The following is a 72,089-nucleotide window of genomic DNA, read 5'->3' on the forward strand; positions in this document are numbered from 1 at the left end:
TTCGCCTAACGCGTCGCTTCCGGAAGATTTCGCTGCCCGAGTTGCACATTGCCGTCAAATCGCCCGGCAAAGCACAGAAGCTACCCAAGCTGAGCGCAAGCGTTACTGCGACAACAAACGCCGTGACCTACGTTTTCACCCTGGAGACCAAGTCCTGCTTTGGACTCCAGTCCGCACCCCAGGCCTCTGTGAGAAGTTCCTTCCACGCTACATTGGCCCATACACCGTTGTGCAGCAAACATCTGCAGTGAACTATCTCGTTCGCCCAGTACACTCCGTCACTGACCGGCGCCGCCGGAATGCTGAAATTGTTCACGTCTCGCGGATGAAGCCCTTCACTCCCCGTTTAGATAATCTCTAATCTGCGGCCAGGCTGGCCGCTTCCATGACGGGGGGAAGTTAGTGTAAGCACTATTAACGTACTTCGTCGTTTTCATTTGTACATAGCCATCATCATCTTCACTGTTCTTCGACTTCTTCGCGCGTGAGCTGGGGGCGTTGCCTTTGGTGGAATAAACAGCGCTGGACAACTTGATCGGTCTCGGTATTATAATATATATATGTATATATGTAATATTCAAACAATAAAAGTAGACGAACGTTATGGCATATATTTTTACTGAAGTTTCGACCGGAGGACCGGCCTTCGTCGGAATGATTCATTACCACGACGGCCGGTCCACCGACCGAATCACCACTAAAATATAGGCCATAACGCTCGTCTGTTTTTTTCTTATTTGGATGTTTTACCTGTGGGTCTGGCGCGAAAGCCTTCGTCTAGTAGTGTGCATATACTTGTACATATATATATATATATATATATATATATATAGTAGGGATGATAACGAACGTGAGCGCAAGGTCAGCAGTATCGGCAGCACGCATTATCAAGTGCCGCGGCAGAGGCTCGTGCTAGGGGACTGTGCTCGGGACATGCTATAGCCGGCAGTTGTTACAACTCTCAATAAATCTCCTTTATAATTGGCGGAGGTGTGGGGTAACGTTGCAATCTACCATCCTGGAACTCCGTTCTTGGATGCTACCCTCTGTCAATGCAGACGCCGACCAGCAGACACTTTCATGACCACCCGTCCCTTGCGCTGGCACCGTTCGCCAGCGGGAGCCTCCGATCTTCAACGGAACCGATGACAACAACGTTGAAGAGTGGCTGTCGTCGTACGAACGTGTGAGCGTTCACAACAATTGGAATGACTCGGACAAGCTGGCTTACGTATCGTTCACCTCGCGGGCATGGCCAGTTACTGGTTCAGAAATCAGGAGAGGGCTATCCGAACATGGTCGGCGTTCAAGACGTCGATGACAGAACTACTTGACCAACTGGCCGTGAGGAAACTCCTAGCCAAGCAGCATTTGCGTACACGCGCGCCGGAACCGGATTAGACATTCACAAGCTGTACAGAAGACGTTCTCGATATGTGCAGGCGCGTGAACGCTGCCATTGCGGAAGCGCAAAAGATCAAGCACGTCATGAAGGGAATTGATTATGACGCGTTCCAGATGCTTCTGGCCAAAGAGCCGCGCACAGTTGGTCACGTCATCAGCTTGTGCCCGAGCTATGATCAATTACGTAAGCTGCGAGCTCTGACAAGGCGACATCCGACACAAAATGCGGCGTCACACTGCAGCCTGACCACCGGCCCCGAACAAGCCTCCCTAATAACCCAAATCAAGGATTTCGCGAAGTCGCACGACAGCTATCTATGGTGTCCGTCACTCAGGAGTCTGCCAGCACTTTGCCCTCTCATCTCCGCAACATGATCCATGAATAGAGCCAGGAAGCAACAACTAGAGAGACTGCACAGGAGTGCAGTTAGGAGCATCCTCGGGCTCCCCAAGCACTCTCGAATTGCTGCCACACTGGCTGAGGCTGGCGAATGGCCACTGTCGCTGCACATGCTCCAACGTGCCCTAGGGCACATTGACCGTCTTCACCGTGCTCCAGATGGTGGGGCTCTGCTCTGCCGACTGCGGAGCCAGCCACTATATCGCATGGGGGGCCTCTGTCAGCTCTACGAGGAGCTGATTGTACAGCGACCAGTGCCCATGGTCACACCTCCGCCACACGAGAAGCCTCCAGAGGTGCACCTATCCCTGAATGGAGCATCAAAGCGCCGGACGCCAGCAGCAGCACTACAATAGGCAGCTACTGGCAAACTCCTGGAAGAGCTGGACGGCAGGCTGCTCGTATACACGGATGGCTCCGTGCTCTCCAATGGCTCCGCAGCAGCGGCATGTGCCATACCATCTGAGGGCAGGAGCAGGCAGTGCCGACTTCCTTTCGCGCGAGCTCCACAGCAGCTGAGCTGGCGGGACTCCACCTGGCTGCAGACCTCCTGGCTGAGGACCCCCCGACAAAACCAGTGGCGGTGCTAAGTGACTCACGACCGGCTCTCCAGGCACTCTCCAATCACCATCGACACGGAGTCACTCAGACCCTCCTGAGAGCAAAAATCTCGGCCCTCTCTGCAGTGGGGGTAGCCATCTCCTTCCACTGGCTGCCTTCCCACGTAGGAATCGCTGGAAACGAGGAGGCGGATGTCCTTGCTAAGGCCGCCCACCACCCGACCGTTCCACTCACCAGAGCAGTCGCAGCATCGGACTTCTCCAGGCAGAGACTCAAACAGCCTCACATCCAGCCATCCGGATAGCAGGGTAGCTACCAACCGCGCCCCAAAACTCCTCCCTGAGAACGGCCTCTCGCGACGGGACCGTTCCACACTCCTTCGTCTGCGCACGGGCTCCGTGTGGACGGCAGCTAGGCTCCATGCCAAGGGACGCATCGCCTCGGCGGCCTGCAGAAGGTGCGGTGACGCCGAGACCCTCGAGCACCTACTCTGCACCTGTCCTGCACTAGCACAGGAGCGCGCTCCAGTCACTGCCACCTACCGACGATATGGACTTCCGCCTACCTCAGAGACACACCTGCTCTTCCCGGCCCGCTGCCACCTCCCAGCACTGGCAAGCCTGCTTGAATATGTGTACACAAACGGGCTCCTAGATCGCCAATAGACTCCGGCCTCGCACGGCCTCTGCCCGAGCGCCGGCCATCGCCCCTGGATGATGCTGACGTCTGCTGCCTGAAACCAACTCTCCCTTTCCCCCTCTATCCTCTCATCTTTCTTTCCCTGCCCCCATTCCCCATTACGCTGCGCCGTGCTCCCATATGGGCTGCAGAACTGAGCGTATTTTCCCTCTCCAAAATCACGAAGAAGAAGAAGAAGAAGAGGTCGCGGAAGCGCTGCCGGCTGTTCACCAGCCGGATGCCGTGGCTACACCGGTCACTTATGCGACGGTTTCTGCAATCGCCCCTCGCAGTGTGCACGTACACCCGTGAGCAAAAGTATACGGACCACGGGAGCGCGTGCCAAACTGCATCGACGCGCCGTCTACCTACGCGGTGCCTGCTGTCGAGAGGGCCGCTAGAGCAGCGGTGCGCATGCGCGTCCCATCATATCTGCTGGCCTGACATGTAGCTTTGCCTGACGTGGTTATGGTGCTCGTATACTAAATGTCCACTGGGCTTCGTTTTCTCTGCTCCGTCTTATCTGGGCGATTGTTTTACGCAGCGGCTGCGGCTGGGCTGGCCCGCGCGTACGCCGCGCTTCGCTTCCATTCTTTCTTTGGGGGGATTATCGCGCGCCTCACTGCCTTCTCTGACGCCTTTACATGACTCGCGCAAAATGGCTCTCTGTGGCGTTGTATTATCTCGAACTGTTGCAATGTTTGCTGCCGCAGGTAGAAGCAAGGTTTTGCAATCGGTGTCCGCCGTCGCGTTAAGAAGTAGAACGGAGTTGCAGGCGCTACTATGCTCCGCAAGCAACAGGATACTAAAAGGAGAAATTATCGGCACCGTACTGCCTTTATTTCTTCAAACCCTTCAACAAGCCTTAAACAAGAAATGCATGCGAGGGTGTCGCTACAGACAGCTGCGGCAACGTTGACACATGCGCGAGAATATAAAATCAGGTGCAGCTGTGCGGTGCACGCTGCTGTGAAGTTCCAATTACAGTTGCACCCTTGCGAATCGTGTCGGGGTGACCGATCGTGTCCTCTGCTCTTACTTCCGGCGATTCGTTGGAAACTTTGCGTCAATTATATCGCCTCTCACGCAGCTCCTTGGAGGCACTCGTGATCTCTCATCATGGTCTCCAGAGTGTGACGACGCCTTCACAGCCTTGCGCCGTCTTCTTCGCCATTTTGACCTTCAAGCGCCAAGTGAAATCCATACCGATGCAAGGGGTGTAGGCCTTGGCGCGGTGTTGGCACAGCGTCAACCTGGCCGCAAAGAATACGTCGTCGCATACGCGAGTCGCATGTTAACCAAGGCGGAGTCCCATTACAGCGTAACAGAAAAGGAGTGTTTGGCAATTGTGTGGGCGCTTGACAAGTTTAGCCTATATTCATACGGCCGATCTTTTGACGTAGTGACAGACCACCACGCACTATGTTGGCTGTTGACTCTAAAAGACCCATCGGGCCGCCTTGCCCACCGGGCATTGCGAATTGAAGAGTGTGACATCCGCGTGGTTTATCGTTCCGGGCGAAAGCACTTCGACGCTGACGTGCTTTCCCGATCACCGCTTTTTACGAAGGCCAGTCACGACTCCTCTTGCGAATGCACATTGTCCTCTCTGGACTTTGACGCTATTGCTGCTGCACAGCGTAATGATCCCTGGACTGCATCTCTGTTCGACCTTCTAATAATAATAATAATAATAATAACTTTATTTGCATCCGAAATACACGATGCCGAAGGCCTACAGAAAAATCTGTCGCAATTCAGCTTGACAAGGCCGCAGGCCCTCGCACTGGCAACTTCACGTAGCAGTCAGCAAATTATATAATATATATGAGTTATAATCAGCACTCACTGAAAAACATGCATACAAAAAGATAAAACTCATTCCATATTCAGACATCGTTATACAAATCATGCTATACAATTTGAAGTCATACTATTAATACAATTACAATACAATTTGAAGTTATACAATTATGAAGTACAAACATTCAGCTTTCAAGACACTGTTTATCTATACAAGAACGCCACCAGAGACCAGCGCGCACAAAATGCACCGCAGAAAGCGCAGGTAACTCCGCAGTAAAAGTGGAGCAAAATTATACACAAACTATACTATTCTTGTTTCACTTTTTGTTTTCTTCTTCTACGCACTAAAGTATTTTCGAAGGTCCGCAAAAGTAATTTTGTCGGGCTCTATATTGTGTGTCTGTAGTGTGTTCAACAACCTTGGCAGCCGGTTTTTTAACATTTGTAAGCCATATGTTGTCCTACAAGTATCTATTGCCCATGTTTCAAAATTTTGCGAGTTATATGTAGTAGAGTGATATTTCAACTTCGCCACCTGACGCAAGAAACAAGTATTATTTTTTTATCTCTTCTTTATATCACTTGTACAGGCAATAATCATAAATATTTGTTACTGGCATTATGTTGTAGCTGCGAAATAAGGGCTCAGATGGATAATACCTGGGTACATCTGCAATAACTCGCAGAAACGCTTTTTGCAAAACATGGCTTTTTTGCCGATCGGTTTGCGTCGTAGAGACCCAAACTAGGTGACAATAATTAAGTCTGGAACAAACTAAAGTATTGCAAATTAGCATCATTACACTGCGTGGTAGTATGCTTGCGTTCCCATATATGAGGCCAATTACTTGGGGAAGTTTTCCTGCTCACTGATCTATGTGTTCGTCCCAAGACAAGGTATTGTGGAAGACAACACCCAGTGTTTTAATAGAAGGTACTACTTCGATTGGAGTTGATTTCAGCAGAACCCTTTGATTTAATGTTATATTATTGTTTCTAGCGTCAAATAAAACTGCCGTTGTTTTCCTTACATTCATTTTTAAGGCATTTTCTTCTGTCCACTTTTCAAGTTTACCCAGGATTTCGTTGGTATTGCGAACCATTTGGTTGGTTTCTTTTGCTGACAAAAATATACTCGTATCATCTGCGTAGATGACGAATTTTACTTCTGGACTATACTTGCAATGTCATTTAGATAGAGATTGCAAAGAAATGGTCCCAAGATGCTGCCTTGCGGCACACCACAAGAAACTGCTAATGGATCCGAGTGAAAGCCTTCTATGTCTACAATTTGTTGCCTGTTTCTTAAATATGAATGGATTAGAGAAGCAGCAACACCTCGAATACCGTATCGTTCTATCTTCCTAATGAGCAGCTCATGATTAATAAGGTCAAAGGCCCTTGAAAAATCTATAAAGATGCCCAGTATTACATTTTCTTTTTCGATTTGTATACCCTTCTTGTGCAAGAAGTGCCGATTCAGTGCTCAAGCGGAAACCATACTGCCAGTCAGTTAAGGCGTTGTGTTTCTGTTCGAATTTTCTCCGTCTCTTGAGGATTACCTTTTCAAAGGCCTTTGAAAAGACGGGCAATATAGGAACAGGCCTATAATTGCCCATATCGTTTTTGTCAGCCTTGTTATAGAGTACCTTAACACGAGCAACTTGCATTTGGGGGGGAAATATCGCTTGTTCGAGGCATAAGTTAAATATGTACCGTATGCATGGAGGAAGCAAAGAGGCAGCATGTTTCAAAGCCTTCGCTTGCATCCCGTCAACATCCTACGCACTGCTGTTATTTAGGCTTATTATTACCTCTCTCACTTCAGCTTCAGTGATAAAGGAACACCGAACTGCTATTGTAGTAAACATTTTTTAAATGATTCGTTGCTGCCATTTGACCCACGGTGTTCACAATGTACTCATTGAAAACATTGGCTAACACCTTCCCTGACCACTCGGTGCCATTGTATTTTATTTCACGAACTCATTTATTTATTTATTAGTTACCTGCATCGCCCCGTAGGGCATTACAGCAGGGAGGTTACAAATTTGAATGAATACATCAACAAATTATTTCAACGCGTGGAAAAAAGCATCATTTTCTGTAATATATACAATGCTCGATGGCAAACTGTTCCAATCTCGAACAGTTCTAACAAAAAAAGAATAACGGAAGACATCACCCCTACAAGAAAATTCCCTGACCTTCAAACAGTGGTGAAGTCGGCTACATATATAGTGTGGTGCCTGGATATATTTTTCGCCGTTTATGCCTGTTTTAGAATAATAAATATCGTGGAGAAATTTTAATCTGATATGCCTTCTACGATCCTTCAGCTCTTGCCATTTAAGTTTAAGTTTGCTTTCTGTCATGCTAAGCTGCCGGCTATAGTTACCAAGAACAAATCTAACTGCCCTATTCCGGATTTTTTCTAATTTGTTTGTAAGCTCAGATGTGTGTGGGTCCCAACAAACACATCCATATTCAAGTATTGGACGTACATGACTGAAGTACAACTGCGTCTTTAAGTTACTCGGTAAATGACTAAAATTGCGCCGCAAGAATCCCGAAACTGATGCTGCCTTATTTCCAATATAGTTAACACGCTTGTTCCATCGTAAATCAGAAGTCAAAAACACACCTAGATATTTAAATTCCTTGCTTATTTTTAGAGTTGAGTCATGAATTCTATACCTATAGGGATGATTAGCTCGTTTTCTTGTAAAGGTGACGTGAACAGTCTTATTTATATTTAATTACATATCCCAACGCACACACCAGTCTGCTTAGTGTTTCGGTCAACTTGCAGGATTTGTGAATCGGAAATGGCATCTACGACTCTATAAACAACACAATCATCGGCAAACATCCTGAATAAAGACTTTATACCAGCTGAAATATCATTAATATACAACAAAAACAACAGTGGTCCCAACACTGAGCCTTGGGGAACTCCCGACGTAACTGATGCATATTGCGAGGATACACCGTTCAGAACCACAGCCTGTTTCCGCAATGACAAACATTCGGCAATCCACGCTGTTATTTTACCATCCAAGTTATAAGCTTTTAATTTGGAGAGTAGGAGACTGTGTGCGACTACATCAAACGCTTTACTGAAATCCAAGAAAACGCAGTCCACAACTTGTTGCTTATCAACTGCCGAGGCTAAAGCATGAATAAACTCTACCAACTGTGCACTGCAAGATAAACCACGCCTGAAACCATGTTGACAGGGACTTAGGAGATTATGCTTAGTTAAGTGGGCCATAACACAACTGTATATTACATGCTCCATAATTTTGCAGGTAATACTAGTTAAGGAAACGGGCCTGTAGTTCTGAACGGAGTTACGCACCCCACTCTTATGTATGGGCCCGACTCGCGCTAATTTCCAATCATCTGGCATATCAGTTTCATTGAGAGACTTCTGAAACATCCGGACGAAATAAGAGCATAACGCGTCCGCACAGTTCCGTATGATAGCAGCAGGAATGTCATCAGGGCCGCATGCCTTAGCCTGGTTCACATCTTTTAATAATTTACGGATACCATCGACACAAAAGGTGACTTCTGGCATGGGGTCTATTTCAGCAGGTAATTCAAAACAGACAGTACGTGAGCTAGACGGCAAAAAGACAGATGAAAAATAACAGCTAAAAATTTCAACTTTAGACTCATTATCATGAATAATAGTTTCCTCATCTTTCAAAGCAGGTATTGATCTGTTGTCTTTGCCATTACGCTTCACATACCTCCAAAATTCTTTGGTATCCCTGACAAGTCTTTCTCCTAGATTAAAGAAATAGAAGTCCTTAGCGATGTCGGACTTTTGCCTAAATTCAGTTTTTGTTGCTTTCAGCAAGGCCAAATGCTCTGGCGAATAAGACGCATTATATATTTGATAGTTTAGTCACTGTCGTCGAACAAGGGCACGTAACTCTGTGTTAAACCAGGGTTTGTCTCGAGCTCGCCTACTTGATATAACTCGTGATGGGACAAAAGCTTCACGTAGTTCGAACAATTTCAATTTGAAAGTATTCCACAGTTGTTCGATATCTAGATTATCTGCGAGTGCATCAAAAGTTGGAAAGAACGACTCGAAAGCAGCGCTAATCGCCTCGTAGTTGGCCCTGCTGTAGGCATAAATCTTTCGACTAGGTGTTTTTGCAACCTTCACATACAGAACTGATAAATCTGCTAGAACAACGTTGCGATCGCTCAAACCTGACAACACCCGTACATTGTATACAACATTAGGTACGTTACAGAGCAAAAGGTCGAGTACGTGACCTGTTCCGTCAGTGCGTGATGGCTCGTGCACATGCTGATAAAAAGTGTTCTGATGTAAAATATCAAAGAAAGTTGAGTATAGGCTCCCTCGAGCAGTATCCCATGGTTCCCCAGTTGACCAGTCAATATCCGGAAGGTTAAAGTCCCCCCCTAGAACAAGGCATTCATTGTTAATAGTTTCAAGAAAATTGGCTAAATGAACTAGTGGTTCTGCAGAAGCACCAGGAGGCCTATAATATGACCCAAGAACAATTGCTTTCCCATTCGGTAGCCTTAATTTACAAAAGATCGATTCAGTTTCATTATCCGGAAATTCCATTTGCACGCTTAGGATACTATTGTGGACAAGAATAAACACCCCTCCACCACGTGCACAGCGGTCACGACGAAAACACTCGTACGTGTCCGGAAATACTTCACTGCTTGTAGTAGTCGGGTCAAGCCAAGATTCTGTTCCCAAAACAATGGTCGGTTGGATACTACGAAGAAAAAAGTGAAAATCGTCAATTTTATTTTTGACACTGCGGCAGTTGACTAACAGAACGCTGACGGGGCACATCGCAACATTAACAGTACTTTGTCATTGCTACCGTGCAACGCCGGCTTTACCGTCCCATTGAAAGCGCCTGCTCCCCAAGTGAAGCGTATTGTTACGTTTCGCCTACGACGCGCGGTATAGCCAGCGCGGATGCAACGGACGCCGGGGCTTCGTTCAAAGCGGCGGACATTTTGGCCCGTTCGGAGCTGCCGCAAAGCCTCCCCGCCAAGCGCGTCCAGGCGTGTTTCAGTGCCACGTGTCTTCGTGTGTGCGTGTGTGTGTGTGTGCCCACGCTTGTCAAAGCGCGGCAGCCGGGGAGAGGAGCTCCCCAAGTGTGAAGCGAGGAGGCCTGACCGGCGCCGGGTTGGCGGATGCGTCACTACACTCGTCTCAACGTGTCTCTCAGCGTGTCCGTGGCGCCGTCACGTGCGCCAGTGACGAGACGTTCCCTCTTGCCCTCAATTTCGAGAGTATAAGAGCAGCTGCCCCCGGACGCCGAGAGAGAGGCTCCGATTTCTTCTGCTGAGTTACGTGCTCTCCCGTCTCTTACTTCGGTCGACCTGACCGGCCGCTCTTTTGCGATGCTAGAATAAACAAGTTGTTCTGTTACCAGTCGACTCATGCTTTGCCGGGACCTTCGGATGCTTCCAGTTGTGCCCCAGGCCGCCAGGCCAACGCTACCCTTGGGGCTTGCGACCCATTTGCAACAACGGGCGCCAGCGCTGAGATTACAACAACTGGCTGCCAGCGGTGAGATCGCGACAACGGAGGCCAGCAGCGAATTTATGCGGTTGACTGTATGCTGAGCAGCACAACGACCATCCGGGAGCAGTGCAACGAGCCCTGTGTGATGACTGGTTGCCTGCAGCGGAACGACTGCGCTGAATTCTTGGCTGCGAGGTTTGGTGAGTGCGGGACTTTCTTCTTCTGAGTTTTGCCAGGCTTTTGTTAGTGTCAGAAACAGAGCTGGTAATTGTGGTTGTCGTTGCTGCCGGGTTAGTTTGCGGCAAGACAATAATAGTAGGCAGTAGAGAAAGCAGCATTCAGAGCAGCCATGGATTTGAAGTCGTTGCGCAAACCGAAATTGCTGGAGCTTGCAAGAGAGTTGGGTCTGGATGTCTCAGACAAACTCAGAAAACCAGAACTGCTGAGGGCTATTCTTGAGTTAGAAGCTGAGGATGACGAGCTGTCGGAATGCCTTGAGACCATTGAGGAGAGGAAGACTCATAAAGAGCAAAAAGAGAAACAGGAGCGCGAACTTAAAGAGCAGAAAGATGAGCGCGAACGAAAAGAACAAAAAGAAAAAGAAGAGCGCGACCGTCAACACGTTTTGGAAATGAAGCGTCTCGAGGTAGAGATGGAACGCGCTCGTAATGGAAGTCAGGCACATGGTGCAGGAGAACGAGTATCGTTCAAAATGACTGACCTGATGCGGCCGTTTAAGCTTACGAGAGGACATTGGTTTGTTCCTGGTTAACTTTGAGCGAACGTGCGAGAAGCAGGGGTTCTCTCGGGAAACGTGGCCACAGCGCTTGCTCACTTTGTTACCCGGCGAGGCGGCCGACGTAGTCGCTCGCTTGGAGAGAGAGGAGGCAGAGGATTTCGACCAAGTGAAATCGAGTCTGCTAAAAAAGTACCGGCTGTCCGCGGAGGCGTTCCGTCGGAAGTTTCGGGAAAATGAGAAAGGCAAAAGTGAGTCATATACAGAGTTTGCCTACAGGCTTATGTCAAACATGCAGGAGTGGCTCAAAGAAGAGAAAGCGTTTGGTGACCACGAGAAAGTTCTGCAGTGTTTCGGGCTAGAACAGTTTTATAGTCGGTTACCTGAGAACGTGCGGTACTGGGTCTTGGATAGGCCAGACGTTAGTACGGTGGCTCGAGCCGCTGAGCTAGCCGAGGAGTTTGTGACGCGTCGGGCTCGCGGAGCTAAGGACGGTCAAAAGGGTGAATTTGGCTCCAAGTTTGAGAGGCCGAAGTTCACACCCATGAGAGCAAAGGGGGACACACGTAGTGCGGATGCGAGAGAAAGCAGTCCGACCGAACCTAAGGAGACGGCGGCAGCCGAAGCCGAACGCAGAAAGCGGTTCGAGACGAGGCAAGCGCGCGTTTGTTATACGTGCCAGAAGCCGGGTCACTTTTCGGCGCAGTGTCCAGAAACAAAAACAAAAGTCGTGTTTTTGTCATTATGCAGCACTGACGAGAACATGAAGCTTCTCGAGCCTTACATGCGAGACCTCCTCGTGAACGGGAAAGAGTGCCGAGTGCTTCGCGATTCCGCAGCTACAATGGATGTAGTTCACCCCTCTTACGTAGAACCCGATATGTTCACGGGCGAGTGTGCATGGATCAAGCAAGCCGTGGAAGCTCATAGCGTGTGTCTGCCCGTAGCAAAAGTGCTTATTGAAGGACCTTTCGGAGCGCTTGAGACGGAGGCCGCAGTGTCATCTATGCTGCCCCCCCAGTACCCGTACCTATTTTCGAACAGGTCCGATCACCTCCTGCGCGAGAAGGGGCTTTTGTTTGGTGAGGCTAGCGTTCAGGCCTTAACCAGATCGAAGGTTCGGGAGCTCGCTGCAAAGGCGGTAGTTGCGGGGCCGACGTTGTCGAACAATGAGAAAGGGTCAGAGGCGCCGCAAGCTGATATTCAGAGCACGCCCGAACTGAATAAAATTGAGCCTGTAGCGTTAAAGGCACCAGATACTGGAGAGGAAATGCCCGACACGGGAAAGTTAGAAGAGCTATCTGCAGATTTGCTCATCGCGCCTACGTCAGACGGACTTAATAGGTTGCTAAAAGTCAGCCGGGCGGCTTTGATAGCCGAGCAAAAGAAGGATGGCAGCCTAGAAAACATACGCTGCATTGTCAAGGAAGGTATCGCCAAGAAAAATGCTCGCTTTGTGGAAAGAGGTGGGGTCCTGTACCGGAAGTATCTAGACCGCAGGGGAGTGGAGTTCGATCAGCTGATCGTGCCTCAGTGCTACCGTCAGGATCTGTTGCGCTTGTCGCATGGGGGTTCGTGGTCCGGACACCTAGGAGTTAAGAAAACTAAGGACCGTCTCTTGCAAGAGTACTATTGGCCAGGGTGTTTTCGGGACGCAGACCACTTTGTGAAGACATGTGACACCTGTCAGCGGGTGGGCAAACCAGGGGACAAATCGAGGGCGCCGTTGAAGTTGGTACCTATCATTACGGAGCCTTTTAGACGGCTCGTTATTGATACAGTGGGACCTCTGCCGGTAACAGCCACGGGGTACAGACACATTTTGACTGTGATCTGCCCAGCGACAAAGTTCCCTGAAGCAGTGCCGCTTAAAGAACTCAGCTCAGTTGAGATAGTCAATGCATTACTGTCGATATTTGCGCGAGTTGGTTTTCCTGCGGAAATCCAATCAGATCAGGGCACAGTGTTTACTAGCGCTTTGACGACAGCCTTTCTCGAAAGGTGCGGGGTAAAGCTGTTACACAGCTCGGTGCACCACCCCCAGTCGAATTCCGTTGAGAAGCTCCACTCCGTCATGAAGCGCGTGTTGAGAGCATTGTGTTTTGAACATCAAACTGACTGGGAGCTGTGTCTGCCTGGGGTGATGTTTGCATTACGGACCGCGCCGCATGCGGCTACGGGGTTTTCGCCAGCTGAGCTGGTGTACGGTCGCTCGCTGCGATCTCCGCTTCGCATGCTTCGAGAATCGTGGGAAGGCAGGGGCGACGACCCAGTCGTGGTGGAGTACGTGCTTAAGCTCCTCGAACGCTTAAGAAGGGCACAGGAGTTGTCAGGTGAAGCAATGGCAAAGGCCCAGCAGAGGGCCAAGGTTTATTATGATCGGACAGCCAGGGCCCGTCGTTTTGAGGTGGGCGATGAGGTCATGATATTGCGCACGTCGCTAAAGAACAAACTCGACGTGCAGTGGGAGGGCCCAGCACGGATTGTTCAAAAACTGTCGGAAGTTAACTACGTGGTCAGTCTGCCAGGAAAACGGAAAGCACAGCAAGTTTACCACTGTAATCTGCTCAAACCCTATAAGCAACGGGAAGCAGTAGTGTGTATGTTGGTAAACGCTCCCGAAGAGCTTCCGGTCGAGCTTCCGGGACTAGGCTCAGTGACGAACAGGAAAGACACCGATCAAGTCATTAGTGACTTAATCAGTAAAGCGTCGCTGTCGCCTGAGCAGAAAACCGAACTACACCAGCTCTTACAAGAGTTTCAAGGTCTGTTCTCTGAGAGGCCTGGTAGGACTTGTGTCCTTACTCATGACATAGAACTTACCTCCCCAGAGCCAGTACGATCCAAGGCGTACCGGGTGTCACCCCGCCAGAGCGATATTATGGAGGCTGAGGTAAAGAAAATGTTACAGCTCGGTGTTATTGAGGCGGGTGAGAGTGATTATACCTCCCCTTTGATTTTAGTTGAGGTACCGGGCAAGGAACCTCGTCCTTGCGTCGACTACCGCAGGCTTAATTCCATCACTAAGGATCAAATTTATCCGATCCCTAACATCGAGGAGCGCCTTGAGAAAGTTAGTAGCGCTCAGTTTATTTCCACCCTAGATCTTGTCAGGGGTTATTGGCAGGTTCCACTTACAGAAGAGGCTAGTAGGTATGCGGCGTTCATTTCACCAATGGGAACATTCCGTCTTAAAGTGTTGAGTTTTGGTTTGAAGAACGCGCCATACTGCTTTTCAAGCCTCATGGATAAAGTGTTGCGGGGACAGCAAGAATTCGCTTTACCGTATCTAGACGACGTAGCGATATTCTCCGCATCCTGGCCTGAGCATATGGCCCACTTGCGGGCAGTGCTAACCCGCCTGCGCGAAGCGGGCTTGACAGTCAAGGCTCCCAAGTGCCAGTTAGCACAGGCCGAGGTTGTGTACCTCGGTCACGTGATTGGTCGGGGTCGTCGCCGCCCCTCTGAAATAAAGGTGGCCGCTGTGCGAGACTTCCCGCAACCGCGCACGAAGACCGATATTCGGTCGTTCTTAGGTGTCGCCGGCTACTATCAGAGGTACATCCCCAGGTACTCTGATATCGCGGCTCCCCTAACGGATGCTCTAAGAAAGACAGAGCCGCAAACAGTCGTCTGGGACGAGACAAAGGAAAGAGCTTTTAGCGCCCTAAAGAGCGCCCTAACAAGCCAGCCTGTGCTACGATCGCCCGACTACACAAAAGGGTTCGTTGTTCAGTGCGATGCTAGTGAGCGAGGCATGGGCGTTGTACTGTGCCAACGGGAAAATGGAGAAGTAGAACACCCCGTCCTGTATGCTAGTCGTAAGCTGACCAGTCGTGAGCAGGCGTACAGCGCCACCGAGAAAGAGTGTGCGTGTATCGTGTGGGCCGTTCAGAAATTGTCATGCTACCTAGCCGGCTCGAGGTTTATCATTGAGACGGATCACTGCCCTCTCCAATGGCTGCAGACCATCTCTCCCAAAAATGGCCGCCTCCTGCACTGGAGCCTCGCTTTGCAACAATACTCCTTTGAGGTGCGTTACAAAAAGGGGAGTCTCAACGGTAACGCCGATGGCTTAAGTCGAAGCCCCTAACGTGGGAATCAGCCTCAAAATTGTTTGTTACTGATGTTTTTCTTCCTGAGGCAGGTTTTTTAACATATTGCTTTTGTGTAGTGTTTCAAAGTGATGATGTGCTTTCTAGTGCAATTTTCCGATTTGTGGACGCGTTCTGAGTGCTGCTAAACTACTGTAAGGAACTAGGCAGTAGTATAAAAGGGGAAAGAGCCTGGCAGGACTTGGTGAGGGTTGTTTCGTGCTTGCTGACTGAGCGGTTGAGTTTCGGCGTAGTTCTAACGCTTGCCGGGAACGAGAACAAATATGTCAACTCTCCCGAAGTCACTTTGCAGTGTCCTGTGTGAACCTGAACGTGAGAACGAGGCTTTCTCGGTGCGCTGCGCTCAAGAAACGCCGAGGGACGACCGACTTCGGTTATGAGCATCATCGAGCGACATCCCTCCGGACAGCGGATGCAGTCCCCTGACCATCGGGATCTCCTTCCCCCGGCGGGGCATTCTGTTACGTTTCGCCTACGACGCGCGGTATAGCCGGCGCGGATGCAACGGACGCTGGCGCTTCGTTCAAAGCGGCGGACATTTTGGCCCGTTCGGAGCTGCCGCAAAGCCTCCCCGCCAAGCGCGTCCAGGCGTGTTTCAGTGCCACGTGTCTTCGTGTGTGCGTGTGTGCGTGTGTGCCCACGCTTGTCAAAGTGCGGCAGCCGGGGAGAGGAGCTCCCCAAGTGTGAAGCGAGGAGGCCTGACCGGCGCCGGGTTGGCGGATGCGTCACTACACTCGTCTCAACGTGTCTCTCAGCGTGTCCGTGGCGCCGTCACGTGCGCCAGTGACGAGACGTTCCCTCTTGCCCTCAACTCCGAGAGTATAAGAGCAGCTGCCCCCGGACGCCGAGAGAGAGGCTCCGATTTCTTCTGCTGAGTTACGTGCTCTCCCGTCTCTTACTTCGGTCGACCTGACCGGCCGCTCTTTTGCGATGCTAGAATAAACAAGTTGTTCTGTTACCAGTCGACTCATGCTTTGCCGGGACCTTCGGATGCTTCCAGTTGTGCCCCATGCCGCCAGGCCAACGCTACCCTTGGGGCTTGCGACCCATTTGCAACAACGGGCGTCTGCGCTGAGATTCCAACAGTATCAAGCTTCAGAACTGGTTTCAAGCCTTCTTCGCTGTTTTGTTTGGCATACGCCCATAATTTCTTTCGCTTATCACGGACAGTGCGGGAAAAGTCTTCAGATATAGCAACGCTCGATCCCTTGAGCTTGAATGCTTTTGCAAGCACGGCTTGGCGGTCTTTAAAAGAATTGAAACAAACAATGACGGGCCGATTTTTTCCTGCGCTGAATTTACCCAGCCTATGTGCACGTTCAATAGCTAACGAAGGCAATTCAAGCTTCGCAGTGCACAGACTTATTATGAGTTCCTCAGACTGGACTGCCGTCTCATTGGCATTAGAATCTACCAAGCCATAAAAAAGCAATTTATTGCGCCTCCCACGATTTTCCAAGTCGTCCAATTTTTTAACCATGCCTGCCAAAGTATCATGATCTTGTCGCTGCTGATCTTCAACGTTAGCCAAGGTTTTTTCAATTGTGTGGATCTTTGCTAGCTTAGTTTCCAACGAAAGAAGGCGAGCTTTACCGTCAGTGACGTCTGCGGTGAGCTGCGATAACTTAGAAAGTATTGCACTTTGACCCTTTAACAGTTCTTGGATTTGTTCAGCAGTTGATGGACCTGGGTTACACTCAATATCTCCGCCACAAAGCGCAAAGTAATTAGATAAAGTGCCGGGCTACGAAAAAGTGAAAAATACCGCTTGACATGCACACGATTCGACAACACAGAACCGCGTCGCCGACAGGAAAAAGTAAGATGAAGCCTTTGGGGTGGAACCGGCAAAATGAAGCGCGACGCTTTCAAAGGGTAAAAAGAGCCAACCTGCGTGATCAGTAGAAAACTTGTAAGGGTCACCGCCATCTCGCCGGTTCCACGCCCTATCGTCACAATGCTGCTCCGATGGTTTTGTAGCTGACACTTGACAGCGTCAACGCCCTCTTGGCAATGTTGCCAGCTCGGAATCGGAAAATGTTCAAATTCGTCACCAGCTGGACACTGTTGTAGCTCGAAGGTCTCGAACAAATCTGTTGAAGACGAAGAACCGCTGTCGACCAATTCCAGGCATACGTCGTCGAACGGTAATCCGTGAGAAAGGACCGCCGGGGAAAAGTTCGCCGAAAACATCTGCGTGAGCAGTAGAAAACTTGTAAGGGTCACCGCCACCTCGCCGGTTCCACGCCGGGGATTGGTTTTTAACATTATATTGTAACACTGAGTTCAGCTTCTTCTAGAGAGCATTTGAGCAGCCAGAAAGGAAAGTAAAAAAATGTTAAAATGTTGTTTTCTTGTTCTTTTTAACTCTTTGTCTAAACTGTTACGAAAATTTTAAACTTCTTCAGTGCATCTGGATCTCTGTTCTTAATAAATTTGCTAAACATTGTATTTTCTCCCGCATTTTCGCTGCCAGGTCGGAGGTTATCCAGGGCTTAGGAATTTTTCTCTTTTGTTTTAAGCGTACAAAAGGAACGCTCTCTGTATATATAGGTTTAAGGATTTTAAGGAATTCTTCGTAAGCTGCGCAAGCATCTGTAATATTATACAAAGTGTCCCATGGTACCAAAGAAAGCTTTTCTACTAATGAGGAAGGATTTTGCGGCGTAATAGGCTGTATTAAATTTGCAGGCGAATTTTGTTTTATGTTCACCTTTTTACTACAGCATAAAAAAATAGGCAAATGATCACTCAACTCAGCCGCGATAACTCCGGCTCTGATTCTCTCCGGCATTACATTTGTAACAAAAATATCAATCAATGTAGACGTATTCAGTGTCACTCTTGTTGGAAGATTAATAACGTTTGTAAGGCCATTTGATTTTAATAGAGCATCCAGCTTAACCTTTCACGGATCACTGCTCAACTTATTATTCACATCACCACCAAAAATGAGATCGAAATGTTAATCATTTACAAATCCAAAAAAAACCTTCTACGTATCCTAAAAATGGTGTCATCATTCCGTTCGGAGGTGGACAGACAACAGCGATTACAATCTTTTGCAATTTCAATGAAATAAACTCACAGCCACTTGTGCTTACGCAGAATGTCTGAAGTAACTCACAAGAGAAAGTATTTTTTACCAAGATGCATACACCACCACCGCGACCACTGGCCCGGTTAGCATAGAAAGTTTGATAAGAAGGAATTCAGAAAACAGTTGAGTCATCTGTGCTCCATGTTTCTGTAAGCATTATCACGTCAAACACGTGATCAAGCTACTGGAAAAAAAGAGTAAGTTCGCGTACTTTATGCTTTACTGATCGTATGTTTAAATGAAAACACTTCAGTGATTTTATATATACTGGTCCCAGGTTCCTTTCGAAGCCATGCGGCAGTACGTAACATTCCAAGTCGACGTTATCCATGATTATCATTTAGTCATCTCAGAAACTGCCATGCTCCTTATCTTAGTTTACTCAAATCGCAAGAACTTGAAATGGCCACCGCACTTTCGCCGTCAGTTTGGCGCACGAGGACTCGTCCGTTGTGATGGCAGACGTACTCGAAACCATTTATCTTTGCCCAGTTTGTCACCTCAAAAAAAAGTGCACGAATTCGTTTGGTTATGTTTTCTTCCAAAAACAGTTTATCATCTACACTGCTCAGCTTCTTCCGGTTTTGCCACCATTCATCTCGCTTCATTTGTGTGGCAAATGGACAAATCACACCTGGCGTTTTTCCTTTTTTAGCAGGTAGTCGATGGATCGCCACAATATCATGTTGCGAAAGTTGTGGGAGCTTGGCCTTTCCTGCTAGCGCATTTATTTCTTCCAATAAATTCTCATTGTAAGTTTGCGGAATTCCGTGGAATTCCAGGTTTAGTTTACGGCTTTGCCATTCCAAGTAGTCAACCTCGGCCTTAAGCTGTGTGACCTACTCCCGTTCTTCAAGCTTTAGTATCCTTTCTTTGATATCCGTGACATCGCGTTCATTTTTTTTCGTGCGTGCTAGAAGCTTATCGTACTGCTCGCTCATGAAGTGAACAGCATCTTCCAAGCTCTCAACAGATTCTTTTAGGGGTAGCAATTGGTCCAGTTTGTCATTAATAGTCTTCAACCACACGCGGACATCATCTGGCGCACCCGCCGTGGTTGCTCAGTGGCTATGGTGTTAGGCTGCTGAGCACGAGGTCGCGGGATCGAATCCCTGCCACGGCGGCCGCATTTCGATGGGGGCGAAATGCGAAAAACACCCGTGTACTTAGGTTTAGGTGCACGTTAAAGAACCCCACGTGGTCGAAATTTCTGGAGTCCTCCACTACGGCCTGCCTCATAATCAGAAAGTGGTTTTGGCACGTAAAACCCCATAATTGAATTGATTGATCATCTGGCGCGTCAGGTTGTTTGACCATCTTTACTGCCAGCTGTGAACGCGACGTAGAGCGTCGGCATGTTGTGCATGCCCATGCTCTGCGATACGCTTCACCGTTCGATTTTACTGTGGTGTCCGAAACGCCAGCACACTTTCCGGTATGGTACGTGCAATCACATTCACTTCATGTCATTGATCTCTCTGAATCATCGCACTCTTCTTCACATACTTTGCACTGCCATCCCGGAGACATGTTTCACTGTGGCCGCAGCAGCAGCAGTAATATTGCCACGACAAACTTGGTGACATTCAAGTTGCGCGCCCTTTGCATTGGGCACTGTGCACGCCGTACAGTGGTGTTGTTCAGCAACAACAGGAAGCGATCTTCGTGGCACGGGCAGCCAGTTGGACCCGGCTCGCATGCGGCACGCGCACGAGGTGTCACGCGAGAAGAAGAGGAAGACGGTTCGAGCCCAGTTTGAGAACGCGACTGCCGCGGATTCCTGCACGACTGCAGTGACTTTTACTTGTGGGCACAAGTTCGCCTTTAATAAATATCCTTGTTTTACTAACATCGTTACATTTCTGGAGGAGGTGCTGGGTATGAGTCGAAGCCCGACGAACGAAAGTCAGCGTAGCCCCGACAACCCGCGAGTCCATCCCGTGGAACTGACACCTGTACACCAGCGGACCAGCCGCCGTCTTCGAGGTGACTCGCCCGAATTCGGCCCTCTTCTCTTCTTGCCAAGAGAAACTCCCACAACGGACGCCGCCACAATGACTACCCAGGTAACACCGGCACAGCTAGTCGTAAGCCAACCTCGCAAGCCGCCAACATTCCATGGTGACTCGTTCGAAGACGCGGAAGATTGGTTGGAACTGTTCGAGAGAGTGGCGAGCTTTAATGAATGGAATGAGAGACAGAAGCTCCGTAACGTATATTTCGCGTTGGAAGACTTCGCAAAAACGTGGTATGAAAACCACGAACCCTCTTTGACCTCTTGGGAGGAATTTCGACGACAACTGCTAGCAACGTACGCCAGCACGGATTGTAAAGAAAAGGCTGAAATCGCACTTCAAGCCAGGAACCAGCTCACAAACGAGAACGTGGCGAGGTACATCGAGGACATGTCCCGCCTGTTCAAGCGTGCTGATCCCACCATGAGTGAAGATACGAAGCTGCGCCATCTCATGCGTGGGGTAAAGCAGGAACTCTTCGCAGTTCTCGTCCGCAACCCACCGCGCACGGTTGCCGAGTTCAGATGTGAAGCAACGACCATCGAAAAGACGCTGGAACAGCGGGCTCGGCAATACAACCGTGAGGCAAGCTGCACACCTGTCCATGTCTTCCCTGGAGGCCTGCCAAACGACCTGGAAGCCCTGCGGGAGCTTGTCCGGTCAGTGATCAGGGAAGAGCTCAACAAGTTGCAGATACCTCAGGCTCCAGCTGCACTATCTATCGTCGACGTTGTCCGGGACGAACTCAGGAACGTCATACGGGATCCATAGCGTGAGCCACAGCCGACGCGGCGCACCCCAACGTACGCCGACATACTCAGCCAACCCGCGGTACACAGTAGTGGAGCAGTTGCGACGACCGTTCCCTACCCGTCGACAGTACGCAGTGCACCTCGTCTACTGGAACCACCGGCTGCCTATCAGCCTTCAGCACGTAGTGCACCTCGTTTTGTGGAACAAAGGCTCCGGAAAAGTGACGTCTGGCGTGACCACGAGCGCAGGCCTCTGTGTTTCCGCTGCGGAGAAGCGGGTCACCTGTATAGGTTCTGCCCGTACCGTCAAGTTGGGTTAAGGGGTTTTCCCTTAAGCGCACCATGCCCCCGAAACGGTGAACGGCCAGCGGAGATCGAAGAATACCTGTCGACGCGACAAAGCCCCGTTACCCCTCGCCAACGTCAACCACGATCACCGTCGCCCATGCGCTACCGATCGCCTAGCCGACGCGCGTCTCCAAGATTGCCTAGGCCTCGTTCACCAAGCCCACACCAGGAAAACTGAAGCAAGCGACCTGTGGAGGTGAGGCCGCTGATAACCAGAGTTACGAAGATCCTCCAAAGCGATTCCAGTGCGGTGACGAGATAATTCCAGTCTACAGGTGCAGGAACGAAACGATTACGTCAGATTTACGGTTGATAATAGACGGATGCGAGCTGAATGCCTTAGTCGACACCGGCGCTAATTATTCGGTAGTAAGCTTCAAGATGGCGAAGCACCTTAAAAAAGTTGTGACGAAGTGGACTGGTCCGCAGATACGCACGGCAGGCGGCCATCTTATTACGCCCCTTGGCCGATGTACCGCAAGACTTACGATAAAAGGCTTTACTTACGTTTCTGACTTTATTGTACTGCCAGAATGTTCACGGGAACTTATATTGGGAATGGATTTTCTACAAGCTAACGGCGCCATAATTAACCTACGTAGGTCCAGTGTATCTTTCTCGACAAAACAAGCTATACCTGTGGAAGAATCGGAGGAGCGACATCTCGCTGCACTGCGCGTCGTTGACGTTGACGTAACTGTGCCGCCACGCTGCAGTATAATGGTTCTTGTGGAGAATGAAAGATTTTCCGACCGCGAAGGCATAGCGGATGGAAACATAGAGCTCCTTTTCATTAAAGGTATTTGCGTGGCTCGGGGCCTTGTTCACTTAAGCGATGGCCGTGCAAATGTCGCACTTACAAATTTCGGTAATGAATTCCAACACATCGCACAAGGAACAGCTATTGCCTATTTCCACGAGTTCTGTGAAGCGACCGAATTATGCAGCCTAACTACGTCAACTGCCCTGCCAGGAACCTGCAGTGTCGACAGATCAATTACCGTCAACCCGATACTCCCTGAAGCCCAAAAGAAACAGATATATGCCCTGATAAAGGATTTTTCTGACTGCTTCTCCACGTCCTCGAAGGTACGGCGCACGTCTCTTGCGAAGCACACAATCATAACAGAGGAAGCCACAAGACCGGTATGCCAGCACCCGTATCGAGTGTCACCAAAAGAAAGGGAGATCATCAAGAAGCAAGTAGAGGAGATGCTTTCAGATGACGTTATTCAGCCTTCCAGCAGTCCATGGGCGTCTCCGGTAGTGCTGGTTAAGACAAAAGACAACACACTTCGATTCTGCGTCGACTACCGTAAACTGAACAGCGTAACCAAGCGAGATGTGTACCCCCTTCCGCGTATCGACGATACCTTAGATCGGCTCCGATGTGCAAAGTTTTTCTCCTCCCTGGATCTCAAGAGTGGATATTGGCAAATAGAGGTGGGTGAACGGGACCGTGAAAAGACAGCATTCGTGACCCCTGATGGCCTCTACGAATTTAAAGCACTTCCATTCGGCCTCTGTTCCGCACCCGCAACGTTCCAGCGAATGATGGACTCTGTGCTTGCAGGATTGAAATGGCAGTCATGCTTAGTGTATTTGGATGATGTGGTCGTATTTTCCACCACATTTGACCAACATCTAGAGCGCCTGCGACTAGTATTAGAAGCTATTCGCGCAGCAGACTTGACAATTAAGCCGGAAAAATGTCAATTCGGCTTCGATGAACTTCGGTTTCTCGGACACGTCATCAGTGCTGAAGGCGTCCGACTAGATCCCGAAAAGACAGCAGCTGTTGCGAGGTTCCCGACACCCACAGACAAAAAGTCAGTGCGACGTTTCTTGGGTTTATGCGCATACTACAGAAGATTTGTGGAAAAGTTTTCAAACATTGCTGAGCCCCTTACAATACTGACAAGAGATGATCAACCTTTCATGTGGAAAAGCAAACAACAAGACGCCTTTGACGAGTTAAGGAAACGCCTGCAAGCTTCTCCAATCCTTGCCCATTTTGATGAGACAGCCGACCCTGAAGTTCATACCGATGCGAGTAACGTCGGCCTCGGTGCCATACTAGTGCAGTGGAATAACGGCCAGGAGAAAGTAATTGCGTATGCCAGCCGTAAGCTCTCGAAAGCAGAGGCAAACTACTCCGCAACCGAGAAAGAGTGCCTTGCAGTCATTTGGGCAATATGTAAATTTCGGCCCTACCTCTATGGTAGACCATTCAGAGCAGTCAGCGATCACCATTCGCTTTGCTGGCTGGCGAATCTCAAGGATCCATCCGGACGACTAGCAAGATGGAGCCTTAGGCTTCAAGAGTATGACATTACTGTCGTATACCGATCCGGGAGGAAACACAGCGATGCCGACTGCTTGTCACGCGCACCCGTCGAGACAACTGTGTCAGAAGAAGAGGATTTCCCGTTCCTTGGCATTGTTGACGCGTTACGAATTGCTCAACAACAACGAGATGACCCGGAATTGCTTCCACTTATACAGCGCCTGGAGGGACTGGACGTTCAAGTGCCGCGTATTTTCTCTAGGGGGCTATCCTCGTTCTGTCTGCGAGGAAGTGTCCTCTACAAGAGAAACTTCGAGAACAGCGAGACAAAGATTTTACTTGTCGTACCCACATCTATGCGAGAAGAAGTTTTGCATGCATGTCACGATGAGCCGACGTCTGGACACATGGGCGGGAGCCGTACAGTCGCTAGGATTCGTCTGAAATACTACTGGCCCAAGTTATTATCCTCAGTGCAGCACTACGTCAAGACTTGTCGCGAGTGTCAAAGGCGCAAGACTCCATCCGTAAAACCGGCCGGCCTCCTCCAGCCAATAGAGCCACCAAAAGCCCCATTCCAACAAGTCGGTATGGACCTCCTTGGACCTTTCCCAACATCATCTTTAGGCAAAAAGTGGATAGTTGTGGCCACGGACTATCTGACCCGTTACGCAGAAACTGATTCCCTGTACAATGCAACGGCTGTCGAAGTTGCGAAATTCTTTGTCCACAATATCGTGCTCAGGCATGGCGCTCCCGCAGTTGTTATTACCGATCGTGGAACGGCCTTTACTGCGGACCTAATGAAATGCTTGTTGCAAATGACACATACTGATCATAGGAAAACTACGGCGTGCCACCCTCAGACAAACGGTTTAACTGAATGCCTTAACAGAACACTGACCGACATGCTTTCGATGTATGTCGACGTTGAACATAGGCTGTGGGACGAAATATTGCCATACATCACCTTCGCATATAATACGGCCGTTCAGGAAACAACACGAGCCACCCCGTTTGAACTTGTATTCGGCCGAGCAGTAACCACAACTTTGGATGCTATGTTGCCGTTAGATGAAGAAAACCATAACTCATCTGACCTAGATGATGTCTTGCAACGAGCCGAGGAGACACGACAGATGGCAAGGTACCGAATACGCCGCCAACAACGCATCGACTCCAGCCGGTACAACGAGCGCCGTAGTGAAGCTCATTACCAGCCCGGTGACAAGGTGTGGGTATGGACCCCAGTGCGACGCCGTGGACTATCTGAAAAGCTTCTGTGCCGATACTTCAGCCCTTACGAAATACTTCGTCGGATAAGCGACGTCACTTACGAAGTGAAAACCGCTGGACACGAGAGCCCAAGACGGCGCAACTCCACGGAAGTTGTGCATGTTGTCCGCATGAAACCCTACCAGGAGAGGTCATGAACAACAACAAAAAACAAGTGATAGCCCACAGGAACCCCTGCTTCCTCTCACGCATCGGGCCGATGCGGCAAGGAGGGGGATAATGCCATGACAAACTTGGTGACATTCAAGTTGCGCGCCCTTTGCATTGGGCACTGTGCACGCCGTACAGTGGTTATGTTCAGCAACAACAGGAAGCGATCTTCGTGGCACGGGCAGCCAGTTGGACCCGGCTCGCATGCGGCACGCGCACGAGGTGTCACGCGAGAAGAAGAGGAAGACCGTTCGAGCCCAGTTTGAGAACGCGACTGCCGCGGATTCCTGCACGACCGCAGTGACTTTTACTTGTGGGCACAAGTTCGCCTTTAATAAATATCCTTGTTTTACTAACATCGTTACAATATCAAAAGTAAAGGTAAAAGCTACGCAAAAATAATAATGCAGTTACTAGCCTGCAAAAGTACAGAGGTTCGGGCTTAGAGCGCTGAGATACACACTGCTACTACTGCTGCCAATGTGATGGGCGTGCTTTCGGGGATCAGTCTTATAGCCTCCTGATAGATGACCGCGACAGCAGCGGCTCATACGGCGAAGATTCACTACAGATAGGCGCTCCGTGGTCTTTCTTGTTGGATACTTCAAGATCCCAGCGTAGAACTGTCGACGTCACACCTGAGTGCAGTCTGCGAAACTACGGAGGCTCTCGGATGCATCGAAAGTTCCAGCCTCACGAACGCTTCAGCGCCAAGTTCTTCATATTGCGATTCGAGACAAGCTACTATATTGACGCTATTACCCGGAGGGACGAACCTGGTTACTCGTCATTCCGAGAATCTTGCGATCAGAGCTCTGCTCCTCGTTCCACGTCGACCCTCAGTGTGGCCACGCGGAAGTCTTCAAGACCTAGGAAAGAGCTTACACAGCTATTACTGGCGGGGAATGTACAATTTCGTTCGAGACTTCGTCCGCTCTTGTCATGAGTGCCAACGCCGCAAAGCGCCACCGCACAACTCCGCCCGTGAATTCCAGCCTTTACAATGCCCATCCCGACATTTTGATCGCGTGGGCATAGTTCTCTACGGGCCATTTCCGTTGCCTCCTACCGGCAACAGGGGAATAATCGTTGCGGTAGGCCACTTAACATGTTATGCGGAGACTGCTGCTCTACCAAGTGGTTCAGCGCAGGAGGTCACCAATTTGATACTACGCTGTTTTCTTCGTCATGGGCGTCCACGTGAACTTTTAAGCGACAGAGCCTTCTTATCTAAAGTCATCGAACTGCTTGCTGAATGGTCTGTTGTTCATCGTAAACGCACGGCGTATCACCCGCAAACTAACGGTACCACGGAACACTTTAATCGAACTCCTGGTGACAGGCTCACCATGTATTTCTCACCTTATCACTCTAATTGGGACCTAGTTCTTCCGTTTGTCACCTACGCCTACAACACCGCAACTCAGGCCAGTACCATATTCTCACCCTTTTACCTTCTTTACTGCAGTCATCCTTCGCACACAATTGACACCCTTCTGCCCTACCAACCGGACCCTTCTGAATGCCTGCCGATCTCGGAAGCCGCCAGACACGCCGAAGAATGTCGCCAGCTGGCCCGCTAATTAGCCTCGGACGATCAAAACCGTCAAAAAGCAGTTCACGATGCCCAGAACTCGACTCCCACCTTCTCCCGGGTGCCCTCGTCTAGTTTTTAGTCCCACACAGCGCACCTGGGCTCGCTTCAAAACTTCTGAAGAACGACGGGCCATACCACATTCTCGAGAGAACATCAACCGTTAATTACCTGGTTTAGCCGCTAACGCCACCGTCCGACATGCGACGTCTTAACCGCGAAGTCGTTCACGTTCAGCGTCTCACGACCTATCACCATTCTACCGTCCTTCCAGAAAACTATATCACCAGGATGGCTCCTTTAATTCCGCGGTGTCATTGTAACGAACGTGAGCGCAGAGTCAGCAGCTTCGACAGCATCAAGGGCGCTGCAGAGGATCGGGCTAGGAACTGTGCTCGGTGCATCCTAGTACCGGCTGTCGCTACAAACCTCAATAAATATTCTTTACGATATATGTAGGGGCGAATAAAAAGAGACTAAATCGGCTCAAGAAGGAAAAGATGCAGTTCTTTATTTAGGACAAACATGACAGCGTATTTACTAGAGTCAAGCACCAAAATAGGTCGAACCATTTCTCTTGAGGAAAATAATAAATTTTGAACGTCGCTTAACTTGATTATTCTAAGATCGACTGCTAAATCAACAGTCTGGCGATGACTGTGGAATCTGACATCGCTGGTCGATGCCAAAGGCTGCATCCTCGTCGAAACATCCAGAGAAGCGTTCCTCGTCAGATGCTGCGCATGCGTCCTCGGCACGCTATAGAGCATCGCCCTCGGTGTCGTAGAGTGTGTTAGGAATGCAGCGTTTGTTAACGACAGTATAGATAGTCTTCATACTGGTTTTACGGCGGGCGCGAAGGAGGAGCTCAGCTATCTCAGTATTTTGCCAGCTTTGCCGATGGCTCATTCTGGGTCAGATTTTAAAAGTAGGCCTATATTCAAATGAGTATGGTGCCCAGTTTCCTTTACAATAAATCTCCAATGGCGTTAAAACAATTTTAAAATCATTCCCCTCTGTACGAAGCAACACAGGAGTTCCTCAATTTGCTCTTACTCTCAAATTGCTCTTTGGCAGCCTCTGCGAAGATCTCTTCACCTCGTGTGCCAATATCGACCTCCTCTCTTTATTGGGTTTTATTTCTTAGATCTTAAAAAAAGTTGCAGTTTCGCGAGAAAGGCGAAGCATCGGTTGTTATAGCAAATTAGGAGACAGCTATACGAAATAAGCATAGTAGCTTTATCAGCCGTTTAAACTAGTGAACATTGGCTTACTAACTAAATTAACCGGCACAATGCCACGGGCGCATAGGTGAGTATAACCACATCCCACTCGTTGTAAAACGCTGGCGTGCCGAAAAGCTGCAGCTGCAGCGAGCGAATTTACCTTCTTGCAGCCTCATACTTCACTCCAACTGGCGAGATGACAGCGCACATAGAGGTATTGTAACATAGGTTGAAGAAAGAGGAGGAGGAAATAACTTTATTGAGCCCTGAGAAACCCCTCTACACCCATTTTTAGTTTAGTGGTCGGCAGGGGCCGCGGGCCGCACCCATCTTGGGACGGGAAGCCCGTGAGCCTCCGCCCTTTCGTGAGCCCTCTCGATGGCCCGGAGCTGGGTCTGGTGGTCGTCGCTTCGCAGGGCGTCCACACAGTCTTCATTTTTACTGAACACGGTGCCGCTTGACGCGGAGCATTGCCAGAGCATGTGCGCTAGCGAGCAGTATTATTCGCCACAATCCGGGCATCACGGCTCTACCTCCGGTGAATAAAGGCTCAGGCCCAAACAATGAAACGTTCCTTTCCTTCGAGCGCTTCCAAACCGTACGTGAGGCCTCCTTACAGCGAAGGACCGATGGAGAAATCAAGCGTACTCTGAAATCCCTTCGCCCGTCCTCACGTAAGGAGAGGTTGTCGCATGCCTGTGTTCGAGATGATCTCTTAAATGGTTTACGCGAACACCATTATTCAATAAAAAAATCTTGTATCGTTACACAATTTTTAAGTTAAGGAGCTAATATAGAGATGCGTGGGTGTGTTTTGTAGTTTTTTTCACTAAACGTAAAAAAAGTACCATATTACAGTGCAAAACTTGATGTGCTCCAGCAACGCTGGCACGCCGACGTCGTGCAACGCCCACCAACGCCTACCAACGCTTTCACACCGCATGCATGACTGAAACGAACATGCCTGGCAAGATGTACCGTGCTCGGACTTCTCCGCAGGTGGACGACAGCGCGCATGCGCAACGAAACGTCACGTGGCTATGCATTGAGGTGAAGCGCTCGTTCAGGGCCAGGAGCGGCGTAAGGACGCATGAAGGTATCTTTGGAGCTACCTTACCCTGAGGAAGCACCAAGGAAGCCTTCATCGAGGGCCCCTCAGTAAGGAAGCTTTCGGAGTGACATAAGGCGGCCTCACCGCAATGAAGGCTTGCTTACTGAGGTAAGGTAGATTTTGTTGTTTGGTCCCTCAGTCTGCCTCTCGAGGGGAACGACCCTGTCTGAAGCATTCTGAATGTTGATGACTGTGGTCTAGTGAGTTTAGCGTGGGGGAGTCGGACGGTCCTCCTCGACAGCTGACAGTGCGTTGTTATTTCGTCGAAGGTGAGAAGCGTGTCTCAGTGCTCCCCTCCCTCCCCGCTACTTCGCTCGCCACGACCCCGTGGTGCGTGAGTCCTCGCGCTGTCGTGCGTCAGCTCGTTGGTGTTAGGAAAGTTGGGGTGCACGTCGGCCCCCATGCGGGACGGAAACCATTTGACGATGTGATGACCAGCGGCTCCCTCTTTCCCGAGGACCGCCACCGCTTCCCGCGATATCGAGCCTGAGGCACATCCTCTGGCCGCTGATCGCGAATCAGTGAACACGTAAGGACGTTCGGGATTCCTCATTGTCATGGCTGTTGCCACCTGTTCGGCCACTTCAGACGTTACACCTTTCACCGATGCCGCGTTACTGATTGTCCCATCCCAGCGTATCGAGTACCGGTTTCTGCGCCCGCACTGGGCCACGTCTACAAATGCCGCCAGTCCTGGGCAGTTGACGGTGGATTTCAGCAGTGCTCGGGCCCTCGCCTTTCGGCAGTCCTCGTCGAATCGCGGGTGGACAATTCTCTGAAGCAGTTCTACCTTGAACGTGTTCCTGACTGCCACGCTCAGCGTGACCTTGCGTGCGTTGCACTGTGCCTCTGAACTCATGCCTGCTCCTTCTAGGATGTGTCTGCCGGCCCTGGTGGTCGACAGCCACACGACCTGTGCCTTGGTCTGTGATTCCATGATTTTGGCTAGCGAATTGTGGGCACCTAACAGATCGAGCCGCTCCGTGCTTGTAGTGATCGGAAGACCTTGCACCCTCTTGATGCTCTTGCGCATCAGTGTCTCTATCTTGGCCGCGTTTCTGCTTGTCCATTTGAGCGCCGAGGCTACGTAATTTACGTGACTCATGAAGAAGGCGTTGTAAAGTCTGATGAGATTGCTCTCGCTGAGCCCTCCCCTGCGGTTGGTCACTCTGAGGATCAGCCGGAGCATGTTTTCCGTTTTGGACGTGAGTTTCATGACCGTTTGCGTTTTACCGCCTTTAGCCTGAATTAGCAGCCCCAGTATTCTTATAGGGTCCAATGTGGGGATCGGCCTGCCGTCGATCATTTGTAATTTGATCGGTATTTGATCAAACGGCGTCAAATTCCTCATGCCTTGTTTCGAAGGCCTGTACAGCAACAGTTCCGATTTGCTGGGTGACAAGCGGAGTTCTGTTTCCTTCAGGTACTCTTCCATTGTGACCAGCGCCTCTTGAAGAGCCCGCTTGGCCTCTGCGTCGAACCCTCCCGAGCACCACACCGTAATGTCACCTGCTTACAGGGCGTGATTGACGTTGGTCACGCTCGTCAGCCGGTCCGATAGCCCTTTGATTGCTAGATTGAATATTAGTGTGGAGAGCACCGCCCCTTGTGGGGTTCCCATCGCGCCCAGCGTGTACCAATCAGACGCGGCCTGTCCTATTTTGATCGTGGCCTTCCTGTCTCTGAGCAAGGAGCCTATGTTAGAGTGCAATTTCCGGCCGAGCCCCATCACCGAGATCGTTTCCATTAGAAATATGTGTTTGACCGTGTCGAACGCTTTCGTTAGGTCCAGGGCCAGTATGCCCCTGGTGTCTCTGCCCATGCCGTCGATTATATGCTCCATGAGTAGTAACATTACGTCCTGTATAGAGAGGCCCGGTCTGAAGCCCCTCATGTTATGTGGGAACAGGCCTTCTCTCTCTATGTACCGCTACACTCGGTTATGCTTGACATGTTCTGCCGTCTTGTCCATGCACGAGGTTAGCGATATCGGCCGCATGTTAGTCGTCGCAAGTAGTTTACCGGGTTTTGGTATTAGTATGATGGAGGCCTCTTTCCAGACCTCTGGTACTCGTCCCGCTTCCCACGCTCTGTTAGTTTCTTCGGTGAGCTTCTCGACCGACTTTCCGTCTAGGTTTCTCAACAGTTTGTTCGAGACCCCGTCCGGGCCCGTCGCCAGGCGTCCGTTGAGGCCTTGTAAGGCATCCGAAATTTTCGATTCCGTGAAGGGCGCGGCGAGTTCTTCGACCGGCGTATTGTGGATAGTCGCCGTCGCCTGACGGGCTCAGTGGCAGATACGTCTCCGCCAGCTCCTTTAGGGGCTTGCTCTCCATTCTGCCCTGCTCCTTTTGCTTCTGTAAAATCCTATCAACTGACAATCTCTGATTGCCTTTGGATTGTCTGTCGTCTAACAGTTTCCTTAGGAGGTTCCATTTGCCTCCGGCTCTTATTTGTCCATCTACCGGCGTGCACACCTCATTCGACTGTTGCTTGAAAACTCCATCGAGTGCACTTCGATTTCTCGGTTTAGTGCCGCTACTTTCTTTCGCAGTCTGCTATTTAGTTTTTGTGTTTTCCACCTGGCAGTCATGGAATTATTTACCTCTAATAGTTGTGCGAATCTCGCGTCCATCCTTTCCACGTTCAGCGGTGCTAACGTCCTCCTTGAGCCTTCTAAAGAGGTTGTCTAGGTCCGCGTATTCACATGTGTCTTCCTTCCTTATTTTGGTGAAGGCGTCCCAGTTCGTGACCTTAAATTCTCTCAGTGGTGCCGCCCTGATGGGGATCGCCACCGCCAGTATGTAGTGGTCGCTGCCGAGGTTCTCGTGCAGGTTGCGCCACTCGGCCCCTCACAGGTTTTTGACGAAGGTCAGGTCGGGCGTCGTGTCCCGCGCCAACAACGTGCGTAGTCGAGTCGGATAGCGGGGGTTTGCACCAGCTCTAGCGAGCACTTAGTGACTACCTCCAATAGCCGCTCTCCCTTAGGAATTCGACTCGCCTAACCCCAGGCTTCGTGGAGCGCGTTAAAATCTCCCGCCATTATTAGCGGGGCCCCCCTGGCCATTGAGGTCGCCTTCGTTATTATCAATGCGAACGACTGTCTGTTGTCAGAGGGCACGTTGTACACGCTTACTACAAATACGCTGTTTTTCAGCCAACCGTTCGGTATGATTTCGATCGCGGTTACCTCCGCTTTCGCGTTGCCTAATTTCAAATCTCATTCCTGGAAATAGCATTTGTTCGCAACGGTGATCGCCACTCCGTGCTTATCTAGTTCCAATTTCGACGAGGTTACTCGGTAGCCGGGCAGAGTCGCCTCGCTACCCAAAGTTTCTTGTAAGATTATGACGTGCGGTCTGTCCGCCTGTGAGGCAACGAATTGTAACGGCGGAGCCGAGCCTTTTGAAGCTAGCGCAATTCCGCTGCCACACGAGCTCTCTAGTTGAGTTGTTCGCGATGACTGATACCTTGGATTTGTTTAGCACCTGCAGGTGCCATGTCATACACGTCAGTTGTGGCGCGAGCGCTTCCATGCTTTCCGCTAGTTGCTGGATCATTAGCTGCAAAGTACTAATTGACTGCTGAATTCCCAATAGGATGCTGCTGTACTCGGATTCCGCCAGGTTTCACTCCTCCGTCAGGGGAGGGGCCCTGCGTTTGAACGAGCGAACCAACTGCTCCCCTTGCGGGCACGGTGTACTTTGCGGCACCTGCTGTCGCTGTTCGACTAGCTGGGGAGTGGAACCTTGCTTCCGAAACGATTCGAAATCCGCCCGCATTTGCTGAATCTCCTCCTTGAGGTGAGCGTCTTCTTCCGCTAGATGAACTATTCTAGTGTATTCCTTGTTAGGCTTTGGCAATGCTACCTGCGTTACCTTTGATTGTGGTTTCGGCTGCGGCTTCGGCTTGGCCCGGTCCGCACAGGTCGGTTCCTCTTGCATGCGCACCTAGGAGCGGGTGCGCCCCTGGAGCGGGAGCGGCTTCTCGAACGGCTGCGCTGTCGTCGTGTCGGCGTTGTCGAACGTCCCCGTCTGGTGGCGCTTGCCACGCTGGAATCGCGTGATCATCTCTCCAGCTCTTGCGGTTAACTTTGCAGCCGCGATTTCTTCGCGTTTATGCGTCTGCGCCTCCTGCGCCGCACGACGTACAGGATTTGATATCGTTGCTTGCACTTGCCGTCCGCCGTCGGTTGTTGTCCCTCGCAGAAGGCACACTTGGGCGAGCACTGGTGGTCTTCAGCCGGGTTGTTGACTCCGCAGCCGCGGAACCTCTTCTTGCCAGGGTTTGGACAGACGTCGATTCTGTGGCTGAAGTCACCACACCCTTTCCACACGTCGCTGTGCCGCCTGTATAGCGTGCAGCGCATTAGGCTTATGGCACAGGTGACACAGTTCGGCATTCTCATGCCGTCGAAGAGCACTACTACCATCGAGGTGCTTTTCATCCGCTTGGTTTCCTAGGCCTTGGGATTTCTTTGTTTCACGATCATGACCTGAAGCTGGGCCTCGTTGATTTCGAGGTCCACTCCCGTGATAACCCCCTTGCTGATGTTGTCCGGCGCCGCAATGTATGCGGCCAGTTTCAATGTGCCTTCTCTTTGGTGAAGCTTGTGAACTCCGGCGTATGCGTTCGCGTTCTTATCGGTCGGCTTGGACACGACGAAAATGTTCAGGGTTGCGTTCGGGCAAACGATGCCTACCTCGGTCTCGTTCGTCGTGAGTGAGGCGGCCAGTGCTAGCGCTTGCGCCAAGCAAATTTGACTCCTCTTTTCACGTCGAGGCCGTCTCTCAGTCTCACTGTGATGCGAATGTGGTCCATAGGTAGCCGGGGGAGCCTCGATGCGGTGACTAGGCACTTGACCGCGCTCTGCGGGCCGGCCGTGCGGTGGCCGCCTATCATCTCTGCTCCTTCCTCGTTGAATTGGTCCGGAGCGGTCGATCCTGGTTTCATCTTCTTGTTTCTGCCCATTGCCATCGTCCAGACTGGGCGATTCGCTTCTTTTCGGGAGATGCCAGGGAAACCACCCCACGTCGACAATCTGCGCCCCATCTCCCTCACGTCGTGTGTAGGGAACGGGGTCGAGCGTATAGTGTTCAGGAGACTACAGAGACATTTCGACGTCACTGATCAGATGCCACCGACCATGTACGGATTCCGGAGGCACCTGAGCACGCAAGACGTCTTGGTGCAACTACACGAGCTGGTTATCAAGCAAGCGAAGAGCCCTACGCCAAGAGCTATCCTGGCGCTCAATCTCAAGGGGGCCTTTGAGAACGTCACACACGAAAGTATTCTCCGTAACCTGCGGCAAACGGAATGCGGAAAGCGAGTATTCAAATATGTGCAAGATTTCTTAAGCAACAGAACGGCAACGATCAAAATCGGAGAGGAGAAGTCGAAACCGATAGCCCAGGGAGACAGAGGCACCCCGCAAGGATCAGTTCTTTCGCCGCTTCTCTTCAACCTGGCGCTCTTCCCACTCCCGGCTTTCCTTCAAGACATAGAGGGCATAGATCACGCTCTCTATGCAGACGATATCACTGTGTGGACTTCGAGGGCAGAGTCGGAGAGTTGGATGGAAGAGACCCTTCAGAGAGAGGCAAAGACCGTGCACGAGTTCGCTAAATCATGCAGCCTCAGTTGCTCGCCACAGAAGTCAGAGTTACTTGTCATCAATCCACGAAGAAAGAAAGGAGACCAAGAGAATGTACGCATCACCATCGACGGGACGACCATAACACCAACCACGCAAGCACGTATCCTGGGTATCAGCTTCCTGAACAATGGCAAGGTGGGGGCGTCGATCGACAAAATCAAGGTTTCCATGGAACACATTTCGAACATGATCAGAAGAGTCACAAACAGACAAAAGGGATTGAAGGAGGACGATGTACTGACGCTCGTCCAGGCCTTCGTGACGTCGCGCATCGTCTACGCGGCGCCGTACCCCAGGTTACTGAACAAAGGCAGGGACCAGTTGAACGTCATTATACGCAAGGCAACCAAGATGGCGCTGGGCATTCCGAAGCATTCTTCGACCGAGAAGCTTCTCGGCATGGCCAAGCACAACGTCGTCGAAGAGTTAATAGAAGCTCATCTGTCTAATCAAAGAGTTTGACTCAGTCAGACGTCGGCGGGACGTCGCGTTTTTGCGAAGTTGGGCTGGCAAGAGGCAGAGCGGAAGAAAACGGGACCGTTACCCAGGTTGTGGGCGCATAAAATCCACAGTAAGCCACTGCCTAGAAACATGAGGTCGGGTCGTAACGACGGCCGCACAGCGGCTCGTATAGCGGCCTTGACGGAGACTTTGGGCCAAATAGTAGAAGAGGAAGAGGGAGTCACTCTCTTCACAGACGCTTCGTTACCCAAGTTTTCATCGAAAGCCACGCTGGCAGTTACGAGGCGGGATGTGCTCGTAACCTGCGCCTCCATCAAGACGTCTTTTCTGGAGGTGGCAGAAGAGGCCGCGATAGCGCTAGCACTCGCACAGCCCAATGTGGGAAGAATTGTCACCGACTCGCAAAAGGCGTATAACAACTACAGAAAGGGGTGGATGACTCTTGCGGCACTAGATATTCTCAAAAGTAAACGCGACGTACCTGAAAGGAAAGTTGAGTTAATATGGAAACCGGCTCACTCTCGGCTGGAGGGCAACGAACTTGCCCACCAGTTCGCCCGAGAGATAGAACACCGGTTAGAGGAAGGTGAGCCACAGTCCATAATTCGTTATAGAGACATTACGAACCATTATAAGACGGAGAGGCGCCGTTACCCCGATCCTCACAAATCGCTTAGCAGAGAACAGCAAGCGAGCTGCAGGCATATACAGGTAGGATCCTTCCCGCACCCTTACCTTCAAAACAATATGAACCCGGAAAGGTACGTGGAGGATTGTAACTTCTGCAAACTCAGTTAGGCACGCTCCAACACGTCAGTGGAGTATGCGATTTCATCAAGGCAATCCCCCACCTCTTACCTACCCCACTGCCCTACCCCATCCCTCATCCACGCTTACCAAGCGATGGGAGATCTTGCTAACTAGCCCCGCCCTGGAAGACCAGCTCGTCCTGATCTCCAGGGGCCAGGTGGCTAAGAAAGTATATGAGTCCCGTGAACAGGGAACCACTTCCATCGACGGCGTCTAGGAAGGTGTCGAGCTCGGCTCAATAATATTGTTTCTCTCTCTCTCTCCTCTCCCTCCACTACTGTCTTCTCCATAGCGGGCATGCTGCCGCCCACATGTACAAACGACGCCTGGGCCTCCTCGCTCCTCGCCGCCGACGATAGGCGTAGCCGGGCAGGGCTAGCTGAGCCGCGGCGTGGTCAAACCTAAACAGTCTCGAAAATTGAAAAAGAGTTCACTGACCAGCAAACATCGGACATCGGCGTGTTCCTTAATAGAAACTGCGTCGAATAGTGCACATTTCGTTGCTACGAATCACAACAATCAGTCTGAAAACGTGTACAGAAGCGGGAGTCGAAAATTCCACATCCGCACTGGTCGCCTCCTCCTTCTCCCCTGAAGACAGAGGCTGGCAAAATAGTCGCTGCCTCTTTAACGGCGGACCAGAAGAGCGTGCAGTCTAAGCACTCCAGCGTCTTTCATGGCGTCCACCACTGCGCGCGCCTTCTGTGATGCAAGCCCCACATGATTCGTTCAATTGTCCACCATGCGAAAAGCGGCCGTCTCGGTCGCGTCAAAATTTGTTGAGCGGAGTTTATAGCAAGAAATGGAGCTCATGAGGTCCAATCTGGACGTTCATGTACGCGCATAACATGGCTTCATGCGCACTACATGAGTCACTTCAGCGCGAAGATGATGACGGAGCGAACAGGGGCCATAACTGTTGGGTCGGGGTCCATTGGTGGAAAGTGGCCACATGGCTGCGCGCAATCAATTCGAACAGTTCATCGAACATGGGGAAGAAGACTTCGAGTCCTACATCGAGAGCTTTGAACATTACATTCGAGCCACCCAGGTGAGCGCAGAGTTTAAGGTATTCGTTTTTGTAACAGCCATGGGGAAGAAAGCATATCAAACACTGAGGAACCTCCTGGCTCCTGAAAAACCAGAAAAGGAGTATCGAGACCTCGTTAAAGATTTTAAGGCTTACTACACTCCAAAAAGGACGGATCTTGCGGAATGGTTTAACCGTAAAATACAGGAAGAAGATGAATCCATGGCAGCATTTGCGATCAAAATAAAACAGCTCGCCATCGTACGAATTAGGCGACTCCCTAGATGACGCTTTGCGACACCGTTTTGTCGCTGGATTAATTGATCAGGTTGCTCAAGCCGAACTCTTGGAGAGGAGAAAATTGTCGTTCGTAGACGCATGCGAAGTCACGGAGAGCATAGAGCTCGCCTGCACTGACATAAAGGACAGCAGAACTCGTCTAGGAAAGCTGAAGAAATGAATACGGCGAAACGGCATGTTCACTGCGAGAGGTTTGAATCAAGAACGCGTGGTAAAACGGACAGAAAAGAGACATGGGCAAGGCAGGAACCTAGGTAACAGGATGTTTCCAATGGGGTCGACACCACACCGCCAATACTGGTCCATTCCGGAAGTACCAGTGCCGTGTTGGCCACCGAACGGGGCATCTAGCTAGGCGTTGTTAAACGCCGTTACGTGGGATACCTACTATGGAAGGCGGCACACAATACACGAAAGAAACAGACTGTGAAAGCTACGTACTGCTGCTTAATACCTTTTCCTGTGACGGCATCACTCGTAGCTACACGGTGACTGTTGACGGTGACGGTGACACGGAAGTGTTGACTGTTTCTATCGCACCAGAAAGTGCTTATAAGGAATATTGGTCTGACTGTCCTATGGCTTCATACTTCATACACCTTACGGTTCAAAACTTATGGTGGCGTTTCCTTGAAAGTGCTTGGTAAATGTGACGGGCTCGTAGAGCATCATGATGAGGAAGTGAATCTGCCACATGTGATGCTACGAATGACGGAAAAATGCGGAATCTTGTAGCTGGGCCGGGATTGGTTGGAGGTGTTAAAACTAGAATGGATGAATGCGTGCTGTATCAGTCTCGATAAAGCAGCAACACTGATAGGGAAATTAGCCGAGGTGTTTGAACCGGCGCTGGAATTAATAAGTGGCAGACCGTTAAAATAGATCCTGAAGGAAAGCAAAGTGCCAGGCTTCTGCAAGGCGAGACCGGTGGCTTTCGCGTTGCGAGACGCCCTTTCTATAACAGTTACAGTCGTTGGTGAATAGCGGAATGCTAATTCCAGTTCAACAGAGCTACTAAGCAACTTTCCTGCTACTAATCTCGAAACCCAATGCCCAAGTCCGCATTAGCGGCGTTTAAAAGTGGCTGTGAATCCTGCTATGCGGACCCACCATTACCCGTTACCCGTCATAGAAGACATCTTCGTAACCTTGTGTGGATGCCAATACTTTGCTGTACTGGCTCTTCATACAGCTTATCAGTAACAACAGCTAGACCAAGCCCCCCCCCCCCTGTCACACGTCACAGTGAACACACATATGGGACACTTCAAATACATGCGCTTGCAATACGTAATTACTAGTGCCCAAGCGATTTTTCAAGCCGCCATGGATGAAGTGCTGCAGGAGTTGGACTGGGTATCATACTGTCAAGATGCTCTCATAACGGAGCAATCAATGGCAGAGTGCTACGAGAAAGTGGAATGCGCGCCAATGAAGTTCAAGCAGCGACGAGTCACACTGCACAAAGAAAGAACAAACTTTTTTTTCAGAAATTCATATTTTACTTCACTCATCTTTTTGGCGAAAGAGGAGTCACGGCTTCTTACGAAAAGCTGTGTGCAATTAACGAAGCACCTACACCTAAAAACAGACCAGGATTGATACGCGGAAAGACAACGTGCTCTCGAAAGTTTTATTTTTAACGCAAAATGGGTGGCCATCTAAAATATGTCTGAGCAATAATGCCGTATTTTCGTCGAGAAAGAGAACTTTCCGGAGAACACGACTGAGTAACGTGGGAAAACCGTGTTGTTGTGCCATTGTCCCTCCGGCGGAACGTTCTGTAGATGTTGCATGAAAGTCATCCAGCAGTGGAACCCGTGAAAATGTTACCGCACAGCCACGTGTGGCCCTGCTTAACCCAAGACATCGAACCAACGGTGAAGGCCTGCCTCACGTGTCACTTGACCCAAAATTATGCAGCCAAAGTTCCGCTGTTACCGTTGGGATGGCCTGCACGCAGATGGCAAAGAGTTCATCTTGACTTTGCATATTATGATAAAGAGTGGTTTTTTGTGCTATTGAACGCCCATTCAAAGTTGCTGGAAGTTCTCGCGAGGAACACAACAAGCAGTGAGAAGACGGTGCAAAAGATAGGAAATGCGTTTTCTGGCTACGGATAACCTGAAAAAATAGTAATGGACAGTGGTGCCCAGTTCTCCTTAGCCTGCTTTGATATTTTTTTTCAAGCTTTATGGAATCCGCCAAACTAAATCCCTCCCTATCATTCTGCCTCTAATGGCACTTCTGATCATTGTGTGCAAACCTTAAAATGAAGCTTGTTCACCAAAGTCCTACATAAGGAAAGAAGCGGTGAACCGCGGTTAGTTCCAGCACCATATTGATCAGTTCCTTTTACTTTATTGTTATTTATTTATTTCACAATACTGTCAATCCCGATAGGGATTATTACAGGAGTGGGCATATGGTCATCAAAAAAGTACAGTATGAGCAAACACTGAACAAACAAGGAGTTGGCATAGAAAATCATGGACGCTTACATTTATTGAATAACACACTGGTCTTCCCACAATTGCTCTTGCAGAAAAAAATAAAAATAACTAAAACACTAAGTTGTGATTGCGATTGCTTCTTCTAGATGATTTGTAAATGTTTCTAATGTGGGCTGGGCAGTAATAGCAAGGTTTAAGCAGTTCCACTCTCGCACAGCTTGCGGAAAGAATGAAAAGAAAGAAGTATTGTTCTTACAAAGAAATTCCTCTAGCGTGAAAGGGTGCTTATGCCGAGTCCGTCTAGTGTGTTTGCACTTTAGAAAGGTGGCGGGATCCAACTTCAGCTCACTGCGTAATACCAAGTATAGCAACTTCAATCGTTGAACCTTAGCTCGAATTTCGAGGGTAGCAAGGCCTGCGCGAGAAAGAAGTTCGGTTGGTGAAACTGGTCATTTAACACGATTATAGATAAATCGGGCAGCTTTGTATGCTTTCCAGCGTATGAATGTGGTTTTTGGAATGTGGGAATGTTGGCATATTCGAGTGCCGGTCTCATAAGCCTGACGTAAGCAAGCTGCTTTGTCTGGCTGGTGGAATACGATAAGGTGCGTTTGAGGTAGAACAGTTTGTTCAAGGCTTTTTTGACTACGTACTGCATGTGCGCATTCAGCTGAGGTCGGATGAGATGATTACGCCTAAGTATTTATACTGGGTGACGCTATGTAGAGTAGTGCCGTTGAAACCGTACGGGAACTGCAGGCTTGATTTTTTGTTTGTGACCAACATGCAGACAGTTTTTGTCGGAATTTATCACCCTTTGCCAGTCTGCACACCACTGCACTACCTTATTTACGGAATTGTTCAGTTTTGCTTGATCTTCGCGGTTACGCGCAGTGACGTCGAATGGTGACGTCGACTTGGTTTGTTATATCATTTATGTATAACAAGAACAGAAGTGGGGCCACAACAGAGCCCTGGGGAACGCGGGACAAAACAGGGACAGCATCAGAAAGGTGATCATTGTATTCTAGGTATTGGGAGCGGTTTGACAGAAAGTCATTGATCCAGCCAACAATAGGGCCGTTACCAAGTAGGCGGTTAAGTTTGTGAAGCAATTTAACATGGGAAACACGATCAAACGCTTTAGAGAAATCCATAACGAGTATGTCGGCCTGTAGTAGCTCATTAATGTTTTAAGTCGTGAAGGGTTTCCACGAGTTGGGTGACTGCTGATAAACCATTTCGAAAACCGTGCTGGTTTAATGGATTAAATTGTTTGCTTCCGTGAATTCTCTTAACTGTTTCAAGATTACGTGCTCTAGTATTTTGCAGCCCGTGCATGTTAAAGAAATTTGCCGGTGGTTAAACAGGCAAGATGTGTCAGCTGATTTAGGTATGGGAATGATTTTGGCAACCTCCAAATCTGCAGGAAGGCGGCTCTCACGGAGTGACTTTAAGAAAATTAAATGAAGAAACTTGCTTACTGGTTCTGCGTGCCTTTTCAAGAAACTGTTCCGAATTCGATCTGGACCATTGCTTTTCTTTTCATATAAATTCAACAAGACAGATAATATGCCACCTTGTGATATTTTTGGGGTGCCCAAAACGCTTTCTTGGCAGTTGCTAGGGCCGAAGTGGTTCAGGGAACCATTATTGACGGTGAAAATGGATTGAAAGTACTTGTTAAACGCGTTAGCTTTTTGCTTACTTTTCTGACCATTCATGGAGGGCACGTTAGAGCGTTTCACGCTTAGGTAGCGCCCGAATTTTTGAGGCGAGTTCCTGATAAACCTGTGTGATGAATTTTTGAGGAAACTGTTTTTGGCACAACGTATTTCATTTTTCGATGACGTCGTTTGCAGTGTTATTTCCGAGTCAGTTTTTTTTTTACACATATGCGACTTTCTTCTTTTCCTAAGTCTCTTTATTTTGCCCTTCAAGTGGATTATGTCTCGACATACCCATGGACTGCGTTTTCTTTGAACTACTGGAACAAAGGCGTTTATGCAGTGCGTCAGAATGGCTTTAACCTCGGTCCACACTCCATTGATGGACGACTGCTGGTCGGAAATGAGGTCAAAAAATTTTGATATTTGTAGGCAACGTAGGTCATGATAGCTGCATCGTCTGCTTCTTAGAACGAGAGCACTCGCTTTATAGGACCGAGCGTTCGTACAGGATTTGGGAATTGTAAAGAGCAAAATATTATCTCATGATGAGGTAATCCTTCAAGGGGTTCAACGTGAACAGTATTCGCAAGGAAATGGTCGCTAATAAACACAACGTCTAAGAGTGAACTTGAGGTAGCGACTACCCTGGTTGGGAAATCGACAATTTGTGTCAGGTTATATGCTAACTGGATATCTCATATGGTGTCAAGCGTAACATTTCCTGGGGTCATTGAATTCCACCCTATGTCAGGCAAGTTAAAATCTCCCGCCATTATTATTTTGCTGCCATAGGAAATGTGTTGTTGCATATATTCTGAGAGAGATTCCAAGAATAGTAGCTCAACATCAGGTGGCCGATAAACTGCACCTATATGGAAGACATGATCTTTTAGACGGACGGTCCACCAAACAGCCTCGATGCCTGTAGCCTCAGGCATGACACTGTAAGATATCCCTTGCCTAAACAGCAGTGCAAGGCCCCCACCTCTTGTCTTTCTATCTTTGCGTACAATTGCATATTCCGGTGGCACGATTTCTTGGTTTAAAATGTTCGAGTGAAGCCATGTCTCTGTAACGACGGCGATATCAGGCTGGTAAGCAAGTAGAACAGCTTCTAGCTCGTGGAATTTGTTCACCAGGCTGCGCGCGTTTATATTTATGATTGTAGCTCATTGCGGTTTTAGCGCTGCGCGTCTGCATGCTGATGTGTTCTTCGTTTTTTTTTTTTTACAGTCTACGATACCGTTTGAATCGTTGTCCCAGGCGAAAAGGCGGCTATCAATGCGGACTTTGTCGTAGACTAGAAACACCTTTTCCTTGCGATCACGGTTTGCTTTAATTTTTCCCACAACTTCTTTCCTACTTCCCCGATAGGTCGTGAAAAATCTTCGCCGATTGAATAGCCGGACCCTTTTAGCCTAGAACATCGATTTAGAATAGTCGCTTTGTCACGGTGATCAAGCAACTTCAGAATTATTGGTCTGCTTTTATCGTCTTCGTTATTCAGCTTTCGGTTTCCGAGGCGATGCATTCTTCGAATGGCTGGGGTATTCAAGTTTAGGACTTCCCCGAAAACTTTCTTAGAAACTGTTTCGTGCAGAATTTCTGGGGTTTCACCGTGTTCCTCTTTTATGCCATAAATGATTTTCTTTCGCGTGAAGGCAAGGTCACCTTCAATATCGCTTATCCTTTTCAGACAGTCGGAAACCTGCTTTTTAAGCCTTGTGATTTTTTCTACCCTTTTATCAATGGCTTCTAACTTTGTCATAGTTTCAGCCTTGTCCATTTTTATTTCCTGTATGTCCTCGTATATAAGTTTTAGCTGATCTGCGATGGAGGGCCGGGGTTTGTCTCGATGTTACCACTAAGCAGGAGCAATGACCGCACATAGGTACTTATGCTATCAAACGTTTCAATCAATGAGTAAATGAACCGTGGGCACAGCAGCAACAGCAAGAAAACGTTGTCGCTGCGGTATGATTTTCCGCAGTAGTTTCTTACCTGAATGAAGAAGAGAAATGGGCTTCAGCACTTCATCTTGGCGTTGCCGCCGTGCCCACTACCAGCCGATCGCCAAGAAGCTCCTTTTATACGGATGGGTCTCGATGACGTTTGGCTTGCCGGATCCGTGAAAGACATGGTCACGCGGCGAAGAACGTCATAATCGGCGAGGGCGAGTAGGGGCAGATGCACCGCCGACATCAGTATCGGCGAGCAGCAGGCCAGGGCGGAGGGTTGATGCGCATGGCATCCCGGAAGAAGCGCTGTCGTTAAAGGCAGCAAGCCGAGCATTTCCTGAATGAGCAAGAGAAATGGGTTTGAGCACTTCGTCCTGGCGTTGCCACCATGCCCACTCACGCCCCTTTTCACATACAAGAATAAGCCAAACGGAACGACATGCTCCATGGGACCATCAACGACCTGGATATATCCAGAAGAGATCCGAAACGGGACATTCGAACGTCCCTAGGACATATCTAGAAGCATGTGGATCCATCTTGGATGTCCATGGGAGCGTCCCCTGCATGCGAATTGGGCGGTGATAAAAACGTATCACGAACGTCATAATGAGGTACTCGGACGTCGAAGATATGTCTAAATATAGATTATTTTATTGCATAATCCCGAGTACGTCCTAGGGACGTTTTTGCAAGGATTTAGGACGCTTCTGGGACATATGTGCTACCAATCGTCCAAATGACGTTTGTGGGACATTTGGTTCTGTATCTCGGATATCCCCAGGACGTCCATATTCATTATAGATTAACATAATAGGGACGTTCCTCATAATGAGCCCTAGCAGTGCAGCAGGCCTCCGGCATTTTACATACCATTGAAAAAAAGTAAGTTTGGCTTGGTTTTGTGTTTGCTTCTGGGGCAATGATGAAAAACGATTTGCACGGCTCTTGAAAATCCATCCCAGCAGTCCAATAAGGCAACCAATCCTTTTGGTCATGCAAAAGCTGAAGTACCTGGAGGCAGGCCAGGAATTCAGCCCACCGCATCTCAAAACACGTTAAGAAGGCTGCAGTGCAACCAAGCATTGCTCACATAGTTCCCGGTTCCGGTTAGCTAATACACTACATATACTTGATAAAAATAAATAATTCCCAACATATAGACATTCAAGCTATACTTCTTGTGCTAACAGGAACGAAGCTACAGGACTAATTTCTGCAGGCAGCTGAATGATTTGACAATCTCAATAAAAATACACTATTCATTTTAATAAAACAGTTGCAGGAAGATCACGAGTTCAACTCTCAAATAATCCCAGCGCATGAAGTAAAGCGCATCAATCTATACAAAAAAAGAAAAACTCAATATTTTCATCACACAAGCTCAGCCATTAGGAGGTATTTATGACGCACCATGGTTAGTAAAAGTGCGCATGAATTAAACTGTTACAAAATACACTTTGGGTAGCAAGAAAATTTAGGAATTTGCAGTGGGGCCACTACGGAAGGTAGCATGAGGTTTGCAGTGGGCTGACTTTCGTGGTCGCAGGCACATCACTGCAAAATTTGCTGACCAGTGCAGATATGTTAGCCACCCTAAGTTCGCAGAGCGTTTCCCTTAGCCATATTCAGTAGTTACACACATTAACACAAGTTATCGTAAATATGTTGCAAGTACATTACGCATTAACGAAATTACTTGAGACATGTTCACTGGTCATATTAGATACAAACAGCCGCTGTATGATCATCTATTTGTAGAGCAAATGCACTATGCATTCAAGTTCTGGTAAACGCCGCCAAAGCAAACATTGACGCTTTGGTGTAGTGACGAGACCAGTTCAGTTGAGCTAATATTTCGCAGGTGCACATCTGCCAGTAAAATAACTTTAAAAGTCCTGTGGAAGGGGGAGGGTTACAAAGCAAGTTATTAAGAGGGCTACTGCGGTCTGGCTCGCTTGAACGGTCACAGGCACAAAACGCAATATTTGCTGGATTGTTCACAGGTGTCTTAGCTATGAAGGAAGCTACACCAGATTTTCTCTTGGCCTTCTTCAATGGTCGCACAAAGTAAAAGTACTAAATATTTGATAGGTACACTGGGCATTAAAAACGTCCCTGAAGGCCCACTTCAGCAGTTGCAAACATGATCATTGCTGGAGAGTTCACATGTACAAAAACAGTTGCAAGACACTTGCTTTAGCACAAAACGAAAGTGATTTCGCCGGTACTAGAAGTTACAAGATACTTGCTGTACTTCAGTGTTCAAAAACACAAATTCACCGTAAGTGCTCACAGGCATGAAGGGCTCGAAGGGCACGAAGCAAGTAAACAGAAGTTGAATGCGACCTTTCCGTGTTCGCAGCCAGATACTGCTGAAGCCGGCACAGGTACCTTGGCGACTACGCAATTAAATAAAGGCTGGCAGCAGGTCCGCTTCAGAGTCATAAACCGAAAAATGCATTATATGAGTGCACATGTACCAAAAGCCAAGAGGATTTGTGCATGCTTGCTTTAGCGGCATAGTCACTAAAAATAGCAGGGAAGAGTTATTAGTAGAGTTTGCGGAACAGAATAATATGCGGATAATGAATACGTCCTTCCGCAAGCGGGATAGACGAAAGTCGACGTGGAGGAGCCCGAACGGCGAGACCAGAAATGAAATAGGCTTCATACTCTGCGCTAACCCTGGCATCATACAAGATGTGGACGTGCTCAGCAAGGTGCGCTGCAGTGACCATAGAATGGTAAGAACTCGAATTAACCTAGACGTGAGGAGGGAACGGAAGAAACTGGTACATAAGAAGCCGCTCAATGAGTTAGCGGTAAGAGGGAAAATAGAAGAATTGCGGATCAAGCTACAGAACAGGTATTCGGCTTTAATAAAGGAAGAGGACTTTAGTGTTGAAGCAATGAACGACAATCTTATGGACATCATTAAGGAGTCTGCAATAGAAGTCTCTGGCAATTCCGTTAAACAGGATACCAGTAAGCTATCGGAGGAGACGGAAGATCTGATCAAGAAACGCCAATGTATGAAAGCCTTTAACCCTACAGCTAGAATATAACTGGCAGAACTTTCCAAGTTAATCAACAAGCGTAAGACAGCTGACATAAGGAAGTATATTATGGATGGAATTGAACATGCTCTCAGGAACGGAGGAAGCCTAAAAGCAGTGAAGAAGAAACTAGGAATAGGGAAGAATCAGATGTATGCCTTAAGAGACAAAGCCAGCAATATCATTGCTAATATGGATGAGATCGTTCAAGTGGCTCAAGAGTTCTATAGCCATTTATACAGTACCAGTGGCGACCACGACGATAATGGAAGAGAGAATAGTCCAGAGGAATTTGAAATTCCACACGTAACGCCGGAAGTAGTAAAGAAAGCCTTGGGAGCTATGCAAACGTGGAAGGCAGCTGGGGAGGATCAGGCAACAGCGGATTTGTTGAAGGATGGTGGGTAGATTGTTCTAGAGAAACTGCCCACCCTGTATGCGCAATGCCTCATGACCTCGAGCGTACCGGAATCTTGGAAGAACGCTAACATAATCCTAATCCATAAGAAAGGGGACGCGAAGACATAAAAAAGTATAGACCGATCCCCAGGTAGCGCATAAAGTCTTGAAAACGTCGTATTAAGGGATTCAACTTCTGAAACGGATTTTTGACCAAAATCGACGCATCAAAGACGTTCCAAACAAGATAGCTTAAAAACGAGGGGTGAATACGTTTTGATAACGTTGGAAGCCAGGCAGCTTATAAACGAGGGGTGAATACGTTTTGAAAACGACTCAAGGCGCCACCGCCACCCCACGGCGCGTCAGCCTCTTTAGCGGCTTCTACAATATTCAACAAACCATCAACGCGATCCAACCTTGCGCAAGGTGGCGATACCGTCGTCAAATCATGTGACCAAGGTGGCCACGTGATTCGTGATGCCGGGCAGCCGGGCGAGCCGGGCATAGTCGCGTCGTCATGGCGTCGTCGCGTCACCGCACTCGCATTGCGCTGTGGTGTGTTTGCGGCTGTTCTGAATGTGCTGCCGCTGCCCTTTGCTATGTAAGTGCTGCAGTGTTTTGCTGTCAAGAAAACAATATTCTGTGATCAGTTTGAGTTGTGCGATATGTTTGTGTGGTTTTAATTTGGAAATCAGTAGTGTTTTCAATTGTTATGTGACCAAGGCGGCCACGTTATTCGTGAAGCCGGGCATAGTTACGTTATCGCACTCGCATGGCACTATGGTCTGTTTGCGACTGTTCTGAATGTGCTGCCACTGCCCTTTGTCACGTAAGTTTTGCAGTGCTTTGCTGTCAAGAAAATGACATTCTGTGATTAGTTTGGGTTGTCCGATCTGTTTGAGCCGGGCATAATAGCGTTATCGCACTTGCATTGCGCTGTGGTATGATAGCGGCTGTTCTGAATGTGCTGCCGCTGCCCTTTGTCATGTAAGTGTTGCAGGGTTTTGCCGTCAAGAAAACGACGTTCTGTGATTAGTTTGGGTTGTGCAATCTGTTTGTGTAGTTTAATTTGGAAATCACTAGTGTTTTCAATTCGAGGGCGCGGAATGGAGGGTACAAATCAGCTCTTCAAGCTCATTGTCATGTTATGTGAGGCGCCTTTTCACTGACGCTGTAATTAAGGCGCTAAGGGCAGTATAAGGACGAAAGTTAGAGGGACGAAATCGTGCCTGTGTGTCCCTAGCGTCGGGATCGGCCGCTATGCGTGATCCTAACAAGAAAGCATTTTGCAGAATGCGAAGAAAGGCGGCAAAATTTCTGTCTGTACGCACCTTGCCGATCTCCGCAATAGAGGCGTCATCGTGGTATTTTAGTCTCCCGTTTAGCAAGAGTGTTGCAGACAAGGGAACTGGTTCAAACAGGCTTTTTTTTTTAATGATTCAGTACTAGTGCGTTATCCCAAAAGGTGAGGTCAAGTGCTCGCCCTATTTTCTTCCCTCGCGCTACAGCGCACTGACAGAATTTTGCGTGCACCATACCATGCTTTTATCGTTTGCGCTTCAGGTTCTCGATTGTGTTTTCGCCCCCTTTACCCACGTGATGGGTATATCATGGTATTACCGGGTACCACATGTGTCCATATATTGTGTCCAATATAGGAAACGGCCAAATTCAATTTTATTTGACGCCTCAAATGGTAGTGATGTATTGAGTCCCTTGTAGCTTTGTGCTTGTTATCAATTTTACTATTTGGCGACTGGATACAGCACGTACGCTGCATAACTCGCTTGTGGATACTGCATACGTGAGTCGAGTATGCCCTTGGTATAAAATAACTTGTATGCTTTAGGTAGTACGATTGTTTGCAGTTTGGGACATGTGTCGGAATGTACGCTGTGCGCCCTTCGCGCTTTACGGCGGCCTGCCGAGTTCGTGCGGGTGTGCCATGTGTGCGCATGGAGTTCGCGAAGCGCTGTCGCAGTTTACATATATATATACATGTGTTCTGTTCGCGCGCTTCGCACAACAGGGCATGTCGCAGTTCTTTGTCTGTCCTTGTGCAACACATTTTCCTAGCGTACGTCTGTGCATTATTTGATACCGGTTTCACACGGGGCTCTTTTAGCCGCTATCCAGTCCGTTACAAATCGAATTTCTCGGTCGTGATTGGCTCCTCTGCGCAAGCTACGAGAGTGAGCCAGTCGCATCGATAATTTCGATCCGGATTGGGCTTGTGGTCGTGTGACACCGGTTTTACACATGGCTCCCACATAGGTAACACTTTAAGTTCAATGCTACTGAGTGAAGAGCAAGTGGTGGTATGTGGGCAAGTCTTTCTGGTGAAGCCAATACTTGTGCATTCAAAACATTTCAATTACCTGCGTAGTGCATCAATGTGTCTACTTCGACAAAATGGAGCACCAGTGCAGATATTTGAGCATACCTGTCCAGGGCAGCAAGTGTGTCTACATTGAAACCACTACCAGCATGTGCGGCAGTTCTATTTTCAGCAGCGGGACTGCACAATAATCAGTAGGGTGCTCTCAAGCTGTTTATCTATGAAGCTCTGCTGCCTGGACTGTGTGCCAAATATTTTTGGACGTGAAAGTGGGGGTGAATTGGTAAACATCAGTGGCACTGTGCCTGGACTTCGTGGCAAATGTTTTTGGATGTGAAAGTGTGAGTGAACTGGCAAAGAACTTGCTCTGGGCTACATGTGTTAAACGTTTTTCTCATTCAGAGTGCTTTTTTTTACTTTAGGAGACTGGAGATGTACGCAAACTGTGACATGTCAGTGTGCTAATTAATGTATTTGCTGGTTTGCAAATTATTCGTCGCAACTTTGTTTTTGCCAGAGAGGTACAACTTTGCCTCTTGTAAAGGGCTTTTTAGATAAAACGCTTACTATTTATTATGACCATTGCTTCCTTTGTTACACAAATGCAGCTTCCAGTGCATTCCAGTTTATTCCCATGTTCATGTAAGTTTCTAATATGAGGCTTGCATATTCATTTCTCACGTTCTGGAGTGGCAAGATGCTGCATTACTGTCTCATCGTTCGCTGTACTACAGTAGTGTTCACTTGTTACACTGAATCCCCCGTTTAAGTATTCTGTACTAATTTCACTTCATTGCTTTTTTGTTGTATGGTTATTTTTTTCTCGCCATTACCTTCTTTGATATATCCTAAAGGCAATATTTCCAATTTTGCATTGTTCGCATTTTTTTTATTTCTGTCACAGGATTTTTTTATGATGGTATGCGGTGGTATTTCTTTTTGTGCTCTTTTCAAGCTTCTAGCTGATTGGTAACATTGCTTGGAGGCAGTTATCATCCGATTCATACTCTTGCATTTTTCAGTCTACTTCTTCCATTCGCTCCGATGTCACTTCTGCATAACTCTAGTCCATCTAATAGCACGTGCACTTTACTATGATAAATTAGACACTTTAGTACACTCCAGGTTTTTCTGTTCATTTTTGTATGTGTACTTGGAATTTTGTTTATGTGCTAGTGAATGTTCACTTTCGTGTTCATTACGAATCCTTTCTGCGACTTTTGTCATTGTTGATGTACTTTTACTTCCATTTGCATTTCTCACACAGTTTGTTCGAACCTTGCATAAGCATTACATTTTAATAAAGTGTTTTTGCTTTGTCACAATGTTCTCATTTCATGCACTCTTGGCATGAAGGGCTTGGTCTGGCCACCTGCCAAGACGTGGCCATTTGTTCTTTGCAGGATGTCATTCCCATTGTGGTTGTAAGCATCGTAGCTTACTAAAGGCGGTATTAAGGATTTATTATTCCTAACAGGCTCATTTTCGTGCGACTTGGTAGAGGATGCGCCGGCCATGCGGGGAACAGTGCTTTGCACTGCGCCATGGCTCTTACAGTCAACACCGACGCTTCTACTCATCGGGGGCGCGATTGGAGATCGTTGTTCGAAACGTCCGATCAGTTTCGCCTCACGCGATTGGCCTAGGCCGTGCCAACGGGTGCGGCTGACGACGTCTGCGCGGCATAGGCCAGTCGCGTGAGGCGAAACTAAACGCGTGTTTTGAACAACGATGTCTGATCGCGCCCGTCACCCGCGAAAATTAGCTTCAGATGATCGTAAACCGCTTCAAGACCGCTTCTAGACCAGCTTTTTGATAACGTCCTAAAAACGTTTAGAAATTGGTTACGAATAGTTTTGGCAAAGGGATTACTTGTGTATTTCCCAATCCTATTTCTAGACCAGCTTTTCGAATACGTCTTGCAGACCTGTTCTAGATCGTCTCAAGAAAGTAATTAAGCCGGACATTAGCAGAGATATACGACGTTTTCCCGCCGAAAATATCTCATTCGTGTCTTCTTTACCCGTTTTTATCGTCTTGGATAAACGCTACGAAAACGTTACGTATCTCTTTTGTGCTACCTGGGTCAGCTTACTGTCAGTTGCCTACAAACTATTTACTTAGGTAATCGCAAATAGAATAAGGAACACCTTAGACTTCTGTCAAGCAAAGGACGAGGCAGGATTCCGTAAAGGCTACTCAACAATAGACCATACTCATACTATCAATCAGGTGATATAGAAATGTGCGGAATATAACCATCCCTTATATATAGCTTTCATTGATTACGAGAAAGCGTTTGATTCTGTCGAAACCTCAGCAGTCTTGGAGGCATTACGGAATCAGGGAGTAGACGAGCCGTATGTAAAAATACTGAGAGATATCTACAGTGGCTCCACAGCCACCGTAGTCCTCCATAAAGAAAGCAACAAAATCCCAATAAAGAAAGGCGTGAGGCAGGGAGATACAATCTATCCAATGATATTAACAGCGTGTTTACAGGAGGTATTCCGAGACCTGGATTGGGAAGAATGGGGGATAAGAGGTAATGGAGAATACCTTAGTAACTTGCTATTCGCTGATGATATTGCCTTCCTTAGTAACTCAGGGGACCAACTGCAATGCATGCTCACTGACCTGGAGAGGCAAAGCCGAAGGGTGGGTCTAAAATTTAATCTGCAGAAAACTAAAGTAATGTTTAACAGTCTCGGAAGGGAACAGCAGTTTACAATAGGTAGTGAGGCACTGGAAGTGGTTAGGGAATACATCTACTTAGGACAGGTAGTGACTGCGGATCCGGATCATGAGACTGAAATAATCAGAAGAATAAGAATGGGCTGGGGTTCGTTTGGCAGGCATTCTCAGATCATGAACAGCAGGTTGCCAGTATCCCTCAAGAGAAAAGATTATAACAGCTGTGTCTTACCAGTACTCACGTACGGGGCAGAAACCTGGAGGCTTACGAAAAGGGTTCTGCATAAATTGAGGACGACGCAACGAGCTATGGAAAGAAGTAAAATGGGTGCAACGTTAAGGGTTAAGAAAAGAGCAGATTGGGTGAGGTAAACAAACACGAGGTAATGACATCTTAGTGGAAATCAAGAAAAACGAAATGGGCATGGGCAGGACATACAATGAGGAGGGAAGGTAACCGATGGTCATTGAGGGTTACGTACTGGATACCAAGGGAAGGGAAGCGTAGCAGGGGCGGCAGATAGTTAGGTGGGCGGATGAGATTAAGAAGTTTGCAGGGACGACATGGCCACAATTAGTACATGACCGGGGTTGTTGGAGAAGTATGGGAGAGGCCTTTGCCCTGCAGTGGGCAAAACCAGGCTCATGATGATGATGATGATGATGCTTCAGCGGCCACACACAAACATAGCTTCGTCATAAAAACTCACGGGTATCGGAAAGCCTTGACGGAAGTTACCAGAGGCAGTGTATGGCTGTTCTTCCATGGCAGCAGATACAAATACTTCTGAAAACCTCACAGGTATTTTGGCGACTGAACATTTTACAAAGGCTCACTGCAGGCTGGCTCAACGGTCGCAGATAACTACACTGCAATTCACATGCACTAAGAAATTTAGTGGGGCATATTGATGTACTTGGTTGAACAGTCACACAAACAAAAATTAACCCAGAGTTCGCAGGTACATCAGCCCATAAGTAAGTTAACACTCGCTGGGTGCAGCCTTTCATCCATGGTTGCAGATGCAGTACAGTTCACGGATACGCTACACAATTTACTAGTTTTCCTGCAGGATTGGTTCCCGTGGTCACAGACACGAAAGTGCAGTGTTAAAAGCCGATGTCCTAAGAAAGTTAGGAGTTTTCTGGGGGCTTGTTTCTGTGCTGATCTTCAACGAAGAATGGCGGTGGTGGTGGTTGTGATGATGTGCGTATTATCAACCTTCACTTTAAACCGCAATCTTATGTTTCTTAAAGCAACTTTCTTCCTTGTGGCTTCATACAAACTTGGCGAGGTAACAGTTATTATAAAAGAAGCTGTAATGATATCAACTCGGTACAAAGATAAAAGGAAGTCTCGTAGCCTCACGCCAGCATATCTATGTAAAGTTAGCTTATAACAGCAGATACTGTCGCAGTTTAGTCTGAAAAGCAAAGCACTCATTGGGACAGCAAATTATCAGACAGCTCCAATTAAGCAGCTGCACGTGTTATCGCCAGTGTAAATTACAGTAAACCATCGCTTCCTTGTGAAATTAGCAAACTTCGTGTGGTGGGCCAAGCCACACATGAACGCCTCTCACTGACGGTAAACACGCTGTATAAACGCTGGCGTGATGAAGCGGGGCATCAGCGACAAACGATCGCTTCTCGCAGCTTCTAGGTACAATGCGTTGACAGAGCCAAGTTTACTCGACTTTCGACACCAAGCTGTGCGGGAACAGCGCTCACGAAGCCGCACCGCAGCGCACCTTCGCGTCAGCGGAATGTCGACAGGAATGTTCCTACCATTTGTATCGCAATAATAAAAAAAATTGGCACAATGTCGACTACATCCTTCAGGAAAAACACAATGACATTATTGGGATCCAAAAGTCTCGTAATATCTTGTCCAGCGCATCGCGCACACATGTCAGCACACACGCTGTCCGAAAAGGTAGCAAATGAGAAAAAACGAAGTGGTCAACCGCCCTTTGTGAGAGGTGGTGTCATTGAAATAGAAATGCCTTCAATATAGCTCCGTTATTCCGAACTTCTGCGGTTGTACAATTGCTCTTGCAATCGCGGTTACGGAAAGAAAACTCAAACGGTAGACGCAGCTTAAGTGACCCGGTAAATCATCTGACAAAAATTTAACTAACAGTCAAAAGACACAACTGTTCTCCATTCCTAAAAAATAAGTTATTGGGTTTTACGTGTCAAAACCACGATCTCATCATGAAGCCCGCCATAGTGGTAGACTTCGGACAACCTGGTCATCTTAACGTGCACCTAAATGTAAGTACGTGGGCGTTTTCGCATTTCGCCTTCATCGAAAAGCAGGTGCGATGGCCGGGACTCCATTACTAAGAGTACGAATACGTGTGAATTGGTGCAGTAGTCTACATTTGTAAACGTTTTGATCCTAACAGACAGCTGAGACGTAAGCTTGACCTCACCATCACACTAGCATGCACCTGAGAATGTGTAAATAAGCAGCAGTTCACAAGAAGTCGCCCAACAGTTTCGTTATTCCCAGAAGCGGACATCTGCGGCATTGTTTCACAGAAACACGTGGGAAACTTGAGTATAGCGGCCGGCCAACGATCACGAGCAAAGAGTGCTGTTATCGCGAAACAAAGCCCCACAAATGTTTAGTTATTTCAACCGTGCCCCATTTTACGATCGCTCTCGCAGTCGCGGTTAAGCAAGGAAAACCCAAACGGCAGACGAAGCTCAAGCGAAACGCTTAATGAGTCAGGACGGGCACGGGACACAAACGTAGCGATCAAGAGAGATCAACAAACGTTCCCCATGAATAAAATGAAACAATTCTATAGTCTAAATAGCGGAAATGTTTCGATCATTACAGGAAGCTGAGACATGAGCTTGATTCGAATTACCATCATAGTCGCATGCATCCGACCACATGCAAATAGGCAGCAGCCTAACAAATCCCCCAACAGGTCCGTTATTTATGTCAAAAAATATGCATGGCACCGTTCGGCACACACACACACACACACACACACACACACACACACACACACATATATATATATATATATATATATATATATATATATATATATATATATATATATATATATATATATATATATATATGTGTGTGTGTGTGTGTGTGTGTGTGTGTGTGTATGTATATATACCGTGGTTCATCATCGGCCGGCCGCACTGCTAAACATTACCATGCTTGTGTTTACGGCTGGTATGCTGCAGGTGGTGGCTGTGAAGGCAAGCAATCTTCAGAAGTGCGGCCGGCGCCCATTAACCATCGCATTCAGCAAGTGCTCCGATCGTGCTAGAGATGCCTACATCTGTATTCCACGTCCAAAGTTCACGTACAAACCTGCACGCTCATTCATTCATTCCAAGGACAGCGACAAGCTGTTCCATCAACCTTCAAACCAGTATTTCCACTTATTGTACAGAATCCCACCCCTGTTTGTATTACCCTGCGCGATATTCAGATTATTGAAATAAATAAGTAAGGCAAATTCACTTTTTCAATCCATACGCAGTTTTTACGATTGCTATAGCGATCGCTAAAAAAAAAAACACCAATGGCAGACGAAGCTTCACTGACAGGGTTACTCCGAGCGCGTGAATAAAATCAACTATGTCAAAATCTCATATAAAAAAAATCGACTATGTAAAATAATCACCGGCCATGTTTCGTCGTTACAGACCTGAGATGTGAAGTTGAAATTAACACTATACAAGCATGCTTCCGTTCACGTGTATATGAGCAGTGGTCTACGAAGTCGCCCAGATGTTTCGTTTTTACGACAACGTGCACGACAATGTTAGCCAGGAACGATACCAGCCTTAAATACACGCGTGGTTAAATTCAGCAGCGCGACCAGCCAACGCGGGCAGCAAATTCAAATATCGCGATACAAACGCCATCAAAAGTTCTATTATTCCAGACGTACGCAGTTTTACGATTACTATGGCAATCGCTGTTACGCAAACAAAACGCCGACAGCACACGTACCGAATTTTAAGCAGCACGGTTATCACTACGAGCACGTGAAGGAATCAGTCAACTGAGACAATTTTTCACGGTTACGTACTAAAAAATACGACCACGTGCGAATGAGCAATTAAATCGGCGCAAAGGTTTCGTTCGTCACGGACAGCCGAGGAATAAACTTCCTTTGATGTCACCGCCATAGTAGCATCCGAACACGTGTTAGTAAGCAGAAGTCTAACAAGTCGCCCTAAAGCTTCGTTATTTCAACAAACGTGCATGGTGCTTTTTTGCAAGAGCAATATACTTGCCCTAAAGACACCTGTATTAAAATTGAGCAGAGTTGCTGGCAATAATGTGCAGCAAGTGCCACGACCAAGATAACAAATGCGTAAAAATTCGACCTATGTAAACCTTCCGCATTTTTACGATTTATTGCTCTCGCAGTCGCGCTAACGCAAAGAAAAGACAAGCTATGCTCAAGCAAAGCTATTCAGACAGTGTATGTGAGATGTTATTATTATTCTTATTCATTTTGTTATTATGTCACTGTTCAGGAAAGGCACCATCATCACTCTCGCAGACCTATCCGGGGGGCTACATGGAAGGAGGTAGCGTTTTTGAAGCCTCTCATACAGAAATTTCCTTCCAGGCGATCTCAGCGCTGCGCAGAAACATAGGAAAGAGTAAGCTAGGAAGTTTGCAGAAAACCGGTGCGATGACACCAAACGCAGCACAACGGATAGTCAATTGCCGATTGATGTAACACTCGCCGCTAACCATGGGTATGTACAACGCCCATCACTTGATTACGTGCAGACACGACACATTATACTATCTCACCAGGGTAGAGCAATAGTCTTGCACGCGTCCGAAGTCACTGCGTCTATAATAAACATAACATTTTGACGCCGTGACACGTTACGACGTAATGCCTCTCTAACGTGAACACGGCGAGTCCTATCTCCACAGACTATAGCAATAGCCTTGCAGGCATCCGAGGTCACTGCGTCAATAAAAACATCGTTGTGATACCTTGGCACGTGACGACGTTATGACGACGTCTAACGCGAAGACGGCGAGCCCTATCTATCCAGGCTATAGCAAAAGTCTTACACGCGTTGGAAATCTATGCGGCTATAATAATCATCGCATTGTGACAAGGTGACAGGTTACGACGTTATGCCCGTCTAACGTGAACATGGAGAGCCCTATCTTCGCATGTTATAGCACTAGTCTTCCGTGCGTCCAAAGTCACAGCGTCGATCATAAACATCGCGTTTTCACACCGCCACCCGTTACGACACTATGCGCGTCTAATGTGAACAAGAGAGCCCTATCTTTCCAGGCTATAAGAATAGTCTTGCACGCTTCCGAAGCCAATGCGTCTATAATAAACATCGCCTTGTGACCCAGTGACGCGTTATGGCGTTATGACCGCGTAACGTGAACACGGCGAGTCCTACATCCCCAGCCTAGAGCACTAATCTTGCACGCGTCCGAAGTCACTCCGTCTATAATAACATCTCGTTGTGACACCATGACACGTTACGACGTTTTGTCTGTCTAACTTGAACACGGTGAGTCCTATCTCCACAGGCTAGAGCAACACTCTTGCACGCGTCCGAAGTCACTACGTCTATAATAAACATCGCATTGTCACACGATGACACGTAACAACGTTATGGCCTTTTACCGTGAACGCGGCGAGTCCTATCTCCCTAGGCTAGAGCAGTAGTCTTGCAGGCGTCTGAAATCACTCCGTCTGTAATAAAGATCGCGTTGTGACACCGTAGCACTTACGACGTAAAAGCACGTCTAACGCGGACACGGCGAGTCCTATCTCCCCAGGCTATAGCAATAGTCGGGCACGCGTGCGAAGTCACTGCGTCTACAATAAACGTCGCATTGTGACACCATGACACAATACGACTTTATGCCCGTCCATCGTGAACACGGCCAGCTCTATCTTTGCAGGCTATAGCAGCTAGGCCTAGCTGCTATAGCCTGCAAAGATATATACCAGGCAGCACACCAGCAATGGCCCAACCATGGCCCAATGCTGTCAGAAATTGGTACCATTATTGGACCACTGTTGGCATATTGGCCAAGTGCAACCCAATCCAATGCTGGCCCAGCGTTAAAGCCAAGATAGCACCAATTTTTTGCCAATGCAGCAGCCGTTATGCTGCCAGCATAGGACCAGCGTTAGAGCCAAGATTGGACCAATGTTATGCCAATGCTGCAGCCATCGTGCTGCCAGCGTAGGAACAGCTTTGATCCATATCGTTGCCGTTATTAATGCCAGCTTTGAGCCGATGCAGCAGCCATTGTGCTACCAGCGTAGGACCAGTGTTGAGCCATATTGTTGCCATTATGAATGCCAGCTTTGAGCCAACGCCATTTGCAAGACGAATATTTTAGATACGCTGGCTCTAGAGCACGCAGCCATTCTTGCTGCAAACCTTTTACTAGCGGCATTTTTATAGTAATTGTCCCCTTGCCGTCTTCCTGAATAGTAGCTAGGAAAGCTCGACAAAAAGATGTCAAGAAGCAGAAGTCATCTATACTTGCAAATAATAATAAAATAAGACTGAAATTGACTTTTATGCCAGTTTATTTGCGAATAAATTTTCACAAACAGGCATTTTCCGTAGACCTAGATGGGTAACGCTCGGTTATCTTCAAACAGTGTATTTACAAGCACTGCCCTCAGGATAGGAATTGGGCAACGTGCCAAGGACGGTGGGCTGGCCAGGGGTTTCAGGGCAGGGAGCTGACGTCGGTAGGCAGGTTGGTCAGTGCTTGGATGACGGTGGGCTGATCAGGCCCCCGAGGACCACGATGACGCGGTGGTTTCGTTGAAATTGCTACCACTTCTCATAGCGACTTCACCATTACTTGGAGTAGATGCTTGCACTGTAAAATAAGAAGAAATATTATCAGAGATGTTGGTATGACAAATGTATGTGGCAGTGTTTTCATTTGAAAAATCGCCATACCGCAATAATATTATAAATCTGAGCACAGAGAGTTCGAAGGGGTGAATCAAGAAACTTTATTGCAAGAGATTTGTCAGGTAACACTTTTCAATATTTAGACATATATGGCGTATTTCGTAGAAGCTGCAACAGAATGTTTAGAACAATCATAAAATTCGCAGAATCCGTCCGCCTTGTTTACACCCCACACCTAATCAGCGTAGCACTTTATAAAAAAAATTGCAGCAAAACCTGCTACAGCACAGAAAGCCTAGTTTCAGACTGCCTAGACACAATGCGGCCCTCGTGCGAAATTTTTAATGGGGAAACCGAGTAGTTCCGTCAAGAAACTTTAGCAAAAGTGGCATTTGTTATACGAAAAGAAAGGAATACTGCCGGCTGGAAATATTGCTTGACCTAGAACAGAGAGAAGAAGCGCGGTTCCTCGGTATGACTAGCAGGATCAGGCCGTGCGCATGGCTTGATAAAATTATAGTCCTGGAATTTGGGTGAAATTCACAGAGATTTACACGTGCTCTACTCCGGGCACTATTCAAAGGCTGCGAATAAAAAAGAGCTATGTAATTACAGGCACTCCACATTAGCCAGGGCTGTTTCAGTAATATATATACCGCGCGGTATTGTTTGGGTGATATTGCTCCTTATAAAGCTTACAGCATGCGCAAAACAAATGCACTCACCATTGTAAGTTACATGCTTCTGTGTATCCGAGTTCATCCCACATCGAAGATGGTGGCCACGAGCGCCGACTTGTTTTCTAGTTGTTGTTTCGCCTATATTAATTCTAACACTCACAAAAATTCGTGCACACTTTGCTGCGTATTTCAAGATGTAGGGTTCTCAGTAGGAATGACGACCGCAAGCGAGCATTTTTCACGATAGGAGTGTGCTGACAAGAACGGACAAGACGGCAAGCACTCAGGCGGTGTTGTACCCAGTAGCGATGCACACAAGAAAAGAAGGAGAGGAAAGGATGAATGAAGAAAACGGCGTAAACGCCACTTTCCCCCGCAGGACCTAGCTCGACCGCGTTTTTTGGGCGGCAGCGACGGAGGGAGACAAGGAGGACAATAGTGACCCCGCCGCTTTCCCCCGTGCTTCCGAGAGCAGCCAGTTCGACACAGAAGCTTCAGCTTGACACAGCAGCTGTCTGAGCGCTTGACTGATAGCATTGACCAGGCTCACGTGTGTGCGTGGGGAAGAGGCAAGGCGAAATGCGGAATGCCCTGTGCCAAATACAGGCAAAGACAAGAGGTGTTGACACGGAAAAGTGAAAACGTGCAATAACTTTTTTTTTCTGTCAGGGGCATTCATACAAAGGGCTTACTACACATGCACGAACAAACAATTATATTGGAATATGAGCATGATGATTACGTCCCCGCAACGTGCCATGCATGCTAAACAAACAAACAAAGGTTTCACTAATACATATGCGCTCCATCTCGATGCAATATAAAACGGTTCCATCAACTCTGTGGCACTGTAATTCTCCATTCTCCACAGAATCCTGATCCTCGAAAGCCGCGGAGCGTACATGCAAAATATACAATGCGCAGGCAAATTCGCAATACCGTTGCTTCTTATGGAAAGCACACGTTCCCACGTACGATCAATTATGCAGCGGCTAATTTTATGCGACTTCCCCTGCTTGCTACGTGGTGCACTGGCCTTTCTCTTTAGGGGGCGCATTTCGGTGAAGGCGAAGTGCAAAAGTGGCGGTGTACCATGCATGGACCTGACATCGGAGAACCACACGTGGTTGCACAGGTGGTCGCAGCTTGCAAACATATTTCTGGCTTCTGCGCAGGGTGCCTGTGCTCAGTGCGTTAGTTTGCAAAACACGTTGTTCAATGTCAGCAAGGCCTAGAGCACTAAAAACCGACAAGGTAAAAATTGGCTTATTACGGGCCAATGCCCTCCAGAGAAAGCCAACTTGTAACCCATATTGGCAAATCCGTACGAAAGTCGGTCCAATACTACCGGCCTTGTTGAACGGCAATGCCAATATTGTTTACTGAATGTGTAATGTGGGCCAACATTGGATCTCTGTCAGAATGGCACAGCCAATATTGTTTACTGTCTGTGTAATGTGGGCCAACATTGGATCTCTAACAGAATGGCACAGCCAATATTCGCGGTACGCTGTTAACCTCGGGCCATCATTGGGCCAGGAATCGGAATGGCACTGCCAATATTGGAACCACACTGTTAATCTAATGCCGTCATTGGGCCACGAAGTGCCAATATGTTTCCAACGTTGGCCCGACCTGACGTGCCGTCTGTTACGACGCAGTGACATCGCACGCGTGCAAGACTACTAGTAGTCTCGCACACATCCGAAGTCACTGCGTCTGTAATAAACATCGCATTTCCACACCAAGACACGTTACGACGTTATGCCTGTCTAAGGTGAACACGCAAACCATATCTCCCAAGGCTAGATCAATAGTCTTGCGCAGTATTCTAACGTCCCTCTGTCACTATGTCTACAGTAAACATCCCATTTTGACACCGTCGCACGTTACGACGTTATGATCCTGTAGCGTGAACATGACGAGTCATATCTCCCCAACAGAGCAATAGCCTCGCACGTCTCCGAAGTGACTGCATCTATAATAAACATCAGATTGTAACACCGTGACACGCTACGACGTTATGGCCGTCTAACCTGAACGCAGCGAGTCCTATCTCCGTAGGCTAGATCTATTTCCTTGCGCGTGTCCGATGTCACTCCATCTATAATACACATCGCATTGCGACGTGGGGACACGGTATGACGTTATACCCATCTGACGTGAACACGGCGAGAGTCCTATCTGGCCAGGCTAGAGAAATAGTCTTGCACGCGTCCGGATTTACTGCGTCTAAATAAACATGGCTACGTGGCACCGTGACACGTTACGCCTTTATGGCCGTCTGACGTAAACACGGCGACTCCTATCTCCCCAGGTTAGAGCAATGGTCCTTCACGCGTCCGATGTTGCTCCGTCTATAATAAACATCGCATTGTGACACGCTGACACGTTACGACCTTAGGCCCGTGTTATGTGAACACGGAGAGTCCTGTCTCCCAATGCTATTACAATTGTCTTGCACGCGTGCAAAGCCATAGAGGCTTGGGCAGTGATCACAACTGCACCATTATGTTACTTGACTAGGCGAATTCTCATCCAACCTTTGTAAAAACCTATGACTGAATTTATTTTAAAGTCGACATAAGCATAGCTCACTAGTTTGTCTTACTCCACCTCGAATAGTCACGAATATATGCCACCTCGCCATCAACCAGGCTTGTAAATCAAAGAAGCTGATCCGAACATGTTTGCACTGGAAGACAGCAGTTGCGTCAGTATGATGTTTCAAGATAATTCATCTAGCCAGGAAAAAAGCTTCAAGCACGACTTGAACTAGGCTGAGCAAAACTCAAGGGCTTGGCAAGGGATGTATTCCTGAGCAGGGTCAGGTGCGGTGGGCCATTATTCATGTCTTCCGGGCCATACAGCTCAATATTCATCATCATCATCAGCCTGGTTATGCCCACTGCAGGGCAAATGCCTCTCCCATACTTCTCCAACTACCCCGGTCATGTACTAATTGTGGCCATGTTGTCCCTGCAAACTTCTTAATCTCATCTGCCCACCTAACTTTCTGCCGCCCTCTGCTACGCTTTCCTTCCCTTGGAATCCATTCCGTAACTCTTAATGACCATCGGTTATCTTCCCTCCTCATTACGTGTCCTGCCCATGGTATGGTATGAAGAACTTTATTTGGTCCTGAAGGTCAACCATAGGTTGACGCGGGCCGCTCCCACGTTGGGACTGTCAGGCCGAGCCCTTCAGCCACATCGCGGGCCTTCTGGACTGCCCGTAATTGGTCAGAGAGTGATTCGCTGTGTAGGATTTGCCGCCACCATTCTTCTTCCTTGTCACAGTCTGTGAAGACCGCGGGGCATTGCCAAAGCATGTGGTCAAGAGTAATGATGCCATTGCACTTATTACAGTTGGTTTGAGTTTCCCTTTCAGGATAGATCCTGTTAATAAAATCTGGACTTGGGTATGTTCTTGTCTGTAGCAAACGTAATGTGACCGCTTGGGCTCTACAAAGCTTACCGTGTGGCAATGGGTATTCCCTTCTGCTTAAATAATAATGCTTCGTGATTTCGTTATATGTTAATAATCGATCCCTGTGTTCCCCTGGTGAAGTGTAAGTTCCTCGGTCTTGAAGAGCACGGCTAGAAAGTCCTCGTGCTGGTTCATTTGCCACCTCATTGAGGTTTCTCCGAGCTCCGTCCACTACCCCCAGATTTGCAGGAAACCAGCAGATTTCAATCCTCTCATGCCCATTTCTTTTTCTTGATTTCAACAAAGATATCATTAACTCGCGTTTGTTCCTTCACCAATCTGCTCTTTTCTTATCCCTTAACGTTACACCTATCATTCTTCTTTCCATAGCTCATTGCGTCATCCTCAATTTAAGTAGAACCCTTTTCGTAAGCCTCCAGGTTTCTGCCCCGTACGTGAGTACTGGTAAGACACAGCTGTTATAAACTTTTCTCTTGAGGGATAATGGCAACCTGCTGTTCATGATCTGAGAATGCCTACGAAACGCACCCCAGCCCATTCTTATTCTTCTGATTATTTCAATCTCATGATCCGGATCCGCAGTCACTACCTGTCCTAAGTAGATGTATTCCCTTACCACTTCCAGTGCCTCACTACCTATCGTAAACTGCTGTTCCCTTCCCAGACTGTTAACATCACTTTAGTTTTCTGCAGATTAATGTAGCAGCTCAATATTGCTACAGACTAGTATTCCCGATGTCGAAGGGTGAAGAGGCCAGTTGTTCGAAGACGACTACGACAATTTGAGGCTAGCGCGGGCGGTTGCCAGTGGCCAGGTGCAGCGTATCAATCTCTTAATATATTTGTATATAGCGTCGCATCTGTTTAGCAGGGATAGGCGGGCTAGTTGGTGGTCGATATTGGAATGCATCATGTAACCGCGCAAACAAGGGACAAAGAAGAAAACACACAAGACAGCCGCGCCTGTCTTCTGTGTTTCCTTCTTTGTCCCTTGTTGTTCGCCCGGTTACATGATGTATTCCAATGTCGCATCTCTTCCCAGGTAACACATTTGGTAGAGGTGGACATTCCCTGTTACTTCATCACAGAGCTTGGTACTGGGCGGTGCGTCGAGCCTTCCGTCTTGGCTCCCGGAGACAACAGCTCGAATCAGCCGGCTACGACACCTGCTGCTACTCCGAGGCCTTACTTCGCCCTCTCCATTCCCCACGATGCTGGCGTGTACTCGGCAAATGTTGCGGAAGACATTTAACTCTGAATCAGTTTCTAGGAATGCGTCCGCGCCAATAACAGGTCGGACCTAACTATCATGCTCTCCAACGTAGTATTACCGCGATGCGACGCCTCGAGTATAGTTTAGTCCCCACAAAAATGAGCTCACCATTTGGGATACGCTTGAACAAAAGCTGCGAAACTTGTTGGGCAACACTTACTGTCACCCGCCTGCCACGAGGAAGGCGTTAACCAGCCGAGTGCAGACGTGAACAGAGCGTTACGCGACGTGCATTCAAGACATCTCGGCTCTGTGCCGCGAAGTTGACGCATACATGACTGACCCAAACAAGGTTTCCCACGTCCGTAATGGTATTTCCGATGACGCCTTCACCGTGCTGGTCATCAAAAATATGGCGACGGTGGACGCAGGTATCAGAAAGTGCCGCCGCCTGGAACTCGCAAGAAGCCGACGTATAGACCAACAGTTTGTCCGCCTACCAAACACCGCCACGACATCTTCCTGTGTCGACGCTCGCCGTTCCAACAACACTGGTGATGTTACTCGAATCGTCCGACGAGATATTCAGGCCACCTGTCCGGCTGCCTTCGAATCCAGCTGCCTAACACATCTGCGCTCTCGGTCTCCCTGATTTAGGCAGTCATAAACCAACATTTCACAAACATGAGTCATTGCTCCGTCTGTTCGGCCCATCGACCAGACGCCCGCTTGGTTTATCATTTCCACCCCGTCCCACATCTTATTACTTACCACATTTCCGCAACCCGTCTGGATGGTGCACTGCTTAAAGAATCCCATTTGTTTCGCTGACGTCTAATCGGGCACATTTTTCGCCACTGCCACACTCGCTGCAGTTTGCCGGCGCGGACCTCCTTTACCGGCTCCTCTCGTTTAAGCGGCTCTTTTCGTCCCTATGCGGCATGGTCCGCCAATGCAGCCACTGCACCTCCTGCACACAACCGCCCCTATTCACGGCCGTCATTGTCCCAACGCTGACAATCTAGCTCGTCCTAGCTCAGTCGTTCATATTCCGGGACTCCCTACGGACGCTCAAAACAGGAAAACTAGACAATTCAGAGCCTCTTGGTGACGCTTTATCACCCCCATACGCACCCAAATCCTTTACTGACGCTGCCCACCCATATAAATCTTCTTGACGTACAAGTCGATGGTGTTCATGTATCTGCTGTTATAGACACTGGTGTGCAGTTATCTGTTATAATTGCTGCCTTTCGGAACTGCCCGAAGAAATGATAACACCCGCCCCTACGACTCTTGTCTGCGTCACTGAAGTAGGAACAGCTCCCCTAATTGGTACGCGTGCCACCGGAGTCTCCGTCGCGCGTCGCTCTAGAATGATTTTCTTTACCGTCATTGCCCAGCGTCCCAACGACATTATTCTAGGCCTGAACTTCCTCTCCGCGCATTCCCCTATGATAGATTGTTCAGTCCGTGCTCCCTGCCTTGACTTGCCTGTCCGTGACCCCGATGAACCACCCCCCTGTCGCCTCACTTCCTTCGATCGCTTGCCACCTTCGGCACTGACTTATGTAGACTTTGTGTAATCCCCCCATGCGCCCTATGGTCACTACATCGCGACTCACAAACAAGATGCTCTCCTTGCACGCTGTATCATGGCACCTCATATAATTTCTTCTATTACGACCAAATGCGCCTGCCGGCCAGTTGTCAATTTTGTCTGGACGACACAAGCGCTGCCAGGCGGAATGTCTCTGGCCCAACTTTGCACATTCGAGGATCACACAGTAGGATCTATTGTAGTAGACGACAGTTCAACCGACCCTACTCTAGCGCCACAGTCTGTAACTTGTGCTATCGCCGACTTAAAGAAAATGTCCTGAACTTAAACTTACAGCGCAAACACCTAAGACGAACCACAAAAGGAAGACACGACACACACTGGCGCTGACTAACAACTTCTTTATTTTTTCGTCGTCGATGCATATATAAACCCTAGGCCACATGACCGTGCAGGAGCACAGAATACAGTACTGAGAAAGGAACTTTGGTCCTTTAGGTCTCCGCACTCGAAGATGGTGAAAGAAGGCATTGCGTCGTCATGTATGGAATTGGCTCTTAAGAGTTCGTGTGTGCACAAGATGCAAGAAAGTGTTCATAATCAGATCAGCCGAATTTTGGCAGCTGGGTTCTCTATGTCGCTTTTGACTGCCGTGGTTGAAGCTCTGATTCAGAGAAGAAAAACCACAAGAAGGCCGGCCGCCGAACGTGAAGCGCGAAGGCCTGCGGTGGTCCCTTAACATAAGATCACCCATCAACTCAAGGAAGTTGCTTGCCGGCATGGTGTTCCTTTGGCGTTTTCTGCGCCTAACAAGCTTTCAAAGCTATGCTCCCGCACCTGCGGAGAGATCAGAGGAAGGTGCCAAATTCGGCATGGTTCCTCAGACGTGTCGTGCGTTGTCGGCTTGGTTTATGATATTCCACTCTCATGTGGTAAGACTTACGTTGGCCAGACAGGGCGTTGCGTCAATGAGCGACTCAGGGAACATGCGCAAAATCTAAACAACAATGTAGATAGAGGAGCGCACCTTGTTGCGCATATAAACTCTTGCAGCAATTGTGAGGCGCATTTTAATCGGAAGTTAATCCTTGGCAAAAGCAAGAATGAGCATGCCCGGCTTGCCTTAGAGGCCTACCACATAAAACGACAAGGCGATAATTGCATTAGTGACAGATCTTTGTCCCTGCACCCAGCTGAATTTGAATTCCTAAGTTTGCGTATGCGATAAGTTGGCAGATCTCAGTAAGGTAATCTGTGCGCCCGCGCGGTCGTGTGACCTAGGCTTTATATATGCATCGACGACGAAGAAATAAAGAAGTTGTCAATCAGCGCCAGTGTGTGTCGTGTCTTCCTTTTGTGGTTCGTCTTAGGTGTTTGCGCTGTAAGTTTAAGTTCAGAATTATGTACCAACTAGGCCCAAATGAAGTATAACTGTTAGAGAAAATGATTCCGTCCGACTTCCTATACGAACACGCTGATGGGTTCTACCGCGTTTTGTGCTCATAACGCAAAAGGTTGGACTTGAACGATCATCCTTTGGCCAAAACAACAGCTGTTCGACATCGCATAAACACCGGTGTTGCCCTTCCTATTCATCACCGCCCGTACCGAGTACGGCCGGCTGTGCGTCAAGTAAAAGAATCGCAACAATTCCACTCTGTGAAGATGGAATGGCAGCGAAAGCTGACGACATTCAAAGCTCTCAAATGAAAAGCACTGGGCTTTTGCTGCTACTCCATCTTCACAGAGTGGAATGGTTGTCATTTGTTCTTTCAGCATCGCGGGCACGTTCGTTCCGCGCCGGCGCCATTTACATTCTCGTCGCTGTTCCCTCCAGCACTCCTCGCACGCATGTTGTTCTTGGGCTGTGCGAAATATATGCGTCCGCCCCATCGGAAACGCAGCTGTGTTTAGCGCCGATACCTCTCCTGCTTACATACGGCGATAACTATGACGTTACGCTGTTTTTGACGGTGAGCGTTCTAATCTGTTCCATATTTTCACATCGGCGCCGCCAGGCAGCACCCGTACGTCATCAGAAACAAAGCAAATAATTAACCACTTGTGTTTGGCTTTGTTAGAAATCGCTCAATCCGTTTCTGTTGCCGGACGCCGAAAAAGCTATTGAAGGTTCGTCATATACAACTTTTGGTGCAAAACGCAGAAGTTCGCATATTGCTTACCAAGAACATTATTGAACCTTCGTGTTGTCCTTGGGGTATCACCTGTTGTTCTGGTGAAACAGAAAGTTGGCTCACGGCGATTTTCCGTGGATAATGGGCACCTTAACTAAGTTACAAGAAAGGATGTCTATCCCCTACCTCGCATTGATTGCGCCCTATACTGCCTCCGATTCGTTATTCTCTATGTTCTCTATTTCTCTTCTATTGACCTTCGGTCTGGCTACAGGGAGATTCCAACAGAACTTTTTCTTGGGCTAGTTGGTGCCTGTTACTGAAGTACTGAAGCGCCAAAGAGAGGACACAAGCGCTCGTCCGTGTCCCTTCTTGTGTCATGTGTTTGGCGCTTTAGTACTTCAGTACAGGGAGATTGGCGTGGACAACATAAACCGCGAAAAGACCACCTTTGTAATACCCTGCGGTGTTTATAAATAAAAGTGATGCCTCTCGGTCTATGTAACGCTCCGGCCAGATTTTAGCGCAAGATGGACTCCTTTATTCACGCTTTCAAATGGTCCACCTGCCTATGCTACTTAGACGACGTTCTCCCCCACATTAGCCATGCACATCGAGTGCCTCTCAGCAGTCCTAGACCTTTTTCGTCGATGCGGTCTGCAGCTAAATGCATGAAAGTGCCACTTTGGCCGTCCCCAGATTACCGCGCTTGGACTCGTCGTTGATGCGAGCAGAGTGATACCAGACTCAGGCAAAATTCATGCAGTTACGCACTCCGCTGTTCCCAAGTGTATCAAGGATGTCCGCCACTTTATCGGCATCTGCTCGTAATTTAGCCGCTTCGTGAAAAATTCTGAGGCCATGGTACGACCTCTAACCGAGACTCTGAAGAAAGACGGTTGTCGCGAACGGACCTTGTCGCTTGATACTTCAATTATTCTTGCTGCGACCCCAACATTCCAATATAAGCACCACGCCATTGTCCTGGCCCACCATGCACTCCAGCTTGCACGTACTCGACTGGCGGCCTCCAAATCTACTCAGCAGTGTCTGTACAACGCCCGCCACCGCGACGTACAGTTTTCGCCTGGTGCGCTCGTGCTCCTGTGCATCGGCCTTCAAGTTGGGCGATAACAAGGCCTAAGCGTTCTCGCATCTAATAGACCTTCTCACCCACAATAGATATTCGCCCGTTCTGGCTCATTTTGGTCCTTCTCCCACTACCGAAGTCCGTACCGATGCCAGCGGCCACGCAATCAAATCAAATCAGTTTAATTTGATCTCAAGGATGAGGGCAGGCTCGTGATAAAAGTGACATCAGCCACTTGAGGGGAACCCGAGCCTCCCTGATACATGGAATACATTGAGGACTGAATTCGTTCATATCAAGAAGAGGTTAATAATTTACAGATCGTAATGCACATAGATTCATCATGAACTGAAAAAATAGATACACAGATTCCTTTACGGTTAAATTACACAGTACAATACATGAAGACAAATACCGTACACTGAAAGTTTAGTTAGTGATAAATAATATTGCATTGATTTCATGATAAAAGGGCTTCCCTAATAACACGTATGCCACATTATTCAATTATTATCCCTTTTTGAATTAAATTGTTCAATAAAATAGGAACAGTGAAGCGAAGCATTTGTCGGCCAAAGTGTATTCTGCACAATAGAATGATCTAGTGTTGTTGGTGACGAGTAGGGTATGGGATAGTGTATGGTTCTAGCTGAAAAATATCCAAAAAAGCACGATTGCTTTTGAGCAGGGATTTTTTATATCTTATTGCTAGGTGATACTCGTAAAGCTGACGAATTGGGATAATGTAAAACCACTTAAATAATTCACCCATGTGTGCATAATAGTCAACATTAGCAATCTGCCTAATCGCTTTTTTCTGTAGTTTGTATAGTCTATTAATGTTCGTTGCTGTTGTACTTCGCCATACCAAAAAGCAATAACTCACATGCGATAAAAACAAGCTGTTATAAAGTGTTATCTCAACGGAAACTGGAAGCAAGGAACGCAGTCGTGCAAGTATACCTACACATCTGGAAATATTAGTTATTAGCTTAGTAATTTGTGGTTCCCATGCCATTATACAATTAAAAACACTCCTAAAGTTTTAACCGTCTCTACAATTTCAATCGTCGCACTACCTAGGCGTAAGGCAACGTGTGGTGAAGTAAGCTGCATCCGCGAGTGAAAAATAACAGCTTTTGTTTTTGATGCGTTATTGACTAATTAATTTAGCGTACTCCATGCATATAGGCTCTCTAATATAGTGTTGATAAGTGTAGCCAATGCAGCCATATCCTTACCAGTGAAGAAAATGCTAGTGTCATCGCCATAGTATATATATTTACGTTTATCACTAATTTTTTTACAATATCATTGATGTATAAGTTAAAAAGCAGTGGTCCTTAAACTCTACCGTGTGGTACCCCAGTGATTATTGGCTGAAGAGAACAGCAGTAATTGTTAATTTTTACACATTGCGATCGGCACTTAAGGTATGATTTCATGAGTGGAAGTGGGATGGCACGAATACCATATATTTCTAGTTTTTCAGTTAAAGTAATGACGGAGATAACCAAAGGTCCTGCAAAAATCTACGATGATTGCAATGCAGAGATTCCAATGCAGAGTACTAGCACAAAAACAGCGAGGCAACAACGGTATTACCGCTTACGCCAGGAGACTCCTCTCAACTTCCGAGCGTAACTATTTCATCACTGAACGTGAGTGTATGGCCCTTTGTGGTCGGTTGCGAAGTACCGCCAGTACTAATAGTTCTATCCTTTTCGGTCGTCGCAGATGATAACGCGCTTTGCTGATTGTGTTCACTGAAATATCCTACAGGACGACTTGGTCGCTGGGGGCTACACCTACAAGAATGTTCGTATTCTGCCTTTTACAAATCTGGCCGTCTCCACAAACAAGCACACTAACTGCTCCTCCCGCTACCCTGTCGGCCTGCCTGACGACGCTGAGAGTAGCACTGCCAATGGCATTTTCTCTGTGTCCGCCTTCGCTAATATCGCCGATGAGCAGTACCGGGACCCACCGCTACGAGCACTCATCGACTATCTGCACTCTTCGTCTACCGACGCCTCTGTTTACCGATATGTCCTCCAAGACGGCATTTTGTACGAAACTAACTTTCTTCCTGATGCATCTGATCTCCTTGTCGTGCCCAAACATCTACGACGTACTGTGCTCTTCAAGCCCCTTGGTGCATCCGTGGCAAGAAACCTTGTGGTATCGCTAACGTACGACCGCTTTCGCCGCTGCTTCTATTGGCCCGGTCTCGCTAGTTCCGCTCGACGCTACATTGCTGACCGTGATTCCGGTCAACGTAGGAAAACGCCTCAGATGTGGCCTACCGGTCATTTCCAGCCGATCACCATCCCCGCTGAGCCATTCCTCCGTGTCAGAATAGATCTCTTCCGCTCCTTTCGCACGTCATTCTCTGGCAAGAAAGGGCTACCCGTTGCGACTGACTAGGCCACCCGATACGCCATCGCACGGGCTCTCCCGACTAGTTGTGCGACTGTCGTCGCAGACTTACTCTTGCACAACATCATCTTGCTTCATGGCATCCCTCGACAGCTGCCTAATGACCGTTATCGTAATTTTTGGGCGAGAGTTAACGCAGACATTGTACGTTCCTGCTATACTCAACACAAGCTGACCACCTCATACCATCCTCAAACCATAGGACTGACCGTACCCTCAGAGAAATGCTGTCCATGTACGTATTGATTGACTATCTTGACTGGCGCATAGCCCTTTCTTAAGTCATATTTGCCAACAACTCTTATCGTCACGTTACCAAAGGATTTTCTCCATCTTATCTATTGTATCGACTCGAACCGACCGTTCCACTTGATATTTTACTTCCTCGTGCTGTGACCCCGACAATCCAGTATGCGCGCAAGGCCATCGCCTTGGCCGTCCACGCACGCCAGCTTGCATGCACTCGACTGACGGTATCGAAAACTAGTCTCTCTAGTGTCTGTACGACGTCCACCAGGGCGACGTACAGTTCTAGCCTGGTGAGCTAGTACTTCCGTGGTCACCCTCTCGTCATGTGATACTTTCAGAGAAGCGCTCCTTTCCCGGTACACGGGCCCCAACAGCTTGCTTCACCAAGTTAC

The 72,089-nt window shown here is 48.3% G+C and overlaps 1 pseudogene; it reads right to left on the reverse strand.

Moving 5' to 3' along the window:
- Positions 1-18,707: 18,707 nt before the first annotated feature.
- Positions 18,708-33,547, reverse strand: LOC126535657 (uncharacterized; annotated as a pseudogene).
- Positions 33,548-72,089: the final 38,542 nt, after the last annotated feature.

This window comes from Dermacentor andersoni, chromosome 7 (assembly GCF_023375885.2).
Source record: "Dermacentor andersoni chromosome 7, qqDerAnde1_hic_scaffold, whole genome shotgun sequence".
NCBI lineage: Eukaryota > Metazoa > Arthropoda > Arachnida > Ixodida > Ixodidae > Dermacentor > Dermacentor andersoni.